Below are 72,089 nucleotides of genomic sequence, written 5' to 3' on the forward strand. Positions count from 1 at the left end.
GGATGTGCTTGGCTAATGCCATAGAATCAGCTCATGCCCTGAGGACAGTTTCCAGTGGGTATTCCTTTCTGCTGTGTTGTGACGTTGTTTGGGGTCGGTGTTCTACGTCAATATACACATATAGTTACTGTATGATACTGTGTTTCATGAAGGGCTTAAACTAAACTAGTTGTAACAGCACACCAGAAAGAAGGGTTTTTATGATTATCAATCAAAAACATACATAAACAACCGATTATCATTGATCAGGGGGTGCCCCAATACACTTTATAATTATGTACACAAGTATCAAATTATAAAAATACATCATAGAGATTAAATAATTCACAGGTTCTTTGTGCTTTTCTATATTATATTTTTTTATATGGAAACACAGCCTAGTTGTACATGGTTAGCTATCTTTTATTCTATGTTGCTGATATGCAGCAAACGTCGTCTTTTGAAAATCATGGTATCTCCACATGGTATTTCCATCTCCACTGGTTACCAGAATTTGTGACAACCCATAATCAATATTCTTCCTTCTGAAGAAACAGCTTCTTGTACCAAACTGTGTCCTTGGTTCTATTTTATATTCTGTTTATTATTTGTGTTTATACTATAATAAAAGCATATTAAACCAAACTGAACCGCGCAATGTGTACCATTTGTTCTCTAAAATTTAAATGGGCATACCAAGAAACGCATGTATATGCAATTAAATGCACCTTAAACAGGCATCAATCACAATCTTAGCTTGTTGCGTTTCAACCAGCCTTTCAATGACATTTCCCTAATATTTCAGTTTTTATTTCTTTAAAATCATATAATGTGTATCCTGAATAATTCTCTAGAGTTGTTTCTGCTCGGATCGTTATTTTCCACACTTACTAATTATTCCAGGAACAATTGCTGCACAGTGCACAATGCTTCACCTGTGGTCGTCAATGCACCGTGCAAAGCTAATAAGCTTCCCCACCTCACTTCAGAAAATAAGCAACTCTCGCTAGAATAGTTAGTGATAAAGTATGCAGACACAACAATAGTGAATCATAACGAAGACACCGGAGGATATTAAACAGCTAAGACATTAAATGTGTATCCTATAGAGCACCGGTATCTTTAAAGTCCATAGCTTTCTATTTATCTTCATTTTCAGGCAGGCTATAACAAACTCAGACAGAGTCGTTAGGAGCAGTCCTTGTCACTGACAGATAAGGCGTCCTCGTGTATAATCTATGTCACACCCCTATTCTCTGGACTGGATCCTGCCTATTACTTTCTAAGAAGACAGTATTCCTATTCCCTGGCAGTGAAATAGAAACAGCAATAGAAATGCCCTGTAAGACATCATAATGGCTCCTAAATATGCTCCGAGTCTTCGGCGACTGCCGCCTGTCCTGGCGATATGTTTGGAAATAGCGTTCATACTTATTTTCATTTTTTTTGTTCAATACGATGATTCTTATATCCAGGATGAAACCCAATCAAAAAAACGAAAAACTGTTACAACCGTCTATGCAGGTAATTTCCTGTTTTAGTACTGCTAGTTTGTGTTTTTTTATGTGTTTTTTTTTGGACAGAAGTATCTGGTTTATGTATAGGATCTTATTTGTTGAAGTTTATTTCAAGGCTGTTCTGTAAAGACCTATTTGCTAAATGAAAGAAGTTTTTTTTAACAAATGTTATATTCGGGTAAAGTTAATAAGGTTGTGCACAAGGGATAAATGGTTATTATAAAGTTTACCATGAATTGCCATGCTTTCGCATTCCTTATCAAACAATCTTCAATAGTAAAGCAGTTGGTTGTGGCAGCACACTGGCAGATATAATGATGGTAATATTTTCATATACACCAGTAACATCACAATAGTTTTCGACCCTGGTCCTCAAGTACGGGTAGTCTGGTTATGAACATAGACTTTACCAGAGGCTGTCTCTAAGAGTTGTCTTCTGTGCACTAAAAAACAATGCATGTTTAAAATAATGCAGCTCCTGGTTGGAATTAAAAACCAGTGCAGTTGAGGGTACATGGAGGACCAGAGCTGATCACTGTGCAATATTTGTATAGAGACAGGGGAAAGGAACTGCCTTTGAAAGGGCCACCTCTGTGTTGAAATTGAATTTATTGACTGAACGTCTAACCTATCATATGGGATTGTTACAAAGAGTTTGGCGCCACCTGGTGGAAAACAAGTTATGTGTGTTATTTGTTTACTGTTCCTATTAGAAATTAAAATGACATACTGTTTCATTATGCATGGCCTGTGTAGTGGCTGATATCAACTCTGCTCCCTGACAGTCTAACTGAGAAAAGGATTGGACTGTGAATATTTATGGTCGCCAGTGCATCAGTATTTCGTATGGGGAATCTGTCAGATAAAAGGAAATGTGAGCTTTACCCAAAGGACAGTCCCTGGAATTGACCCTCTCCTCTTGATTTCTGAAGGGGGTTTGCGCTTGCGATGTCTCACAGGGTGAGGTACTGTTTTTGGAATCAGTAGAGTGCAGGGCTGCTTCTGTGAGGTGATAAGAGGATTCTCTGCTTCTTGTTATGGCCGATTGTTCAGTGCTGACCTGATAAGACTGAAACTTCGCAGATAACCAGCAGGCTTACATGAGTTGAAAATGAAACAGCATCACTGAATACACATTAAAATACAAATAATATATCGTAATATACTTACATCTACTGTATATCTCTGTCATGGCTTTAAATACACAATTAGAGCTATCAGTATCATACAAAAGCCTGCAAGCGCTTTTTAGAAGTTTCTAAAATGTAGAAAAGCATGTAACTGTGTCAGATGTGCAGACTCCTCACCTATCTCTGCTGCAGGGCATGCAGATCTAAGGAAACTGTACCTGGTCAATATGTTTTGAAGGGTGAGACCACTCTCTCTCCAATGACAGACTTCCAAGATGTCCACGTGATGGTGTTCCTGGGATTCGGCTTCCTCATGAGCTTCCTGAGGAGATATGGCTTCAGCAGCACCGGGTTTAACCTGCTTGTGGCTGCCTTGGGAGTGCAGTGGGCCACGCTAGTGAACGGTTTCTTGTTTGAATTCAGCGATGGGAAAATCAGGATAAACATGATGAGGTAAATCAATAGGAAATAACACAAGCTTCTCATTTGCATGCACAATACAGGGCAGACAATCCATTTTCAAATTGAATGAACACTGAAGGGATTCTCTCGTTTGTCAATGTTCTTCTGTTCTTTAACTCCCCTTTCCAATCAGTTTGGTGACTGCGAATCTCTGTGCCGCCTCAGCACTCATCTCAATGGGAGCCGTGCTGGGAAAGACCAACCCGGTTCAGCTCCTCCTCATGACTCTCCTGGAAGTTACCAGCTTCATTTTCAACCACTGGTTTCTCACCACGTTCATTAAGGTGAGCTGCGTACAGTAAAACCTTCAACACAGAATCTGGGAGCAGCTTAAGAGCAACAACTTTTAGCGCAACAACCTTCTCTAATGTTTTTGAAAGAGAATGGGCTAGAATTCAATTAAAAGGGCTGTTTCCTTGTATTACAACACATTCACAACATCAGCTTTGTTGACCTGTAAAATGTAATCTGCAGCACACATTTTTTTTTTCCATAGCAGACCTTGAATTACGTAATTCTGACAGCAAACTAAAAGAAAGTCTAGTTCTGATGAAAAAGGCATGTCTGAATGTTTGTCCTCCTACATATTTTTTTTCATTCACCAAAACAATCAGGGATTATTCACAATGCCAGTTTTCTGAAATGATAAATCAAATTGGTCACTTATGTTACATAACTTGAATAAACAGCATTTAAATCAAGGACTCTTATATATTCTAAATGTGTTTATTACACACTAGCAGGTGTATCTGCTCTAATGACACTTGGGAGTCGAAGGCTTGGTGAAATATACTAGGGGTGTCAATCACAGCCCTGGAGGGCCATTCCACTCCAGGTTTAACAGGTAAAATGATATAATGAACTACTCCAGGGTCTGGATGGAGGTTTCATTGGTTCAATTAAACAATTAAGAGTAGGGTTGGAACAAAGACCAGGAGTGGAATGATCAGCTTTTGACACCCCTGACATCTTCAAGCAGAGATCCAAGTTTTATTTTTGAAATACAGATGGACTGTGTTTCCAGCATTATGCATCACCACGTCTTTGGGGCTTACTTCGGCCTAATGGTGTCCTGGGCCTTACATCGGCCTGGACTGAGACAGAGGCACGAGAAAGAAAAGTCTTCAACTGACATGGGGAAATTCTCAATGCTAGGTAGGTGGTTCTTTTCTACAAGCATTTTCATACACCGTTATTTCTTTCACACACAGCCTGCTGGTAATATGCTGAGCGCAAAAAAACGAATGTCTCCACATTCTATACTTGGCAACGCGGTGATGTGTCAAAATGCTTTGTTGGCAACATTATAGTTTGAAAAGTTCCAAATATGGTGTCATTTTATCATCGTACGTAAAATCTAAAAGGCACGTTTCAGTGAAATTCTAATCCTAACCTTTATTGCCCCAGGTACAATCTTCTTATGGATGTTTTGGCCGAGTTACAACTCCGTGCTGATCGAAGGGAAAGCTGAGAAGATGAATGCTGTGTACAGCACTTACTTTTCACTGGCTGCGAGTGCAGTCACTGTATTTGCCTTTTCAGTGCTGATCAGCAAAAAAGGAAAAATGAACATGGTAAGGACAGTGATAATCCTCTAGTGACGTGCACTTGTGATTCATTCTTTGTGGTGTCTGCAAGAGTGGGACTGTAGCATCATTTCAGATCCTTGGAGATATTTCTAACAATTGAATGTTATCAGTGCTGCTTCACTCCCGAAAAACAAAAATAGGACTTAACAAGAACTTGCAATAAAGATTTCAATTTAATTAATATCACCTGACATTGAACCATCAGTTTTGGGTCTGCAATGTTGATGGGTTGCTTGCCATGCATTAGGAAGGGGTCTCGATAGATTCCCTGTGAATTACCTCCGTTGTGTAACAGTAAGCAGCTTTTCATTACCACTGTTCCTGACCCATTACTGCGGTCAATGTTTGTGCTTCCAGGTTTATATCCACAATGCCACTCTGGCTGGGGGCGTTGCTGTTGGAGCAGCAGCCACAGTGATCCCCTCTCCATGGATTGCATTGACCATCGGCTTGACTGCAGGATTGATCTGCATCCTGGGATGCTGGTTGATGAAGGTACCTGCTTTCAATACGACGATCAAGGGGTTCTGGCTAATGAAATAATTCCATACCTCTCGTGCACTTCAGTTTGCTATTTACGTATGTCTCACATGTGCAGGTTTGAAAAATTGTATCTGGTACCATACTAGGTTAAAAGAAAGTTCTCAGTTTGCATGCCTGACTTTTAAGTAGTCGGTTACACTTGCAACTCAGCAGTGTCACTAGCTACAAAGGAGATCATTTATGATCTAAAAAGTGTAACAGTACAAGGCAAGCAAACTGGGAGCTTTCTTCAACTCAGCATGGACCTCGAGCAATTACCACATTCAAATGAAAGAACAATGACAAATTGCAGGTTTTCTTTGCTGTTGCCCCCCTCCCCATTTTTACTTGAAACGTTCCTTAAATCCATAACTAGTAATCAGAAATGCTTTTTTTTTTTTTGCAGCCATTCCTTGAATTAGCGTTTGATATCCATGATACCTGTGGTGTCCACTACGTGCACGGTGTACCTGGGATCCTAGGAGTGCTGATTCGAATCGTCATAGAGCTGGCCACAGCGTCCAACCTCCAAGTGTATGTGTAACAAAATAGAAATCTATCCAAGAGAGAGTATCTGACCAACACAGTAACCTTAGAGTATTTACAGCACCCAAGAAGTAAACTTACAGACTACTACAGTAAAATGCAGCATGTTTACGAGGGTTGAAGTAACGCCATTTATTTTTCAGTATTGTTTCTTTTTTTTATATATTGGTAGAGCTTGGAGCGAGGCGGCTTTTTACTTGCTTGCTCTTTTCATCACCTTGGCACTGAGTCTTGTATTGGGACTAGTTACAGGTAAGTGAAAAGGAATCATTTTATCATAGGGAGAAAAAAGTTTTCTTGAAACATTTCTATTGACAAAATGTATATGTATGATCTTTAATCAGACAACATGCATCAGATTCTATATAAATCCTACATCAGGCACCTGCCAAATATGCACATGATATGTGCTACGTATAAACAGTGGCGGGATGAAGGCACTGCTATCGACTTCATAGCAAATGCTTCTCCAGATTGGCGTTAGTATGTGCTATGCTATATAAGACCAGAAAACAACTGATGCCAAGGGATTTTTTTTTTTAAATTTGTTATAGGATTTCTTTTAAAATTGAACATATGGAAGCCAGATCAGAAATACTTTGATGATCAAGCGTTCTGGGAGGTAGGTTGTTAACAACTAATTCCATGACAGATGCTTATTTTGTAAAAGTCCTTATATTAACATCATAGCAACTGTACATGGAAATTATGTTATCCTTGACATGAGACGTGTCCTTTATCATCATTTCTCACTGCGTCTGCACTCACGGATATTCAGAAAGTTTAATAAAGTCATACTGTCTCTGAGCAAGCCTGAGCAAGGTGGAATTTCTGTAATAAGGCCAAAATAAAAAAAAGACCACTGGTAATTTCTTTCCACCTGAATAAGTGAGTTTCCATTGCAAATCTTTTTTTTAAAAAAAACAACCTCTCAGCTTCAGCTAGGAAGAAATATTATTATGCAATTACATAAGGTATTTAGTAGTCCTTTAAATAAATTCATAACTAATGATGGACATGATGTACATTACAGTAGTATTCCTGTTTTGATGCTGTGTATTTTCCAATGATAAAATATCTTCTCCATGCAACAGATAACAACAATTCATATACTAACTATGGTCTCCCTCCCCCCCCCCAACACACAGTTCCCTCATCTAGCCGTGAAACTTTAACAAGGATGCATGTGACCCCCCCATCACGTATTCAACAGACTGGAATGAAATGAAATACCTGGCCACGGGAAAGCCTTAAAACTGTGTATTTGTATAAGATACACTGCTGTCGATTTTGGCTTTGTATGAACTTATGCATCTTCTTCATAAAGTGTGTTGTTTGTTCTATGTGTGACATTTTCAGTTGATCTTATCAATAGCCAATCAGAAAACAGCCTGTTTAGATTATTTATGTAAGGCTCTAACAGTGCGTGAGAGTCTCTATAGTATATTTTGCAGTTTATAGTATACTGTTAATGTACAATACATGTAAAGGAAAGACTTCCAGAGCCACTCTTTGCTCGAGAGAGAGAGAGAGAGAGAGAGAGGTGACGTGTGGCTCTTGAAATGCCTTATCGATTTGTTTTGGTGTGACATTACCATTTATTCATATAAATCAGTCGTTGCAGATCAAACAATTGTCAACAGGTACGTATTGGAAACGCATTAGTCTAAAAGTAGTTCAATTCAACACCCCGACAAGCCTGTGTTAGACCTTCTCATCACTGTGCAACTACAACGAACACATCTCTAAACAGAACTCTCCCTAATCCCAACCAGCTGGGACCAGACCCTGTTCTTAGTTTAATTGTTTGGCTATCTGATTATAATCTGTACCATACTAAAAAATGTCTAGTCTGTTTAACATTTCATTAAAAACTCATTAACAACCTTTTCATTAAAAACACAGAGACCGTTTTAAACAGTGTCCTTACATTCGGATAGTGACGTGTGGTTTGTACAGCTGCTATCTGCATGCATTTCATTGTGATTGCATGGTTCGGTCTACAGGTCAATTCAGATGATTGGATTTAATTAGTCTACAGTACTGCTTGTTGAATTATATACACACAATATGCAACAAAGAGTTTTATTTCATACGACAAAGCTATGAGATGTTGCTCTAAATTACATTTTGAAAGTAAAAGCATTCCTGTTTTTATATCCAAAATTCAAATGTCAAATGTTTTCCGTCTTTGATCTACATATTAATAAAAAGATAAGCCAAGTCCCAAGACTGTTTTATTTTAAAGTTTCATATCTTTACACTCTACAGGCCCGACATGTGCATCTACAGATTATATATATGAAAGTTTACTTTATGATTGTTAAATGTCATTAACGTTTTAAGCTCCACTTTTCAATCACACCCACGTTTAGAAGCAAGATGCAGTGTTCTGTGGAACTGCACATTATCTTAACACAAATTCAGAAGAACATTTGCACAGGTAACTTTGGCCAAGACTACTTACTTTTGTTGTCATCAGTCTTAGTCGCAACAAAATAATTTTTGTAACAGTAAAAAAAAAAAAAAAAAAAGGACAGCTTGATAACTTTCACCAAGTTGATTTGTAAAGAATGTGTCTTGCCACTACACTATAATCTCACTTCCTGTGTTTCAGGTAATAGGACAGGAAGTGAAGATGGACAGGACAGGGATTATAGTGTTGTGGCATGATAAATGTGCTTCGCTGAAAATGAAAATACATTACATCATGTTTTTCAAAGCTTTGATTAGTACATCCAATATCATTGCTTTCTCAATATTAAAAAAAAAAAAAACTAAGTATGCATTTCAGGCAAGTCAGTTGAGTTATTTACAACAACATGTCAGCATTGTATTTTCTGAAATATGAATTAACCAGTAGTGTAATTCTCATTTTTGGCCTTTGACGTTAGTTTTGAAGCACATGAATCCACCTAGCTGGTTAAGCTGTAATAATACCTTCCAGGTCATTTTAATATCAAAGCTTTTTCTTCAGTTTCACTACTCTTTTATACACCTGCATTAGCAAAATGGATTTCATGGCATTCATAAGAAAATAGGAAAATTTGGGCTTTTTTATTTTTGTGTGTGGCTGATCAGTGTACAAATTGTAACTGGAAAAAGCACACACACAATATTTAATGCATTAAACATAAAACAGAGCTCTGAACAGCGGTGTGAATTAATATCAGGTGCAGCACACCGTAAGACATACACAAAACGCAGCAAATGAAGAGTCAGCCAGCTCGCTTGCTTCTAAAAACTACTATGCAAAATATGCATTACAATACAGAAGGAAAAAAAAAAACACAATAAATCTACTCTTCTGCCAACATGCATCACTTTGCATTAATTCTGAAACAAGTTTAAAGGATGCGCACAAACAGTGTGTTAAAGTGACATTCCTAGCAGATCGTTTTAAAGGGTGATTTTTTGCTTTGGAGAAATGACATTGTTTTTAACATGCACTGAAGTTAATTAACAAGCAAATACATAACAAACTTCCCCCCTATAGCCAGCTTCAGACAAATGCCTGTCAATGTAAAGATACCGCTCTGTTAGGACCAGAACTTAGTCCTTTTTCTGGTTGAAATGGAGGGATTCCACTTTACAGGTGTTTGATACTGGAATAGTAAACGGAAATGCTCATCATACAGTTTCATCTCTGACATTGTTTCACACTCCTCAAGCTTTTCTTTCCCATTTACCCCTTTCATGCATGAAATATTTAAAAAAATAGCTGAAAAAGTCATCTTGGACACTAATATATATGTCATCGAATTTGTTTTTCCAACCTCATTGCTTTATATGGGGACAAAATATTGAAGGGCAGCAGTATTTAGATCATTAAACTATACTAATATTGAACTGTATTGATACATTACTGCCGATAGGACGTCAAAATCACTGTTTTCAGAAAAGTAGAAAGGTAGCACATTACATACTGTAAACTGACACCATGCTATAAAATACGGTAAAGAGAAGACCAGTTAGACACACCACACGGTGCGCCAAGGCAAGAGGTTTACAAAGACAAACCCTAACAGAAATACAAAGCGGGCAGCATTACTGCCACAAGTCTTCTGTACGCCCGAATTTAAACACCAGACCCCTGCAAGACAATTAGATAGCGTTAGTATTTAACCATTGATTACATTTAAATCAGAGTGAAACAAACATTTCATCAAACCCTTTGTCTGTCTCATTTAAGTGAACCAATCAAGAATCTAATAAAATAATAAACTTTGCTGGAAATACTCACCCAAAGAAAATGAATGCGTTTTGGAAGAAGACTGCTATACCCGGATACACCTCTGCCTTCTCTGTATCAAACAACATTAGTATTATTAGTAAAGGCTACTAACCAAAACAGCTTCTTCCCATAACACTGTATTCAACACATACTAGTGCAATACCTCCCAAGTTACAATTACTTCAAGGTTAAGGCACTGCATAAAGGGCCCATTGGGTTAGCACTGCTAACACTGAATTCACTCAATGCTCTTAGAAAGTGTGACTTACGTGTCACAACGTAGCCTCCAAAGAGGATCCACATGGAAGCGATCAGGGAGCCAAAGGCCAGCATGAAGCCAATGAAGAGCCAGACCCGAGCCCCTGAAACACACAGCAAGCAGCATGCAGTTCAATACAAGCTTTCTGCTGGATTATAAAACCCAGTTTGTGAAATCCAACCTCATCAAATTGGTCAAAATTCCAGTGCATCTTCTCTTGTGTACAGATGTCATCCAGTACATAGAATATATACAGATTATTCAAGTCTAAAGTAAAAATTAAAAAAAAAAAAAACTAACACAGTTTTTAACAGTAGCTGTAATTCCTGTTTACAGTCTATAATAGGTCAATAGGGTGTCTCATAACATGACAAAGAATTTGGCACATTTTAAACTGCTTTTGCTTCCTGGTCCTCTTGCCCAAACTGCAAGAGATGACACCTCTTATACCAATAAACACCCTACACATTAATTTTATATATGTATGACTACTCAAAGCAAACATTCCAGGCACTGTACAATGGGATCATCCAGACAGAATGTAAGACACATGGGTCAATTGATCTCAATGGTGATGGATCCAAATACAGTCAGAGCTGGAACAATTGCCTTTGGGTGTCTTGTCTCAGAACTGGGACTAACTCTGGCATTAATTAACCATTCAGATAAACTGAACTGACTCCACGATCTCTACTCTCAGACTAAGCAAGCATCACATACATTTGACTTAAGGGATCAGGTGCTATAGTCTTGGGGGCAAAAGACAGAAACACAGCAGACTGACAACAGAGCTGGAAAGATGCTCCAAGGCTATTTACAGCTTTAAAAATCAATAGCACAGATCAGATTCTAGTGAAGCAGGCAAAACACTCAGCCTGCTTTATCAGACTGCAGCTGATTGTGATCTCCAGAGGTATATAGGACTGACACGAGAGGGCATTTCACCCTGGCAGATAGACAGCTGGATGGAGCTGGATGGAGGTGTATGGAGGTGCGGAGAGCACATCTGCGGATGTCATAAGGCATATCGTAACCATGTGAATAAACATTACAGGACTACAGAAATGTATTTAAAAAAACCTACCTGTCTGTCCCAGGCACCCGTCGCTGTAGCTCTCCCCACGGACCTGTCCATTAGAAACAGCATTGATCCTGCAGGAAGAACACAAGTACCTATTCACCTTGAAAACTAAACTAAAATAAATGTCAACCAGTTATCCCAGGTCTGATCCAACCCCAGTCTGACACTGACTTGCATTGTTGAACTTGAACTGAATTCACTAAAACATTTTTTAGAAAGTGTAACTTACGAGGCACAATGTAGCCTCCAAAGTTTCAATCAAACTTGCATTGTGGAACTTTGTGATTGAAACCTCACAGTACTGTACCTCACTTCACTTGTGATCTGTGGTTACATCTTTACGGTTTAGGCAGGAATGGAAATAAGGCTCCCACTGCATAGCAGTTGCATCCATTCCGTTTAGATAACCATGTTAAGCTCGGACCTACAGCCTGATGTACAGAAAAGTGACTACTCAAACAACCTTTAGAGAATGTATACGAACTGTACTGCCAACAAGTCCTCCCTTCTGTCTGTAGTATAACCCCATATTATTACATCCTTGTGTAAAACGCAGTACCCCTCCCCCCTTTCTGAATTAGAAAATAATTTACTTACATGAGGAATGCAACAGTCGCTATAACCCCACAAGCGTGGTAGGAGTGGTTGAATCTGTCCATGTCGGGGTATTTGACTGCTGCATCAATGATTATCCACCATCCTGTGAAGAACTGAAACAAACCAGCAAGTTCTGTACTGTCCTGCTTTGAGACTGACAACAGAAACAATGAAATGACAAGCCTTTGTGGACCCCTGACCCTACCGACATACTGAGTGTATTAAAACCATCAGCAGTATAAGGAAACTGCTCAATTGCCTTTCTAATAAAAATTGCATGCTATTACACGGCCAATCCATCTGGAAATCTGGAAGCATTCAATTTAGATTAATCAAATAAGATTAATTTTTTTTTAATTATTTGACATTTTTTTCTGACTGTGTAGCTTCAGTAGTAAGGTCACATTTTGTTGATCCTTTGACTGGCATTAAATAGAGATGTTTCACTGCACAAATGGAAAATGTGGTTTAGAAGCGGAATACAATCGATGCGAGAACCTACCAATACTCCAGCAGCTATCGATGCGATGGCGTTCCGCTTCTCCCCCCAATCTACGCACTCACATTCTCCGCACCTGACGTTATCCAGAAACCCGGACATTCTGCAGGGCTGAAATAGAAGACGGGAATGTTTAAAGACAAGTTTCGGATCGACGCGTTGAAAAAAACATGCCCATGAAACAGCTTTGCCCGTCACCGTAAAAATAACACACTTTCAATCACTTCAGTGTTTGTTCAAACTTGGTAGATCATAAAAAATAAAAATAAAAAAAGTTCCACACTCCACAGAATAATTATACGGTTTTTTTTGTTTGTTTTTTGCAAATGTAGTAGGTTTTCGTGTCCTTGAAGAGAGCCCCAAATCAGTGTAATTAGTACAATTCTTAATAATTGTACTTCGCATTTTTGATGCTTACTTTTGCAAAGCACCCTACAAATTGCAAACCTATTAGCGTAAGGGTAGTCAAACCTTGAAAATCCTTTTTTTTATCTTCTTACTAACTGGCGAGTAAGTAATCCAAGTAAAGTCACAAGATAATACTTATGACCCTGCCTAAAGAAAGCGTGCAATAGCCCTTTGTTGTGTGAATGAGAATTTAATACAGGAACTAGCTGGCTTCAGAAAAGTATTGCCCAGGCAGGCATAGAACCGCAGTGCTTTGTGGGCGATGTAGTTCTATCATTGCCCAGATCAAGCTAGCCAGAGGGACAGGATATTTTAAACAAACTACATCCCCCATTACGCAATGTCGTATCTTAAAGACCAGTGCCAAAACAACTGCCAGAAACTACGACACATAAAGAACATAAAACATTAAAGCGCCCGACATTACTCGAATGTGTCAGCTTCCCAGAGCGAACATAGACAATAGTGTGAAAATATATTACAGACTGCAATAAAAATATTTTAAGAATAGGCTATTTTAGTATTTTACTCTGTGTTGCTTCCTCCAGTCTCTAACAACGGGTTTAGGATAAGTAAACACCGCTGTCGAAAATGTTTTTACGATTATTTTTATTGCATAGTTGTTCATTATATTTGTATAGGTACCTATACATACCTCTTCTCGTTATTTTCAGCAGACAATAAACAAAAATCTCTTTGAGTTTTTTGTATTATTACTGTTCTCTGGGTTGAGATGTAGCTTCTCTTTGCGCTTGCTCCGTGAGGTTTTCCACGCCTTATTGTGATGTCATAGTCGAGGGTTATTGCCCATGTTCACGCTTCTGTGCAGCGCTGTGTAAATATAGCCCTAGCAAAATAAAGTCAGTTCCATTGGTTGGTGGGTCAATACCCAACAGGAATAGATAATCCCAAAGGCTGGTACATTAATTATGTATGTTACCGTTGCTGTTTGCTCACGTCATTATAGTGATGGGAGAGATATTAGGCTAAAACAAGAGTGCAGCAGCGCATATCTGATAACCTGTCATGCTTTCAAATGTGTCCCAACACCTCACGTTTACAAACATCACAATGACTTACATTATCCAGCAAATAACTGGCAACCCAGTTTTTATATTGATTTCCAAAAATGCAAACGTACGCATGTATGAACCATTGTGTATATAATGTATAGTTTGTATATCATGTATAGACGACGCAATCTGTGTAGAAATATCTGTTATGCCAAATATTATGTTTTGTGCCATCTTTGAATCTTGTCTGCTGGAAAGATTAATTTCAGTGGTTTTGCATTGAAATGTGATGATTACACACATAGAAGGTACACAGAGACACATATTGTGTACCACTACAGTAGCAAATGCACTCATTATCAGTACAGTGTGCTCCCATCTTCCAAAGCAAAGAAACCAAATTACCTATCCAATCAATACAACATATTGCACATTATTGCTTTATTATTAAAATTGTGCTGGAGTGACAAATACGGCTACAGGGGCAGTATTTAGCACCTAAGGTGGCAAATTCTGCCAGGACTCAATCTGGCACAACAGAGGGTGCACGCCCATGGGATAAATGGCTGTGAAGATATTTAAAAACAAGTGTTTTCTCAGTGTTCTCCTCTCTACATAACAGTGTCAACCTTTCCTAACAAATACCATGCAGACAGCATTGAGAAAAAGGAAATCTCTTTATTGGAATGTAATGAAATGACACCAGTGTAAAATGTTACCTCTTTCACTGTAAACATAAGATAAACCTATACAGAGAAAAAAACGTAGTTAGTTAAGAACCAACAGATTCGATGACTTCATATGAATGTAACACAGTGCAATAGGATATCTTCTGTTGTTATTTGTATTGTAGTTACATTTGAATTACTGGCAATTCTAATAAAGAGTTACTCTGTTAAACTAGCCTAGACAGATGTGTAAAAAAAAAAAAATTCATTCAAGTTTCTATTCCAGTGTCACAGGTGTTCACGACATGACATTCAACAGACTGACAGTGGGGCTACAAAAATATTGTGATCACAAGCCATACATAGTGCAGAATCATTTTAAAACCACAATAAACTACTGTATATCATATAGCAAAGACATGCCTCTTTTTACCTGCCTCTTTTAAATGTACAGTGTCCTAAATTAGAAGGTTGTTATGTGCCTACAATGAAAATAATTGCTGTGGATTATTATTTAATTTTTTTTTTAATGCCATTTGGATACAAGGTGTCACACTTTTAAAATCTTGCGTGAAGCTATTAATTAGTATTTATATTCTCAGGCACTATCATGGTCTACCTGCAGAGACAGTTTGGAAATGTACCAGTGTTACAATGGAAGTTTTCACAGTAAATCAGTGCTTATCATCATCATCTTCTGTAGATTACACTGATTACAGCATATTCTGCAATTGAAGACCTGCTACAAGAGACATCAAAATGGCACCAAAATATCCAATGTACCCATAGGCACCGTTCATCCTCTTTGCAGGGTCTGAAAACACAAAGAACAAATAGTTACAGAAAACGGTTTAACTACATTTTGTACTTCAATAGGATCTTTAATAAATTACTTAGCAATTAAATATTTAAATCTTTTTTGATGAACGTAATAAAGTTTAATAGTAGTGAAAGTGTACTAAACTGCTAAACAAACTTTTTGAGAAACGCTATCGAAAGCCATGCGTTAAAGCTTAGTAAAATCGGGCTCACAACATTGCAGCCTATACATTTAAATGGATAGAAATTGAAAGAGTGATAAAGTGAGTTCTTACCTCCAGTGTAATACCCCCAGGCATAGGAGAATCTGCTGGTGACCCAAATAACCCCCAACACAGAGGCAACCGTCTAACAAAACAAGACAATGATGAGAAACAAAGCAGTAAAGTGTAGGGATGGAAACAAGACTCCGATTGCATAGCACCCAACCCCCCCGCCTTCCACTCCAGGGTTTACAATGAGATTGATTAGCCACAGTGCACAGGTAACAAACTCAGGTGTGTCTTACTAAACTCATAGCAAAACCAGGAGTGGATCAAACTGCGATGCCATGGGAGACATATTTCCATCCCTGCACAGCAATGTATTGAGGACTTTGAGTCACAGACATGTTGGCCCTTATTTATTGTCAAAGTTTTTTTTTTCTTTCTTTCTTTTTTCTGATTGTAATAAATTAGGCAAATTCCAATGCCCACCATAACGATGTGTGCTATTACATTACTTCATGTTAACCAACTTGCTCCAAACAGGCCCCTCCCAGAATCAAACCTTCCCAGTACTCACAGGGTAGGCAAGTCCAGATATACACTGGAAGATCAGCCACTGAGGGTACACCTCCAGTGTGTTTTGATGAGCCCGCTGAATGCAGTTGAACACTGGATTCTTGTCACTGTACATTGTAGGGTACTGCAAAAAATAATCATAACAAAAGCACAATAAATAAAAAAAAAGAAAACAATATGATTTATTAGAAATCTTGCTCGAGGTATTTATAAAACAAGTTCTAATGTAACAAAACCTTTTTTTTTAAGAACTAGAATTGCCTTGAAGAGTTCGTTGATCGTGTTGCCCTGCATACTCAAACTAGCTTGCATGTGTGCAGTTTCTACAGGTATGTATCTGTATTTGTACTAAAAACTGCAAGTCATCAGTATCTAAAACAATCAATGGAGCCCAACCTGTTTTGCAATAACTATCATTATTACAGTACTCCCTTTGTACCAAAGGTCAAGTTACTGTGTATTCGCGAAGGCTGCAATAAGCGGACAGTTCTTCAATGCAGATAACATACTGGGGTGCTACCTGAAGACTACACAGTATCTTTCTTTTCCCCGTTTTGCGCAGCGCATGCTAACGATTTAAAACGTTTTGCACCAACATTGATCATTTTTAACCTGCAAACATTCTAATTCATACAGTAAACTGGAAACGATGTTTTTGCAAGAGAAATGAGCTGTGTATTTCATTTTATTAAATCTATGTGTGAAAGTATTTAATTTCCACTATCAATGTCAAAAGATCGGATATACTGTAGTACAGTAGCCAAAAGTCATGAAGCCAATAGAACGACACACTGAGTATAGGATAAAAAAAAAGCTGTTATGTTTAGCCCATAATATCACTTTTGCAATTTGCTGTAGCAAACTTAACAAGCATTCATACTCACTTTCAGAACGAAACTGTTAATTTCTACTACAGTACTAATATCAATTTGTACTGTCATGCTGCCCAGTCAATGTGACTAGAATGCAGTGCTCGGTAGACGACAATGCTGAGCAACAATTTACCTTAACATCGTACTTCTTCCTCGCCTGTCCCACCTTTACGCCCAAATAAGCCAGCATGACCCAGCTGTAGAAAAATGTCAGAATGACATAGGCGAAGTTTGCAGGAAGCAGATTCTGGATAGCCATGGTTAAGTATGACTGGTTATGTCCTCCTCTGCTCGACTGTTATACAATTGTATATCCCCACTACGATTGTGTAATCGAGGCTAAGGGGCAAGCTAGCGACGAGCGATCTCGCGATGCGTGGATTTTCTCTAGTTCTTTCTCCCTGCTGCACACAATAGTGAAGTCAGTACACCCTTTCGCAGGTTCCCTGTTGTCATTACACATGTGTTTGTCGCAGAATTGCCACAAGATGGCACCAGAGCACTAGATACTGTAGACTGTCTTGTCGGGAGAAGTATATTGGGGATAACACGTTCTTCAACTCTGTGATTGCTTCCTTATAAGTTTTCTTTGAATCTGATTGGTTAGACTTGTCTGTACTCACTATCGCTAAAACAGACGTCTACCATTTGGTCAGTTTTATTGTACAAATACTGAGACCAAGCAGATCACGCCATTGTCTTTTTGATTTGGAACAAATATGTCGCAGTTCCCCTGGTATGGATTACCAGCGTGTATTGGTTCGTGCAGCTGTGATAGAATGTGGTTTGTCATTCTGCAAATGAAACTGACTGCCTGTTAACTCAATACAGAACCACTGCATAGCATTGCCACTGAAGACCAGTCCTTTGTCCGTGTCTGTGAACTGAGCAGTTTGTGAAACATACAGGCTGTTTTTGGAGTGTGATATAATTGTAACAATGTAAGCATCCTGTTGTTCTGGTATGTCCTGAAGTTTTAACTACAGTATTTGAAAGATGACACCATTTTGCCTAGGACAGTTGAATGAGTGTGTAGTACATTATTAGGAGGCTGTGTGGTCCAGTGGTTAAAGAAATGGGCTTGTAACCAGGAGGTTCAAATCCCACCTCAGCCACTGACTCGTGTGACCCTGAGCAAGTCACTTAACCTCCTTGTGCTCCGTCTTTCGGGTGAAATGTAATTCTAAGTGACTCTGTAGCTGATGCATAGTTCACACACCCTAGTCTCTGTAAGTCGCCTTGGGTAAAGGCGTCTGCTAAATAAACAAATAATAATAATAATTATTCTCTCAATTATAGAGCTCATTGCTCAGTGCAGGGTTAGGAAAGTATACAGACACTCCTTTTTTTCATTAAAACACACCATGGTCAAGTGTTTATTAACACCTACAAGACTCTGAACGTGTTCAATCCTGATCAACCAAATACAATATATATATATATATATATATATATATATATATATATATATATATATATATATATATATATATATATAGGGTTTATATAATATATATATTATAGGGTAAGACACAAGCGTATTTTCACCCACTGAAGGTCAGAGTAGCTAGCAAGGCTTGCAGTGGGTATCAGCTTGCACTGTACAGTACCCTATAGAATATTCTGTATGTATTACCCTGCCACACACACACACACACACACACATACACACACACACTTTGAAAGTATTGTTAGTTTAGAGAATTAATGATGTCTGGTTAGTTTCATTTGAAAGTCCACATTACAGCAGACCAAAGCACAGCCTGGCAGGGAACGGCTCATTGATCAAACCCTCTTCTGTGATAACAGTGCAGTCACGCTTTGTGACTGAATGCAAGATATAATATAGCCTTGCCAAAGACATTTCTCTTCTTTGTTACATAAAAGGGCACTTCAAATAAAACATGTCTGTATTGCAATTCATTGAGCAGAAAAGCCATTCAATTGACAATCAGGTGGCGCCAGATCTGGACAAAGATTGTGCAGCCGAGAATCTAGAATCTGCGTATTCTAGCTTGCCTGTTTATGTGACACATGAGATAAGCATGTAAATTGCCAAGTGGGCCCTCTTGGCTATAATTCTGCTATAACCACAAATCATTTTCATTTATTTTATGTTTACAAATGTGCACAAAGAAGCTGATTATTTCAATATGCAAACGCCTTTTCAGATTAGCTTGAGAAAAATGTCAAAAGTTACCCCTGCAGGCAAATCTTTTTTTGATGTTTAATTTCCTCTTAATGCTACATATATGAAGGAATTATTTTGGGTTGATCACATGAATTTAACTTTTATTTATATCACAATTTAACACACATCATCGTTGAATTGATAACAGAACTGTCAGAAGGCACAGGTGTCGTTGTCCATCCATCAACAGTCCAACGCACCTTTGACCATTGTTCCATAGTCCAATTTCTTGTGCATATTTTAGCCTTTTAGTCTTGCTCCTCTTAACAGAGGTATTCTTACTGCAACACATCCTTGAAGTCTTGATTTCAAGAGTGACCTTCGTACTGTTGATTTGATGGACAACGACGCCTGTGCCTTCTGCCAGTTCTGTTGTCAATTCAATGTGTGTCTTCTTTCTATTCCTTAAGGATATTATCTTCAAGTATTGCTCATCCTTGTTAGACAGCTTTTTGGGTCTTCCAGTCCTGGGTTTGTCAATTATATATTTCACATCAGATGACTGTATCACACCAATATCAGGGTCTACTATATCTACTAAAAGGCTTAGCTTGAAATTTGGCAGCTGATGGCCAAACTATTCTAGAGCTACTGGTTTGGGATATGGTCTCTACTGTGCTAACACACTGTAGTTTTGATGCATTGACTACAAAAACAATATAGAGCCTACAGTTTTCTCAAGGACAGGATCCATTATCAAGAGATAATAGTTAAAACAGCAGAAGGAAAACAATTCACAACATCTCTAGCCTGAAAACATCCTTCCAATCAATAATTTTCCACAGCTGCATTGCCGCTGCCTACATCCCATAGGCACAGGTTTGGGCAACTCCAACCCGGGCAGCAGTGTGGAGTAGTGGTTAGGGCTCTGGACTCTTGACCAGAGGGTTGTGGGTTCAATCCCAGGTTGGAAACACTGCTGTTGTATTCTTGAGCAAGGTACTTTACCTTGATTGCTCCAGTAAAAACCCAACTGTATAAATGGGTAATTGTATGTAATAAAATAAATAATGTGTAAAAAATAATGTAATTTTATGTAAAAATAATGTGATATCTTGTAACAATTGTAAGTTGCCCTGGATAAGGGTGTCTGCTAAGAAATAAATAATAAAAGAAAACATCAAAATCTACCTTATGGACATTCTGGCTTTGTTGTTTGTGGTGTCAGCACTATTGGCATTGTTCCTTGTGAGTACAAAAAAAGGGGTCTTTCAAACATCGGTGAGTAATGGTTTTAAAGAGCAAAATGACCCGCTAAAGCTTCATGAAGCCTTTTTGATCTGAAAATAAAGAAAATATATATTTTTTTATATACAGTGATGTTGCGGTTACTCTCATGTGGTAAGCTATATAAAAGATTTCTGTTAACAAAGATTAACTATTATTAATTGCTCATTTTTACTCCTTTACCACCTGTTTACCTTCCAGCTACATACAGTGACCCTAGCAAATTTAATTACAATGCCAGGGAGACCACAAGAAAGCAACTATTGCAAACAGAGACCAAACTTTCTGTCATTCAAACATAATTACTTCCCAACATGATTCATATGATAGCTAATTCCCTTAATGCATGTTCTTGTGAGATTAACTAACATGCAGATGTGTTCTGCCGCAGTCGGTATGTGCTTTAGAAGGATGACAGTAAGTTGGTCATGTTTTTTGGGGGACGAATGTGTGGCCTTGTGACCTGCAGTGCTACTCTTTTCCAATGCAGAACTACTAGAACCCACACATGCAGTGATGCGTCTCAATTCCACTAGGGGCAGTAATGATCCATGTAGAAAAATCAATGTATCTTCACAGAGGTCAGTTGATTTTAAATTATGAGAAACTACTCACACAGCTTTGACCTTTACTAGGAACAAAACTCACGTCATTCTTGCAAAAGCTTTGCAAGTAACTCGGGCATTCATTTTCATGTGAATTTCTTCGGCACTTTTTTGTTTTGCCTGCAAGCTATTAAAGCTTGCAGCAAAACAAAAAAGTGCCGAAGAAATTCACATGAAAATGAATGCCCGATTTACTTGCAAAGCTTTTTCAAGAATTATTGAAAGTTGTTTATGAATAAAATATTGTCTTATATTGATGCTCAAGACTGCTGCTAGTCAGAGTTTGAAAAATATATAATACATACATTAACATGAAATTGAACTTGCCAGCAAATTTTTTATGCTATGTCTTTTTAAATTGTACATCTATATTTGGCTTCTGTGTTTCCAGGAGAAATATATACCGGTATAATTATAAATATAAAAATGGTGAAATGATTTAAAAGTTAAGCAGGGAGCAGATGAGAAAAAGGTTTACTGATGAAGATACAACTTAAATTACAATATACAAAGTAAAATGAAAATAAAAGCAACATCCTTACAATAAAACAAAACTATGTTCACATAACTTTTCTATTTGTGCATACAGAAGTTCATTATAGAAACAATACCCATTATACGATATTATGAAATAGTTTGTCCTAATCACTGTTCTAAGAGGTACATATCAAAACATAATGGTACCAAAATGTAAGTTACAAGTTGTTTTGTGAAAAAAAAAAAAAAAAAAGACTATACGCAGTCTTATTTAAGAGCAATGGATCTGAATGTACACAATAGATGTTAAACTGCAGTGCCTCTCTCCAAGTTCTGCTTGATCTCAGCAGTGTATTTTCCATAGAATCTTTCTGCTTTCTTGTTGAACTTGGCATTCCTCTCATTAATGTAGTCGATATCAGCATCATCATTGTATGCTCTGCGTCTGCTGTACTTGGCTCTCTTCTCAATCCTAGAGGAAAAGAATGAAAGAATCAAATTAATAAAATAAACCATGTACAGTAAAAAAAGAAAAGAAACTGCAGTTGACCAGCATTTTTTACCCTTAAACTGATTACATAAAATCAGTTTCGAAAACTACAAGCATTTCAATCTCAACCACTTATTCCTCCTTCTCCTTTATCTCTCGCCTTTGATATAAATGATTCTTGATTCTTCACATAATGGTCAGGAAGACATCTGAAGTTCCCCAGTCTTTAAACTGGCCATGATCGCCAAAGAAGTTTCACTAGGCATTAACAGAGCTTTTGTGAAGTGCTCATCATTCTTTGTTGATGTAACGTCAACAGCTAGTCATGGAGGGAGCACTAGTCTGTATAAAATGAGAATTCAAGCGGTTTCTTACTGTTTCTCCACATCTTCTACCATCCTATCGACTCCTTCTTTTGAAGGCACGTGAGTTCCATGCAACAGGCTGTTCGATGTAGGATAGAATTCCTCTCCACTGTAACAAAATCAGTATAACAGGGCGAGTCAGAAGTCAAACCAGAATCATTGGTTATTTCCTTTTATTTCATTTGTCTATATTTGGCATCCCAAAACATGTCCTTGACCCTAATCTGATCAATGTTCTAACAGAATAGCTCAATCTCTTGCACTTACTAACGTCTAAGATGCCAGCATAGCTAGTTTATTAACTGAAATAAACATTTGTCAATAAAAATATAATCGTCTTTTATGAGCAGCAGTGTATGTAAATTCCTCAAGTCAAGTTGTGCTTAAAAGGAAATGCTAACAATAGGATGTAAGTAACCATGACACAACGAATGCATAAAAAAACATGGAAAAGTTGAGTCATGGATAATATAAGCAACGTACCACTCCTCGCGCTGTTTTTCATAATTCTCCATGTCAGGCTTAATCTGTTTAGTGAGTCTCTGATACTGACGTAACTGCGCAGCAGCATAATCTGCGGAAACAATAACACACTCAGGTTTAGTACTTTGTCAAATAAGTCTATTAATTGCTGAAACAAACGGGTAAAAATCAGTGATAAAAGCTGTTTCTAGTTAAATAAATAATAATAAAAAAACTTTTTTCCAAGTTAAATTCCAAAACACTTTTTTTGATGTCACAGATGGCTGCCATATTGAAAACACTAAAATAGTGCAATAGATTGAACTGCAGTCAATTAAAAATGACTTATCACAGATGCAACTTCCAGTTTAAGATGGAATAGGACATTAATAGTTTGGCTATATAGAATCTCTACCTTTGTTTTGCAATGTGGAAATAGACAATTTTATTTTTACAACCAGATTACTAAAACTGGAAGGAAACATTAACTATTAAATCAAATGGATATTTCCTCTATGAACCTTGTTTCATATCACAATACAGGGTGATTAGAAAGTAAGTTTACCACATCAATGTCATGGTGCGTTGATGTGGTAAACTTACTTTCTAATCACCCTGTATATTGTACTCACTTTCTTACTAATCAGAACTTCCTTTTCCTTCACATTTTGTATATGTGGCAAGGCAAGGCAATGTCTTTAGTTTATCCTCATCTTTCTCAATAAAGTAACAGTGATGTTCTTGCCATCTACACAAGCAATCGCTACCTTGAACTTTGAGCAGTAATTACTGCTGGCTGTAAAAATGCCCTAGGTATTGTTACTTGGCCACGGTTTGCTGCCGTTTTCAATGTTCCAAGAACTAAAGCCTTCCTCAATACAAATGATGGTAATACATTGAGAAGTTAACAAAAGAAATGGTACCATGTGTTGCTATGTATACATTTACTACATAGTCAATGAAACCTAAAGAGCAAGCAGCTTCAAATGTCATTGTATAGATTTGTTCCTCCCTTCTCTTTCTATGGTGTTTGAAAACATTGAGTGGTTCTGGGCTCTGATGCTCCAATACTGAATTATTTTCTTCCATGTCTGTCTTTACCTGGTTCTGAATTTGCTTTGAGATGATCTGGATATTTCTACTTGTCTAGCACTGAACAGACTTGTTCAGCTAACTGCTCTTTAAAGACTAGGGGACAAACACATTTCACATGTATAAAAGAGGGCTTTAAATGGTTTATATACCTGAAAATCCTGGGTCTGGATTCCTCTTCTTTTTCTTCCTTTCCCATCTTTCAGCATCCTCAGCACTGATATCCAGCAGCTTCACCCTGTTGTAATCTTCTCCTTTTGCTGCGCATTCCTAAAACCAACAAAGCAAGCTTCATAATGAAGGACCTCAGGCAGGCCAACATAAGATGTAAGATATCAGTTTAATCGTACAGCTGTAAGGCAACTTCATTTACAACAGATCTGTCCCTGGACTGTCATGTAAATATGCTCTTACGTGCCATTTTCTTCCAGTTATGCTCAGACTGCAATGATGTGTATAAATTGGAATCAATACATAATAGCATGCTTTTTTTTTTTTGTTTTGCCTCTCTCAGTTTCTGCATACCAAAGTACTGGATCTGAAAAGTATTTAACTTAGGTTCTAATTATTATTAAATTATTTTTAAAGATCATTGTTTTTAAAGGCTGTCCATCAATCCAGGGGTGACTGCGTATTTTTGAATATCTGTGTTTTGTAAATAACACTACCAGAAAGGTAAGTGTTGTTTCTTGTTTAACATTAAGAACGTTTGTGGCCCAGTAACACAGTGGCTTTGATAAGCACGTGGCAAGCCTACATAAAAACCTAACCAACTAAACAAATAAAATACCAGTACAGGTACTGTCTTTAAATCTAATGGTTATGTCACAATAGTGCAGAGGTTGAAACAGAGAAAAAGAAATGTTAACAAAGTGCCAGTTTTGCAATTAATCTACCTTGTGTCCATACTTAAAAAAAAATACCAAAACCTCTTCTCTGGCTTGCATGGAAAAGAATTAAACAAGACTGATCTACTTATCTTTAAAAAATGTAGCTGATCATGAGTGGCAAACCAATAACTATAGGCACAGCATCTTTTACCTTCTTCTTCTCATCTACTTGTAGTTCCCACTCTAGCCGAGCCTTCTTTGCTTCCCAGTTTGACGGCAGTTTAAGTCTTTTGTCTTCTTCGACGACTTCCTGGTGGTTCAGTTTGCGAGCTTCATTCTATTTACAAAAAAAAAAAGAAAAAAAAGTTCACCGAGATTAATGTTCAATTCCATATCAAACCGTGGTCCCTTTTCAAGCTGTAAAAGCTGTTGGGGTTATTTATTTATTACACTGCAATAATAGTTAGAGCTGAAGAGTGGAAGTTTAGTTAGATTTCTCTTCAAGTACTTTGTGTTTCACTCCAGTTTAACCAATTGTAAAAACCAAGCATTGGTCTTGAGACACACAGATCTGGGAATCATACATTATCTGTATGGTAAAGAAAATCTCTCACCCTTTTAAAATGCAGTTCCCGAAATTTTCTCAACCGGTCTTCCCTTTTCAGGGAGGCTGTGCTGCATTCAGATTCTTCATGGCTGCTGTCTGGAACTGCAATCTAGACACACATATACAACACAGCTTAACTTGACATGGGTGTATGCGTGTTCAAGTGTAAGAATAGTATTAATGTAATGGTTTTTAAACAAGAAGTCAAATGGAAATTAGCAGTTCTGTAAAGTGTCGCATAGATAACCAGTTTAACTGTGGCACTGCATTTCGGATATTTCCATATCAGCAATTAACGTACAAAATAATAATAATAATAATAATAATAATAATAATAAAGTTTCTCCGCTCAATAAAAAAGTGTACCAATGTAACAAAAGGCACATTAAAAGGTAAAACATAAACTCCACATTGGAATGTTAATAATTGTATTAATAACACATTTTACATAACTGTAAACGTTTACACTTTTTACATTTTCACAGGATACAACCTAAACCACAACAAAAGTTCTGAAAATTCTTCAGAATATCAGATTGACGCTTATGATGATTGATCACTTCCTGGCAAATTCACAAAGCATGATCTGTACTTCTTTAAGATGACTTCATAGGAAATCATTGTTTTATAAGTGGGAATGTACCACACAAGTATGAAAATACGACAAAAGCAAAAATGCCCGTTTTGGATTGCCAAAGATCACAGAACACTGGCAACACTACAACATCCCGCGGTAAAGAAATGCTTTTTAATAACTATCAGTCGTACGGAAAATTTTTACCAGCAAGTAATCAAAATCAGTCTGTGTTCAAATCGACCGTCCACGGTACCCCATCACGTTTCCATTTTGGGCCTTTTTCAAACACGCAAAATAAAACGAGAAGTGCTGTCGACCTTTATATTTTCGACAGCTAAGATTCAGACTTTTTAAAATGAGCCTAAAGACTGTTAATAATCCAATAACTACTGTGTTAACCCATGTATGTACTGTGTAGTCTTGTTTATTATTACAGACGCTTGTGTTTACTTACTTCCACACCAGACGCCATCTTGCAGGAAGTAACAAGGCAGCTGCAGGAAATTACGTTTAAAAGGGGCGGGGAGTTCATAAAGAAGCAAACCCGTCACAAATGTCTGTAGTTAAATTAGTATCAACTTCTGGCCAACAACGATCGATTATAGGGATGGAAGTAAAACAACATTGATCCATTCCTGGTTTCACTAGGAGTTTAATAAGACACACCTGAGCTCGTTATCTGTACACTGTGACTAATCAAGCGCGTATTTAAAACTTACATGGGAAACTGCTGTGCAATACGAGTCTTATTTCCATCCCTTTTTTTAAAGATGTGAATGGCAAGATAAAAGTAGTTAACAAAACATCCAACAGCTTACCTCAACAAATCAATGCCCTAAAAAGTTGCTTATTGTTCGTTAGTAGATGTGGGTCTTATGAGGATTTACCTCTCATAGCTTAGCATTGGTAGTAGGCAGACACATTTAACTTAAAAAAACACCATCAATTATCCCAAAACTACATAAAAGCAGTATTGCTTGGTCAATGGATTGATTGGCAATTTTTTTAAATTTTTTTTATGGAGTTTTCATTGTAAGGCGTCCTGGGATGCTCCACATCTTTATAGTGCTTTATAAAAGCAAATTGTATTGTATTGTATTGTATGGCACACACAAACACATCTGCCATTGAAGTCAACCTGAAAACAGAATCAAATGAAAAAAAAAGGTTGTTTTGGAAATAATATTCCGTGATGCCCCTTTTGTTTTAATTCCTGAAAACAATACAACATTTTTGTCTGATGCATCAGCACACATCGCTTCCTAAAACACCATTACATCAAGCTGAGATAGCTTCTAAATCAGGAAAACTGGCTTTGTGGGCTTCAGATCTCGGCCCGGGGCTACAAAACTAACAAAAGCACCGTTTTCATTATTTTATTACTTACTAATGTTATGCTCCGAGCACCTCACACAGCTGCCACACAAATGCTTTACAACGGAAATCATTGACAAGGCACAGAGATAAAAGAGTTTTTTTCTTTTTTTTGCATGATAGGGAAATACAAAACAGCCAGTTTGCATCCACGCCCCCAGCTATATGCATATTGTTTGAGCACAGTTTAATATCATTAATTAAATACTGTACATTCCCACTTATAAAACAATACTGATTTCCTATGAAGTCATCTGAAAGAAGTACAGATCATGCTTTGTGAATTTGCCAGGAAGTGATCAATCATCATAAGCGTCAATCTGATATTCTGAAGAATTTTCAGCAGACATATTGATAGCTTTTAAGTCTTGTCAGGGAATCAATCAGTAGTCCTTCCCACCTCTAGCAACTCCACCAGTTTATAGTGACTAGATGATGTATTACACTATGCTAGGGGGGGGGGGGGGGGGGGGGGCCCACAGGGAATATTTGAGCAGATTGGTTGTGTGGGATTAATTCTGCACTCTCCTAGGGAATCAGATCCATTTAGAGAAAATTAGAGCCAGTTTCTGGGAAATGACATGGCTATTTAAGATAATGAAGAAGAAAAGGAATATTGATGGAGCTTTGCATTTGTAGGCTTCACTGCTAATGGGATGTACCTGGTATGCATTTATAGTTTGCTTTACTGAATGCTATGATCAGTAAGAGGAACTGTGTAAAATTAACATTAACAGTTGGTAAATAGTTTGATGTTATTTCAATGAAAGCAAGTAGAAATATAATTGGGATAAATGAATACATGTATTGTGAATTCAATAGGAAATCAGATCTTTGTTATACAGTATGGAGTCGCTATATTCAAATAGTTGACAAGCAGTGGCATTGTGTGCTATGATGAGAAGGGGATTAGCGGAATACATGTGGTACATATATATTTTTTTCATATTCTTAAGCTTATTACATGACTCTTGTTTATTTGTTGAAGGCTGCGGTAAAGACTAGTCTTGGAATTTAAACATTATTACTCTTAATTAAATCAAAAGTCACTTACTGCCTTGATTACCCAGGTCTCTCGTTAGGTTACCACAGCAGAGCTTACAGAATGGATGAAAAAGAAAGAAGAGGGATTCTTTGTTTTATTAGTCTGAGATTCCTTTCACAGCTGTTAACACGAGAATGTGAGATATTCTGCTCTTAATGCAAAACATCTCAATGTGTCCCAAACAGTCAACAGTAAAATAACACAAACCCTGTTTATAAGCAGTGCCATTAAATCACAAATGAATTCTTTGGAGTCAAGCATTTCAGTTCTGTCCAATTTCTCTTGATGTTTAGACTCCGCTGGCATGGAGCTCAAAGGAGAACAAGTTTTATGTTCTGAAAAAAAAAGAAAAACTCAAAAAGAACAATAAAACACACCCTCCCTGTTTAAAAGCTAAACCATTAAAAAACATTCTTTAGCTAGGTGTCAATGTTTTCTCTAAAGAGCGAAAAACAAATGTATGATTTATTCAGCTTAACTATTGAACTAAACACAAAACAAAACTGACCTGATATGCAACTATTGCATATATTGCATGAAAGTAATATTTGATAAAATACTGTATGTCATGATTCACAACTGTTTTTAAAAATGGCGCATTACACAGGCGTGAATAGCATATTAATCACATCTAAATCTGTGGCATCTGGGATACGTCTAATTAAGCTCAAGTGTGACTAATTACGACGGCAGTGTCAATGCAATGGTAGTCTTATTAGCTATAGCTTAATGTTTATTTTAATCAGTTTAATATAATACCTTATCTCTGTCAAAGTCAGCTGGAGGACTAAGAAGCAAACAGGCACTTAGATAGTTTTAGCTGTCAGTCCTTTGTATACATGTAATGTAATGTGCCCGATGATTACTGTACTGAATACAGTAGTCAAGGTCTGGATGACACCTGTAGGATTTCTAGCAGACTGATGATGACGGCTCATTCCTTCCTATATCATAAATGTAATTTATAACATACACTGTTGCTCCTTATTGACACTATGAAAGGGGCATTCAAAGGTTTATTTATTATTCATAAGGTGGCCATATGGCTCTGTGTTCAGCGGGACAGTTTGGGACAGTTCAGGCTTTTCAACTCACAACCCAGTGCATTCTGGTACGTTTTACCTGTCTCAGGTACCATTCTTTCCTTTAAGAGAAGCAGGACTACGCTTACCAGAATGCATTGGGTTGTGAGTTGAAAAGCTGTCCCTAACTGTCCCGCTGAACAGGGAGCCATATGGTCACCTTAATTATTTAAAAAGAGGGTTTAGCAATGCGAGTTTCCATCTCTATAGTACCTTTTAGGAGTGCCCATTCACTCTCTTCGAGGTGTATTCCACTCCAGTTTTAAAAGGGAAATTTAACAAAGGACTACTTTAGGACCTGGATGGAAGGGGTTGGCTGAATTAAACCATGAAGAATATGGTTGTGTAACAGGCAGTGTTAAACAAGCTCTATAACAGGGCTGTCCAAAGCTGGTCCTTCCACTCCTGGTCTTTGTTCCAACCCTGTTCTAATGTTTAATTGAACAGATTAAACCTCCATCCAGACTGTGGAGTAGTTACCATCTCATTTTAGTTGTTAAACCTGGAATTAAATGGCCCTCCACGACCACGATTGGACACCCCTGCTCCATAACCACGCACATAGAAGTAACTGGCTTTTCTGCAAGGTGGTTTATACAGTCGCTTGCTGTGTGCGTGGTCGCTGGTTCGAGCTCAGCCTCCACCAGTAACACTCATTGGTCATTGGTTCCATGACCTGGATCTCAATAGATTGACTCATTTCACTTCATAATGTTCTCCAGAAAGGCCAGTGCATTATTATTATTATTATTATTATTATTATTATTATTATTATTATTATTATTATTATTATTATTAGCAGACGCCCTTGTCTAGGGCGACTTACAGTCGTAAACAAAAATACATTTCAAGAATCACAGTACAAGTAATAATACAATTAAGAGCAAGATAAATACAATGACTTTGGTTCTAGCAAGTACAAGTATGACAAAATACGATTCAGTAACAGAGCAGATAACAGTGTCAGTGATAGTTACATCAGGATATAATTAAATACAAAATACTACAGATTAAATAACACTTGACAGATTACAATACTCTAAAGTATCAAAAGGAATGAGCAGATTCCTTTATGAGAACACAGAGCAGCTCTTGAATTTGGCTTATTAAAACTCTGTTATTAAGTAAATCCACGTGGTTTTGGATGTATTAAGCTTGCTGTTTCAAATCTCTAGTTGGTTGGAACCTCAGTGGTTATATTTACATTATAGTTTGAACAAATCTGAATCTTTTCAGCTCCCATAAAGTTTTGCTTTTATCTTTTCTTGATGGACTGGCTTTTGCACTTCGGCTAACACAAGCATCAGTTACTGGAATTAGCCAATGAGATCCTGGGCAAGGCTAGTTAGCTCACAGCTGTATCACATCTGGAGGTTAAAGTAAACACCATCCCTATAAAATCATTCCATTTCCTTAATTATTATTCCTGTCATTTCTGCACAAAACAAACACACTTCCGCCAGTCCTCAGAACCCTTTATGGACAACCTTGTAAGAAGTCATCACAGCCACCTATTGTCATTAGAAGTCATTTACACCAACAACATGAACAAAAGGTTACCTTTTTCAGTTAAATGCATAGAGGAGAACATGAAGCTCAACACCATGAATCTCTTTGCAGGATATGACTCTGAAAATGCACTCCTCAGAAGAGCAAAATAAATATCATGAGAAAAGATGCTTGCTGTTGCTTTACAATGCATTTTTCATAATAATTATTGCACAGGCTTACTCTGAATACAGGCTGGTTCTAACATATAATAACATATAATATCATATAATTATGATCTTTTTTTGAGGGGCACATATTTTCATATTTACTCCATCCTGAAATGTACTGTTATTTAAAAACAAAGAGAGAGAGAAAAAGTTAGTTTTGCAAGAATGGAACCAAAAATGAAATTGAAGGTCTTTCTTAAGGGCTCTTCAGCTGTTTCTGTCTCATTTTGTAACATTGACCCTTGCCCAGTACACTAAAAAATCTAAGTGGTTTTGAAATGTGTGACACACCGAGTAAATCACACACTGAAATACATGCTTTAAAGGACAAATCTGAATTTCCTCAACATTTCTAATGATCATGTTGAGGACTAATAAAAAAACGAATGTTAGAAATGTCTGTATAGAATTATATGCTGACTGTAATATTAATTGTACAAGCAAAGGTATTTTGTTTTTTTATGCTGGTTAGCCTTTTTCCCTTCATCTGTGCACTTAATATCTAAGGCACCAGGCCATGGTAACAGACTGACCACGGAACCTTCTACTGACAATTAAACCCTGTTATGGTTCTCCAAAGCAACCATAAAGGCGGCCTTTGATGCTTTTATACATTTGTAAACAGCTGTGGATATTTTAACTGTTCATATGAAGGACCCTATTGTCCAGAGGCATGTAAAAACTAGCTTTAAATTACATTTCTTTTTTCTCCTTAACTTTTTATGATGTTTTCAATTTTTAAATGATTATAAATGACTTTTTAAAGAGGAGACGTTCTATTCAGGGATGCCAAGATATTTAGTGACTAAGTAATCAGATTTAAGTTATCTGGCAACAAACTCCCCATCCCCAGCTGTGCTGCTGTCCTAGAACAAAGGAGAACACGTTGGGGTATTAATCTACTTGTGACATATCTTGCTCATTAAAATACTTAGCATATTTTTTAAAAGGAGATGATTATCTATTCAGAGATACTGGGGTATTTAGTAAGCAAGGGGTCTGAGTGAGGAAACACAGGCAATAAATCCCCACCTATAGTCTTGCTGTAAATAATTTGTTGTTGCCATTATTTGTGCCAGTGCTGTATATTGTAACAGAGTAGGGAAGGAATAAGGATGATGTAGTCCTTGTGTAACGTGGGTAGCAGGACTACAACTCCCAAAATGCACTGGGCCTGGGAATTAGAGTCTGAATAAATCTGAATAAAACAGGAGTATAATGGAATGAAGGCTGTGTTAACAGGCTATGATTAGTATTTCAGGAACTGCTCTCGTTCAGTTCTGGTTGCCTGCTACAGACATATACACTTCAGGCTAGATCAGCCAAAGTGTCTTTATATTAGCAACAATCAGCGCCATCTAGTACACAGCAGTGTATTGCAAGCAAAGCAAAAAGAAACTCAATACACACTTGATGGCTGGCTCCTAATTTGGCGGATCAAACCCGTGTTACATATACATGTAGCTATGGTATGCAACTAGAAGAGAAGATCAGATCCTAATAAAACTTAAAAAATAAACCCTTTCATGAATATCAGACCTTTGAGTTAAAGTTGAGGGCTCTGTTAAGAAGACACATATTTTCTGGCGAAGAAGATGTCTGTAAATTTGCTGAGTGGTGAGCTATTAAGATGAATCATTTTAAACTGTTCTGACAGAGTGGACAAATGACCACCCTGTGCTGCACTTCCAGTTAGTCCCTGTTAGAAACACTCTGCAGTTGGGCTTAATGACCAGTAGAGGGCATTGTACAATCACTTTATGTGAAATGGCTATAACTTTGAAACACATAATAATGTATTGTTGTGCTGTTTTTGTTTTGTTGTTAAGAATGGATGTGGTTGTACATGTTTTGTATACATTAAAATAAATTAAAATGTTGTAACTCTGTATTTATGATTATTTTGCATTATTTGAAGGGGTTACGTTTCATATTTGCATGATTCCAATAAAAAAAAGTTTTTTAAAGTTAATGGCAGATTCAGTTTGTCACTGTCTTAGCTAGATGCGTTTATACAGGTTTACACTAATCAATGCATGATTTCATAAATATGGGTGTCATAAACTAGCATTGAATTTTACGAATAATAATAATAATAATAATAATAATAATAATAATAATAATAATAATAATAATAATAATAATAATAATAATAATAAATTATCACTATCAAAAGTTTTTCATTAAGTATATGGACAACTACAAATGAATGTAACATTATTCAGCAGGTTTCATTCCATTAAAGCAAAATGAGTTAATTCTATAGGGTGCTGCAAAACCTTTGGGCAGAGCTGTAGGTCTGTGTAATGTTATTCTGGAGTTGTGAGGATGCTTGCTAGGAGTTACATGCAATGCATATGCGATTCTGAACATGGAGGGGAGCAATAGACAGCTTACTGTAGGTTAAGAAGATAGAAAGGGGGGCTACTGAATGATACCGGCTGCCACTGCAGTCATCGATTTGCAGAAAACCAGGACCACACACACATAGTCTTCCTGCTTCTACAAACATCATCTATACAGTAGTATTTAGCATAAAAAATAAGGGATGCTATGTAAGGGTGTTATATAGTAGAAGCACTTTAACCATTTCAAATGAACTGACAGGTTGGATCTGGTTAACCAGATGGTGCTTTTCCTCATGATACTGTACTTGAGTCACTCTCCAATATATTTTAATAAGCAACCATTTGAGTAACCGCTCAATTCCTTGTGTGCCTATGATAATATTTTAATCTTACACTAAATATCGTCTTAATGCCCAATTTAACCTAACCTCCTTTTTGTCTAAACCAGGCAACAGCAATACCATATTTACAGTGCTATTAAATCAAACAAGTTACAAAGTGTCTCTAATTACAGTGTATTCACATAGTATTTACTGAGTAAATGCATCTGTACTTACACATATTTACAATGTTATTATGCATAGATGCAATGTATTTATTGCATACCATTTTTTGCACAATATACGTAAGTACACAATTGTATCAGAAAAGGGTTATATCATGCAAAGAAAATGACACATTAAGTACATTGTAACTATGCATAATAACATTGTAATTATGTGTAAGTCCACCTGTATTTACTATGTATCTACTATGTAAATACACAGTCATTAGAGACACTTCATGGAAAGTGTTACCCAAATTGCTTTCTGTTTGAGTCATTTTAATACCAAATAGGAGCTTGTACTTGGAACAACGCTATTAAAAAGGCTTTAAATGCATTGCTAATGAATAGGATGTGATTGAATTGGTGATTCCTCATGTGTGACGTGATGTGAGAGCTGATTAGGCTAACAAAGCCTGCAGAGACATTAATATGCAATATGCGGTTCTTAGACTCCGACCAAATTTAGCCAAACTCCCTAGATTAAACAAGATAATTAAATAGCTGTGGAATAAATTACTAATTGTTCCATCTGGGTGAAAGTAACTTCAGAGAGCCGCATACAACAAAGTCAGCAGACACAGATTCCTACTGCTGCTGGGGATTTTAATTTCTCCAAGTCACGCACGGAGTGCTCCTTGCGTCCTCACGGTCCTTGTAAATCTAAACATTTACTTTCATTCACAGTCAAAAAAACAGGAGGTTACATTTGCTGAGGTTGACTAAACAAAGCCGGTTCTGTGTCAGACAAGAACTTATGAAGGAGCCAGATTTGTACCATTAAACTTTTAAAGTGCTAGCCAGTGTTTTAAATGCCTGTTTCTTATCTCTACCAACATCAGGTCATGTGACCTGTAGTAGATGTTCTACATTGTTGTATTAAATATTGGTATGGTTAATGGCACCGGCTTTCAAAAATCATACTGAGGCCGCCTCTCACAATCAGCCTCTTATCTGTACCTGTGTCCTCTTCTTCATCAGCCTTTGCCTCTTTTATATGAAAATGACATTAGACTAAATAAAGTATTTTATTTACGCTGCACGTTTTCTGTGTGGGTTATATCCAGCCTGGGTCCTGTCGCCTCTACTTCCCTGATACAAGTCTGTTTTCTTGTTTACACTGATAGATCCAGTTGTGTTCCATAGTAACAACAGCAATACAATGATGTGCGCTAGGCACTGAACTGAGGGTTAAACATGACCTGATGCAGGATTCAAAATCCCCTGTGATGAGGTAAGCAGAGCTGGAACCCTACCTGCAGAGACCGACACAAACAGACTCCAGGTTCGTGTCGCTCCTTTGGTGTTTTCTAATTAAATTGTTAAGATAGCCAACTTCACAGCACAATGCTCCATTGTCTGAGAATAAACAGCCAGGGAAAATCCACCGCTTATATGTGTCTGCACTGCCTGCAAGCCACATCACCGATTGTCCTTACGCACTGAGTTCAGATAACTTTTCCAGTCTTTCTTATGCCAAAAAAGAAACTGAGAAATAGGCATTTTGTGATATGATATGCCTTATTTTGAACACAGACTATCAAGCCATCAAAGCTGATCAAGGGCACCCAGGTCTTACATGGCACAGTCAGGCATAGTTTTGCACCGTATGTAACTGTGCTTTCAGGTTCTTTTTTTGTTTTTTGTTATTGTTCTCCCCCTGCAAAAGTCTCCGATGGTGGAAGGTGGAAATACACAGCAAGTGTGTTACAGGGAGACAGGTTACACTCTAATGTACTACAGCTAGCTTGGCTTGGAGAGACTGTGTCAGAGGCTTTCTGAGGTCACAGGCATACTTTAAATTTTAACTCACCAGGATGTGACGACTGTTATAGAAAAGGATATACGAAGTGGAAGAGGAATATATATAGTTAAGATTAGGAGTGTGCTGATAACAGATTTACCTGCAGATATTAAATAAATCCATTCATTAAAGCTTTGACTTCAAAAGAAGAAAAGCTGTCCTTCCCTCACCTTTACAATTTCTAACCAATCAGATTACAGCCTCAGTACAGCAGTACAAATGTCCGCACTCCGTATGAGTGGAAGATTTACTTCCAATCCACTTTCAAAACACTCAGGAGTTAATCGCCATTGATTGGGACTCAGTTTTAAAGGCGAGTACCAGTGTTGAAATCAACACATTAATGAATGGATTGATTTTATACCTATCAAATAAACACTTCTTAAAGGCAATTAGGAGTTCAAGTACCAGCACACCCCTAGTTAAGAAACTGATATTTCAAACCTGCACCAGTTGCTCTTTAACTCTTTCAGTCCTGAATTATTTTTGTCAAGCTCAATAATGCGAAATTAAGTTAAATAATTCAAATATTATTGAGCATACATGAGAACAGGACAAAATAAAAAAAATGGTGAATTGGTCAATGAGACTTCACAATCCTGTCAGTGCTTTAAATACTCTAAACCCCACATATTGAAACTAACTTGTGTGTAATTACACTGGAGGAATCTTTGGCTTCAAACATCAAACCATGAGGCTGTGTGTCCAGTGGTTAAAGAAACTGGCTTGTAACCAGGAGGTCCCTGGTTCAAATCCCACTTTAGACACTGACTCATTGTGTGACCCTGAGCAAGTCACTTAATCTCCTTGTGCTCCGTCTTTCGGGTGAGATGTAGTTGTAAGTGACTCTTCAGCTGATGCATAGTTCACACACCTTAGTCTCTGTAAGTCGCTTGGATAAAGGCGTCTGCTAAATAAACAAATAATAATGTTTGCACTCACTTCTATAACAATACAGCTGATGTCATATTGTTCTTACTTGCCTTTTGTCACTACAATACGGAAGCCGTGGTCGCTTCTCTGCGTTTCTTTTCAGCATATGTTAACATACGCCGCTAAGATACGGAAAAGAGTTAAGATGACCCCACGTGAACAACATCACAACTGAGGCATTGAAGCCGTTTTGATGTACTAACAAAATAATATTTCAGAACCGGTGCTGTATAATAAACAGTGAACCGGTTTGGCACTTGGAGGCTGTGCACAAAACATGCATAATGTTAAAAACAAGCCTTCCTTTTAAAGTGAGGACAGAGCAATTTCCTTGTCCACCATTAAAACTGTATTTGGATAGAACTATTTTTGCCTTCTGAAAATCATGTAGCACAAATGACAAATTGTAATACTTAGTACCTTGTATTAGGCCATAGATCTTTAACAGTCTATTGTATATCCAGTATAATGTGCAGTATTGAGTTCCATATACCCCCGTATATGACAAAGACCACTATTTCCACTGTGCTGCAATGATAAGAGGTGACTTGTTTATTAAGGTTAAATACTTTTTTTTTTAACTGCTATTTGATATTTTCATTTTACTTTTAAATTACTTTCAACTTCATATTGCATGTCTCTAAAACTGGGTTATTTAACTTAAATAAATGACCATTTTCAACACATCTTAAAAAGGGAACATGGCAATTCTACCATAAATTGTAAAAGGGTGGAAGTTATATAGTAAGAATGATGGTGTTTTGTCTTTGCAATACCAGGATTGCTATTTTTGACAGATGATTAGATCATAGTAAAAAGACAATGAGGAAACCTTAATGTAAATCTGCAGTACAGAGGGTTAGTTAAGACCCCACCCCTCCACCCCCCGGTTACGATGGCATTATAACTTATTTTTTATTTTTCCAAGCCACTGTGTTGTGTCACCTCCCTCTGTATTTGGTGGTTAAGTTTTGCCCACTGTTGTGACAAACTACTGGCATATTATGGTCAGAGATTTAAATTGCAGGAACTCAAGGACACTACAAAGGAACTCTATATTTGCCTTTTCCAGTAACAAGCGGAAACATTCAAATCTCCTTACAGTTATGTCAAGGGTTGCATAAAAAAAGAAAACAACGCCATGATGGATAACCTATACTATAGAAAGGAAATGCAGCACAAGTGATGAGAGTATGTGGGAATGTGTTAATGGAGCACAGCCTTTGGCAGGCTCCGTTCGTGCTCTGTCTTCTTTTAAGTTTCTTCTCCTGCCAATTTGTGACACACTCTGAGGGATTAGGAGAAGATCAAACAGAGATTGAGTTAGGTTGTTACACAATCTATATTAAAGCTTATCTGTAGTGAGGAGTAATGTGGATCAGATTGCTTTACATTAACAGGGATGGGTTCCCCCTTCTTTTTCAACCTTAGCAGAGCTTTTACTATCTCTTTTGCCCCATGTACACTAGTTATATCTATTTTATCTAAAGTCAAGTTAATGAATTTAATTTGGTTTAGGACCTTTTTCTCCTCCTCTCCCAGTTGTATTAAGGTGGAATTACCTTTATGGGACGGCTCTGAATTGTCTCACTGTCACTATTTCTGCAAGCTCAATGAACGGGAGTACAGCAGAAGGAGACTTTTTAAAAAAATTTACAGCGCCCAAATATTCTACCGACACAATTTTAGAATAACCAATAATTCCTCCCTTAAGGCAGCAATTCCCCACACAGCTCAGGAAATCTGAAGGCTCAGTGGGTGTCCTCCGATCCCACGACCTTGCCAGCTTCCTCTTCTCCACCCAGGAACTCGAGAGCGGATGTCAGCGAATTACCGGCTTCTGGAGAGCTCCTGCACCATTATAATGCAAGAGGAAGGCAATTCAATTCTGCTGACTGGTGCCTTGGATGGCTTGACAGTCCCATGACTGAGAGACTGAGAAATCAGCCTCATCGACGGTCGCATTATAGAATTCTAAACCAGCCTTTAGAAGTGAAACGGCTATATTTACAGTCACAAGATGAGCCTGGAACAGCAGCTCATCTGCACCAGATGTTAATGGCAGTAAGAGTAATTGCACTTTGTTTTAATATTCGTCTGTCCTTGTCTAATCTTGTTAAAGATGATGGGGGCTCTCTTATTTCAAGAGGGAAAGTATATTTAAGTGTAAAGGCACAGAGTAGCTGGTTTTCTTTCTTTGTTTTCTTCACCAAACTCCTCAGAGTCTGCTCTATTATCTACATGGTGGTTCCAGTTTATTCTACTTTACCCCACCACAGCTAAAAGCGGGATCTGGTAGTGTTTTAAAATAGCCACCGAGTACCTTTAATAAACCACTGCTGCTAAAAGAAGGCAGTGTGGTCAAGTGGGAAGAAGTGATGAGGATGGAAAACCGAGAAATCCTGCTGCTGATTTACAGCAAAAAACCAAAGGGGGAGTCCAATTATTGCACTCTGCGCAGGCTGTAAAATAAACCCAAACCAAACCGTGGAGAAGGAGACGCTGCATCGGAGCCCTGTTTTCTTGGATGAATTATTTCAAGAATATAAAAAAAGGTAATGCTATTCACATGTCTCTTTTTAGACAGGGAGATGTTCCACAGTCCTGTCCTGTTTATTTTTTTCCATTTGACTCAAGCCCCTCTTACCTAAAGAAGTCTTGAAAGAAGCAAAAAATATAATACACACCCTGTGTTTAACACACACCATATGTATAACACACACCTTGTGTATAACGCACACCCTGTGTATTATTCTGGGTTTAAAAGGCATATGCAGACAGGCTAAAAGAACTGAATCTATTCAGTCTTGAAAAAGAAGACAATCTGATTCAAGCATTCAAAATCCTAAAAGGTATTGACAATGTCGACCCAAGGGACTTTTTCGACTTGAAAAAAGAAACAAGAACCAGGGGTCACAAATGGAGATTAGATAAAGGGTCATTCAGAACAAAAAATAGGTGGCACTTTTTTACACAGAGAATTGTAGGAGTCTGGCACCAACTCCCCATTAATGTTTTTGAAGCTGACACCCTGGGATCCTTCAAGAAGCTGCTTGATGAGATTCTGGGATCAATAAGCTACTAACAACCAAACGAGCAAGATGGGCCGAATGGCCTCCTCTCATTTGTAAACTTTCTTATGTTCTTATGTTCTTAACACACACCCTGTGTATAACAGACATGACTGTAAGTCTTTGATTACGTCCCTTGTATAATGCACACCACTTGTATATTACACACTGTATAATATCCCTTCACACAATAGCATACTGTAGAACACTATTCACCAAGTATACTGCATACCTTGTATATAACACACAGAAATCCCACCAGAGTTTGCCTGTGATGTTTAAAAAATGACGGTATTAGTTTTTGAAATCCAGCACAGCTTTGCATTTTTATCAGGCACTCAGTATGCAACGTGCAATTAGACTGATATACCATTACAATTGTGCAATTTAGAAAAATGACTATTATTTAAGCATTTCCAATGTATTTACAGCAATGTCCAGACTCTAGCATTATAAAATGTCGTAGACACTTCCTCCAGAGACCGCTGTGGGATCTGGCTAGGATGCATGACAATTTGTGCAGTGTCATCCGTTTTATATATTACATTGTGATTGGCTAGTGTTTTCTTTTCAAGCTTTTGGCAGCTAATGATTTGAAATGACTATAATTGAAAACATATTGCAGAGTGTGATTTATAAAAGGCATCTGTGATGGACTTCTGTGCATATCATCTGAAATTGTTGGTATTACTGCAGATTTTCTTGTTGAGGTATTACAGTAGATCCTTCTCTTATGAAAAAAGGTTTGCGATAGGGCTGTCTCTTAAATCTGTAGCTCAAGCTGCCCATTCTTGTCAGTGGTGTCAAAATTAATGCAAGAGTATGCTGTTATGTGCAGCAGGTCTGCCCATCTAATTATATGGGTGAGATAAGCATTTAAAATAACTTAATTAATTGATTAATTCTAATTTGATATTAAGTCTAATACTCCATGCTATTGACTAGCATTTAAGAGACGTTTTCGTTAAAGCAAGAGGCGCTGTCCTCATTGTGTGATAGTGTGTGAGAGTGTGTGTGTGTGTGTGTGTGTGTGTGTGTGTGTGTGTGTGTGTGTGTGTGTATGTTGGCTTGTCAACACCTCATCTGGGGAGACCTTACTTTGACACAAAAGAATGAAAACATGTCACCTGTTTGAGGATCTCACCCAGAAACAGGTGTTTAGCATTTTTTTTTTGAGAACGCATTATTTTTGTTTGAGAGAGAGAGAGAGAGAGAGAGAGAGAGAGAGAGAGAGAGAGAGAGAGAGGTAGGATTTTGTTTGTAACTATTTATTTATTAATGAAAAACTGATAACCAGTTATAACTTGTGATGAATCGTGTCTCTGGGGTCGCTACAAGGGGTCATAAATTCAGCTTCAAGCACCCAATTGTAAAATCTGTACTGTACCAGTAATGAGAAGAGAAACTAAACTGTCTTCCTCAGTAATCAGTGTTGAAATGTTTGTTTTTCCTAATGTCTCTTTCAGTGTTTTTAGCTGTGCTAAGCCAGAGTGCAGAACCAGCCCTCGCTAATTAGAGAAATTCTTGGCTTTTGGTGTATCACTTCAATGTGTTAGTGTGGCTGTCTGATTATTTGTCTGCTTCTTGCACTCTCTCACACTTCTTCAGTCAGAATGCTGCAGCAAGACAAAAATGTGCTTCGGATTATGAGATAAAGAGCCAGCCTTACTAAGATTTGCGTCAGTGCAAGTCTGAAAGGAATAAAAGAAACAAAAAAAAACATGTTGATGTTCCAAACTGGAAATAAACAACTCAAAATTGTGTTTCTACATGCAAGATTTTTTTAAAAGCTCTTTTTGGTTTTTCAAGAAAAGCAAAGGTTGATTGGTTCTGTGTGGAAGTGTGATTGCTCGTGAAGAAATCAAAGATAATTTGTAGCTAGATTTGTTGGAGGTATCTCGGTTTCTTAGTCACTCTCACTTGATTTATTACAGACTGTATGTTGAGAACAAACGCATGTAGGTGCTCAGTTGACCAGAAGGACCATTGACCATTGCCTCTCTTTTCCCTAGGCTTGAGTTGGAATTTGGAGGTTTGGTGGTGTCAACCCCCATTGTCCATATTCAAAAACATACCATACAGCTCAGCACAACTCTGCACAACTCAGCAGAACTCTGCACAACTCTGCACAACTCAACACAACTGCACAATTGTCAGACTAGCACCAAAGTACATTTTCCAATTATTATTATTATTATTATTATTATTATTATTATTATTATTATTATTATTATTATTATTATTAATAATAATAATAATAATAATAATAATAATAATAATAATAATAATAATAATAATAATAATATGTTGTTGTTGTTTCTTTCCTAGTTTAAAAATAATACCTGTGCTTTCAAAACCTATTATAGCGATGCAAGCTGAAATTACTTGTCCCAGATGGTTTGACTGTCACAGGATTTGATCAGATCCCCCAGGATTATTGCCGGCAGTATGTCATTTATATGCCTGTCATCTTCCACCCTCAAAAGAATCACTTTGAGATCAAGGCGTGTTGTTTGAAAACACGGGCTGCGGCATGCTCTTGAATAACAAGAAAGAGCAGCACGTAACTGTGCTCATCATTATTATATCCAGTGGGCTGTTTCTCATTATTGCAGCCATAAAAGACAATGAAAATAAATACCATGTTTATTTATTTTTTTTATGAAGAGGGCTTGGTACAGCCTTTGAAAAGCATTTTATTTATGGTTTTGCCTTTAGGTCCCATTTACAAAAAAAAAAAAAAAAAATTGGAACTGGATATGCTGTCATCATATTTGGGAACAAATTCTGTATGCTAGGAGTACACTTGAAAATCGACAACAATAATTTTGATTTGCTGACATAAATATTAAAACACTATACAGATCTGCTTCGGTTTAGATCACTAAAATACACTGAGTTGTGGCCACGCTTTTAAACTGCTGTTAGTTTTTTGAAAGGAGAAAAAAAATAGATTTAAACAATTAAATAATGATTTAGGAAAATGTGTCAACTGAGCTAAATGATATTAATACTACTGTCGTTAAAAGACTTTGAGAAAACTTCCTTTAAATAGCATCTCTCTGTATGCAAGTCTCTTAAGGGTATTTCTGTCTTTAAATATAAAATATAAGTAAAATGGCAGGTTTGGTTCTAACTTGATATTTGAAAGTTGGACATATTTAAAATCAACAACTCTTTAGATGAATTGAATACAAAAAACACTCTCAAGTTTGGAATTTTCTCCTTTAAAAAAACTAAAGCTGAAGGAACACAAAGCCACAGGAACAGTGGCTTGAACCTTGGTTCCAGGAGACCTAGTTTGAAACAACTTTACTGTATCAAAGTCTCCCCTGGTGTGTCACATGTGGCCTGAAACCTGGAAACTAGTCTCCTGAAACCAAGTTCCAAGCCAACTTTATTTATTTCTTTTTGAATGTTGGGCATAAAAAGACACTTCTGGTGCACCTTGATTGTAACATTTAGCTTGATTTCATTTTGATTTTTTTTATTTCTTCTTCCAGGTATTTATTACATCTCAACAGACCTTTTCTAATTTTGGACCTTGATAAGAAGAAGGAATGAAAACCCTGCAAAAAAAAAAATTAAAATAAAAAAACACACATCTGTTTTCACAAATCAGTTTGTATCACAATGCATACGCATTAAAACCAACGAGGGTAAAGATTTGCTTGATCTCCCCTGCACTGGCAGCAATCCCAGTTCCGCAATAGGCAGGCCACATCAAAGTCCCTAGGACCCATCTCAAGTGGCAAGCGGGTTTTTTAATATATAAAAAAGGAGATGCCAATATGACTTGTATAGCAGTGTTGCAGAGGAATGGGGTACTGTATCTGGGAAACAAATTAATGTGGCTACACAGAGGAAACGAGAACCAGAGGTTAGAACTGCTTTTATATACAGTTTCAAAGTGGTTTGCAAAGAGTTTTTCTCATTTTCCTATTTATTGTAGACCTTAAAAATGAAGCAGCGTGCGTTTCTTGTAGCCAAACGACTGTTCCTTATAGGAAATAAAGGATGGAAAAGAAAGAAAAAGAAAGTCGTATTTTAGTCATTAGTCATTTTTTTCTCTATGTGAGATTATTCAGAGCCAAGTTTCAAGTACAATGCTACAGACAAGATGCAGACAAGCATCACATTATAACGTTCTGTCAAGGGCGTATTGCCAACTATCAATGGACCTACCGGTAAATATTTAGAGTTTTCTAGAAATGTAATTTTTTCCAGCCAGCCGTGGATCTTAAAAATATCTCCTGGCCACTTTTTCAGCACCGCTTGTGAAACAGAATACAGTAAAATTTAATTTTAATATATATATATATTTTTTTAACACCGCATAAGAAAAATGAAACCAAAATAAAAACCATACGGTTCGTTTAGGTACCCTGCATTACAGCTCTTGGAGTTGAGGAAAGATTTAAATTTAAACCACATGCTACTCTGTGGATAAACCAGATTTGCATCGTGTCAGTCTTTTTTGGCAGACTCTTTAGCTGTGTATGATAAGCCTCAAACCAATGTGTCTAGCTCAATTACATTTGTGGCTCGTTTATCCTGAAAATATCGGCTAATTTTAGAGCTAGGCTATTCCTCAGAATGAAATCATAAAGATGCTTCAGTAGTTGGTATTTATATTTTGGCTAGCTGTTATGCTAATTCAACAACTTGTATCCAAGTAATCCAGGTCATTCCATCTTCACATCCTCTTAACGGAGGCAGCTTGCATCACACCTGTCTGTACTGTACATACTGAGCTGCTGGAAACTGAACACAGGAACATAAGGAAAGTTTGGGAACGAGAAGAGGCTGTTCCGCCCATCAAGGCTTATCCCTTCCTAGCAGAGCATTTGTTCCTATTAAAGGGGACACAATAATAAAAAAAAAACCCTATATGATCATCATTTCAATCTTTTATTTAACATCATGTAGTCAAAGAAGTTACAAAATGATATCGCAAAAGTCTAAAATAGTAGTATTTCATGTTAGATTTTGAAATGTCACATTTTTTAATTTTTGTCAGTTTTCCTTCACAATAAATCTACAAAAGCGGCATTTAATTCAATGTTAGACTAACATTATTCAGCAGGTTTCACTGGACTTTATGAAGCAAAATGAGTTCATTCTATAGGGTGGTGCAAGACTTTTGGCCATAGCTGTATTATATAACATGTTTAAATGTATCCTGACTCTATGTTGACCCTCGCCCCCCCTTTTTCATCAAAGTACAGATGGGATAGGGGTTCCACCGTCCTGAGCAAACATCATTAATCTGTGTTATCATATACCTGCAGCTTGGCACTAGATGCCTCTTCACACCAACCACTGCAAATAAGAGTGGTCAGCCAGCAGTGGTTTAGAATTCCACCATCTGTTTCCACTTACCCACCACACTCATCCCTCATTTGTTCTGTCCCTTATTGGTCTGGTATGTGCAAGCATTCCTGCTTTCCTCTTTTGTACCATGCATTTCTACATGGAGATGAAATACGATTCAAACAATGCATTTCCAAAAATACACACAGGGACATACTCAATGCAGTGTGCCCTTACATGTTTGCATTATTATTATCATTATTATTATTATTATTGATGACTTATTTTTCATCAATTAGGAAGAGCATGTGAACGATGGATTATTAGCATTTTTTGTAGGTCCTGTACAATATGGAATTGTATTAATAAACTATCCCATTACATTAAAATTAGGCTGCTTGCTTAATTATATGTTATTACGCGGTGGATAAAAGGCTTACTAATGAATTACATGCCTTGTCTTTTACATGCTTTCTTGGAAGTGGTGGCATGTATGAATTATTTTCAAGAGACAGGGGGTTTCATTGAAGTTATATACATGTTAAAAATACCAAACAAAAATATTTTATGGAAAAAGAAACAAAATATTGCAATAAAGACTTGGTCAAATGGTAAATATCCTTACCTAATTCCTCTTTTGAAATCAAGGACGATGATAATTGACTGATTTTCTAAACATCGTAATCCCTCATTGCAGACACATAATCATTAGAATGGAAAGGAGAAGCTACCTGAGTAATGTATTTAACAGAAATTAACCTGGTTAGCTCCTGGCTCTGTTGAAAATGAGAAAGTGCTGATGGCCAGAATCAATTTCCTTACGGCCAAATTACTCCAAGGCTGGCTTAGAATTTCACCTAAATGGCCAAACCTTAAAACACTGATACTAATTTTATTAAATTATGCCCTAGATCATATAGTTCAAGTTATTTTTAATGTTATTTTGCTTTATTTATTGATGTAATTGTCAAGGCACAAAAGCTTCAGATCAAAAGACAGATGGAGCCATGGGATTCAGCGTGTGCGTGCGCGACTGTATGTGTGTGTGTGTATGTGTGTTTGTCAATCTCGATAACTGTTTTCAATTGTTTTGATATTCTTTGCCAGCATGCAAGTCACCCATGCATCGCTACCACTATAGTATACAAAAAAATAAACAATATACCACAATCAAGCAACCAATATTTTCCATGGTTTTGATACCTTTAGTCAATTTGTTTAACATTCTGTTCAAGTTTGTAATTTTTAACAGAACGTGGCTGGGTAGTAGTTTTCTCACTGCATGTATTATATTTCTATGTATTATTATTACACGCACATGCATGTTTGAAGGGTTTTGTGTAGTTTACAAATGTTTTCACTTACTGCTTTTGAATAATAAAATAGACATTATGTATTTAAGTCTAGTTCCATGCTGCAAGATGCAGACTTAGTCTTACATTGTTCATTTGTTATTTTTCAAGTTTAATTAAAAAAAAAATTAAAAAGCTATGAACATATCCCATGCTAATTAATTGGGCACCTGCTTACTTTATCAACATACTTCTACAGTTAAATAGCAGATACTCAATAAATGTTATTGATAATAGATTGTGTCTCTCCGCATTGCTGGTTTGCCTAATCTGTCAGGTTATTTGGTCTAGCCCCTGGATTCAATAGATCCTTGTGTTTGTGCTGTATAGATCTGTGGGTCCTGGTTTGGTCAGAGTGCAGCCACTGCTTGGGGTGTGATACTAGCTGGCACACCACATCATCAAACTGCACAAGAGGCTTTCAGTTGCTCCTTCGTACTGACACTGTTGGGACCGGTGAAAGACACAGTGTGGGGTTCCAGGGGCCAATCACCCTGCAGTACCCTGATTGGGAACCCCAAGGTACAGGAAGGTGTGTTAGGGTAGCGGTGTGGTCAAGGCTGGCTAGCAGCAGGAATAGCAGACTCAGAGACGGAAGACTGCAGTTCAGCGCCTCTCACACTCTTTTATTTAATAAAAACAAAATAAACATTTAAACAAAACCCAATGCACAAAATGAAAGCAGCACCCAAGCTCAGACTATCTCAGTGCAGGACAGAAAGCACACCCTGCTGGTCTCAGCCCTTCTCTTAACTAACTTAGCCCTTGAATAGACACACTGGCTCTTGTTATACCATGTGGTCAAGGCTAACTGACAATCAATCAATCCGCACCTGGCCATATTCTGCACATGGATTTGGCTGGCATGGAATTTTAACCCCATACCAGCCAACCTTACATTCAAAATATATAAGACTTTATTTACACAAAAACAAAACATCAATAGCCAAGATATTTTTATTTGACCAGTTTCTACCACACAAAAATCTGTAGCCAAAAGACAGTGGCAAATCTAAATACTGCCATTGTTTAAAAAATGAATTTGTGACGTGATGTGACAGTCTCTAACAGTGTGTGTAAGTCTCTGTAGAGTAATTTTGTATTTTGAAGTAAGATAAATGGGGGTCCTCAAGTGGCTCACCTGGTAAAAGCACAACCCCATGGTGTGCAGTGTGAGTAATTTGAGAGGCAAAACCAGCAGGGGTTGTTTCTCCACATCACACTACAGCGAACCCTGCTTGCCGGACACCCAGTGAGCTCAAAATCGGACACCTGCAGTGCTGGCTTTTGTCCTCCACAAGCCCGGTAGCTTGCTGACATCCGCTCTTGGGTTCCTGGGTGTAAAAGAGGAAGCTGGCTTGGTCGTGCGATCGGAGGACGCCCGCTGAACCTTCAGGTCTCCTGAGCTGTGTGGGGTACGCGATGAGGGGGAAGAAATTATTGGACAACATAATTGGGCACAAAAGTAAATGGCAGGTTTGGTCCCATTTAGCTCTGCTACTATATAGATCAATAGAGCTTTCTCTGCTTTCACAAGTTGCAAGCTGTTTAAACTATTACAGCAATGTAAACACTTTACAATTCCTCCGGCAAGTTATGCCAGGTTGAAGGGGCACTATAGAATAATGCTTTTTTGTGGTCTTGTGTAGTGTATGAGAAGGGTTTCTAATAGCACAGTCCCATTAGGAGGTCTGCCTCCCAGGTTAACCACTGCAGGTTGTGGAATGCCATAATGCAAGTAGGTCATGATTGCCCTGTGTTATTATCTTTAAATCAAAGAGGGTTTGCTTTGAAGGCACAATTACATAAAGATTGAAGAATGTATACATGTGGGACACTGAAGGGTTCTGCTACTGCTTTCTTATGTCAGCGAACCGCAGAACGATCACATAAGCAAGTAAATGCTCATGAGCAGTAACCGCTGCAATTAGATTTTTTGTTTGTTTGGCAATATAATAAGGATTGGAGCTGCCGCAGGCCGCTGTGAACCCCATAATCCCAAAACCGGTCGTTGCTAGGCATGGAAGAAAAAAGAAAAATTAATGCGTATTCATTTAAACGGGGGTGACAGTGGGTGCGTGTATGTCGTCTCATACTATTGCAACCGTATCACGCATTAAAGATCTGCCCATGTGCAGTCTGATTTGGGAAGACAACGGTTGCAGAGGCCCCTACAAGGTATAGGGCTTTTGTGTAAAACAAGTCACAGAGGCAGGCACAGTGAACTAACTTGTGATTGATCACCCTAATAACCCTGCTGATGGTACAGGCGTGAAGATGGTATATTGTAACCATTTGGGGCGAAGTGGGGCGGTATTCTTCCCGTTATTGACTCAAACATAATGAAAGTAAAAAAAAAAAAGTGACACTAATGGATCACTGATGACAAAACACAGTGTGCGCAGGGACCACTTTCCAGAGTTTGAATTCTTAATGCCGTAGACTCAGGTTTCACTGTATCCTCATGCTGGTGTATTCAGACACGGCCGATCTGCCTGCTAAAGAGCTCCTCGCGGAAATACTCACGTGATTTACTGTTGCTCAAAACATGCAACAGGTTCCCCAGCAAAAGAAAAAAGATATAAAGTAACCAAAAATAGGCTTTTTAGATACCACAGTGTTTGCTGCTTCTGGCCAGCTATTGCTATACTGTAACACGGCCATGAGCACACCACCGGTTATCCTATACTTTGAAAACACAGTTTGATTGCAATTAAATATTTATGAGGAATTATATCTTGAAAGCTGTATTCCTGTTACACTGGAATGTAAATTGCTCAAATCAGTGGGAGAATCGAAATAGAAATGGATCAGCTGATACGTTTTTCCGGTCTCCCCTCACCCCCTCTTTTTTTTCTCATTCTCTCTTTAAAGAAAGTAATTCACAGTTTAAGATCACATGTTTAAGATCACATAATTATTTTAGGAAGAACCATGGAAGAACTATTTTCATGAAAGGATTTTATTATTAAGAATGTTGTTCAACAATTTTAGGTTCTGCAGTCTATTTGTTAATTAGCCACACATTCAGAATGCCCTTTAGTTTGTTCCTTTTTTAAAGATTTCAAGTTTATGTGTTTTTTATGTTTTAATGTGAATCTATTTGTTCTCATTTTTTTTAAAGGGGAAGACATTGATTTTACAAATTGTAAAACAAACAATTAAGTAATATAAATCTTAAAAAATCTTCGTTTTATTCTGTTTTGTAACACAAACATGGCCCTTTCTTCTTTCAAAAAACAGGAATTAAGTAAATACTGCAGTACACAAATATAATTCTACATAAAAGGATGCCTAAACATGTTCTCAATGGTGGTAGTCGTGCTGTATGTCACTCACAGTTTTGTCTTTCTGCTTTTTAAATCTGGGGATAGGAAAGAACCCACATTCAAGGACACTTCAATCTAAACAGAATTAGGCAGACAGTTTCAAGTAAACATGTTTATTTATCCTGAATAACCTTTAAAAAGATGAGTTGTATTATTTTCATGTCTGGAGAACTGGAAAATGTGGGACCAAGAGAAAACCTTTCCAAGTTTCCGAATCAATGAGTAATTTGTTTATTTGCCACAGTGGCAGAGTAATTGGTATACATTATCTTCCGGCTGAACAGCCTTTCTTTACAGTGTGCTGTAATACTGCAGATGCGCAGAGAGACATTGTGACTGATTAAATCTCAGCGAACAGCCTTTTGAGGAAACGGAAGATTATGTTTAAAACTGCAAGAGAGATCCAGACTAATGCTTGGTAGTCATGAAATGTCTTCTCTGTTTATTCAATGCAAGAATAGCACCGGTTCTATTTTGAGACAGCAGTGATTCAATGTGCTGCTGTTTTGTCTGAAAGTCTAATGCATTAACCCGTTGCACCACCATCAACACCCCAAAATCTGCATAACCCCACTCTTTAAAGGAGCGCAAACCAGGGTTTAAAACGACATTTCATACCTCTTATTAACACTGGTCCATTACTAAAATCAACCTGGTATCTAATAACTCCATCTGCTATAGCTGTTTCAATTGTGACCTCCCATACAGGAAGTGATAAGCTTCCAGAAAGAAAAAAGGTTCAATTGTAACTGAAAATATTTAAAGTCCCTGATATAAAACATAAATAGTAAAATAACCAAAGCTGCTAATATTAATAAGAGGTAAGAAAATGGCTTGTTTAGTTCTCCTTTAAGACTGGAGTGGAAATGCATTGTCAGTACATGACCATATAAGCCTAAAGAACAATCGCCTTCATAACATTTAATAAAAAAATAATATAAAACCATAACTCTTCAAATCCTTCCCCAGTGATCACAAAGGCAGATAGCAATCATTGTCCCTGAGCTGTTTACATTATCAGTACATTCAAATCATACAGTGTGCTGGCAGGAAGCGAACCAAAGTGAAATTGTAGCCCTAGGCTTTCATAAGGACAGACTTTCAGACCCCTGCAGTTCACAAAGACTTTACAAACCTCACAATCATATTTTCAAATACATTTGGTTTTAAACATGCTTGAGCTGGATTTTGAAAAGCTGTTAAAAAAAAAAAAACTACTGTTATCTGTCTGTAGTAAAAATACAATTTCATTTTAAATGGGAGTCCCTTTTAGCTATCTTTAGCTAACCTCCAGCTATAAACTGTCTGGTCACTTTATTAGAACCTACCCCATTGGGTTTGGCACGGGCATGTTCCCCTGGTGTACCCTGGGTCCCCTGATAACTCTGGAAGGCTGGGTGAATACCATCGTTTATTAAGGATTGCTGTGGATCAATTCCACCAAACACTGCTACACTTGAACCTTGAGTAGGAATAGATCCTAATAAAGTGGCCAGCAGAGGTATATATTCATTCACTGATATTAATTTATGATGGGTTGAAATATATGCCTTATTTCTCTTGTAGTTGCGTGGGACAGATTTATGGGCTATAAAATCAACAGAAATACCAGACAGTCACACCATTATCATGTTAATTAATTCTACTGAAGGCTTACTAGTTTGTCATGCGCTAGCCATTTGATAAAACAACAGATAGCAGTTTATCTTTACCGTCAAGTATGAAGAAGTGAGTAAGAAATCATAATAGCAGTAGAATTGTTTAATAGAGATGACTATTAGTCTGCATTCCATTCCACCCACACAAGCTTTCCAAACATCCTGGTTTTAATCAGCACCAGTTAGCAACACTCACCCACCAAGCTATGCATGGGCAGAGTATAACACTAGCTGTTCTGCGATCAGTTCGGAAACATCTAATCACAATGTAGTGAACAGCTCTCTGCAGGAAACGTGCTGGTCCTAATAATCTTATTAGAGATGTATGGGTTATGCAATTCCCTGCCGGTTTGAACTACCCCCTACAGACACTCAAGACAACTCTTTTAACAGGAATGCCTATAAACAGGCAGTCACGATCCTCTGATTATTTCAGGAATTGTTATGTATTACTTGTTCAGCAGGTGGCGATGGTGTATGTCACAGGGTTGGAGGTTTTGCTAGGCGTATCACTGTCAAAATAAACAAATTAAAAAACATTCTTCTGTCTTTGTAATATATTGTATTGCATACATCTCCAGTAAACGCTAATTTGCTGTACATTACTATTTTATTCATGCATTCTAGTCGCACGCATATGTATATATATATATATATATATATATATATATATATATATATATATATATATATATATATATATATATATATATATAATTATTTTTTCCAGCCTCTGTAGATACTAATGACATCACACGAGGCCCTTAAGTGAGGTTTTAGTGTAAATGCCATCTGGACCAGCAGGCCAATGAAAAACAAACACTTCCTGCTTTGTGGGTGACCTTCCCTGTACACAGCAAGCTTATTTGTTCCTTTTGGCAAACCACTGAGCTGTGCTCTGTCTGAAAATATTGACACAGAGCGGTGAATGCAAGTCATTGAATAAACCACTACAGGGCCAGCTGAGACTGGGGGCACACTCCACAAAGACTGGTGGTCTTCCTATGAGCAGAAGCCTGATAGTCACCTGAATTCTTCCGTTTTTCTTAAGTCCGAGCTGGTTGTCTGTGGCAAGCCAGTACTGTATCCTTTAATACTGATATTCCACGTAAACATCATCTCAAGTAATCTTATCTTGTAACAACCTCTCAGAGTGTTATGTACAGTCATAGCAAGAACCTGCTCCTCTTAACATAGGTGTTCCATTTATGCTGGGTAAGACTATTCAGACTGTATGAATGAATTTTTGAAAAAAAAAAAGATTCAAAGGCAATCAATAACATCTTAAGGGGGGGGGGGGTTAAGTTGTAGCGCATGTATTTATTGATTAACTTATTTAAATGCATAAAATTGTGCTAAAGTGTAATTTTACTGATTCTTTTCAGTTATTTATGAAACAATTATGAAATAATACCTGTAAAAAAAAATAGTCATTTACACTTAAAAAGCTATTTAAATCAGCCCCACTGTGTTTTTTTTCTTCTTCTTCTTTTTGATATAAACCATCTCCAGATGGTGCATGATTAAGTCAAACCTCCTGGTTAAAAGAAGAAAGTGTTGCCAGGCAGTTTAGAAGAAACCTCAGCCGGGTTGCCAAGAAATCTGAGTAAATAGCCTACTGTCCCTTTAAATAAGAGGTGGCATTGAACAGTCAGCGCTTGGTGGATTCACTGGGTTGGCGGTGGAGTGATGCAATTAAAGAATAAAACAGTGCAATGATCATACCAGACAGGCAGTCTGGGTGTTCTCCCTCTGCGGAAGTTCTGTAAAGCAAACCTGCTCCGGCAGTGGAACACCATGCAGCCCACACAGCCTTTCATTAGAGCATCTTCAAACTTAATTCAACAGATTCAAAACAAATATCTCCAAACCACCTTATTCATAACGTGGCTTTTCGCTTTGAACGTCTCTCCCAGAGTAAAAAACCCTGTTTCGCAAACGTTCAGGCATCCACCACAGGCCTGCCATCTTTACAATATTTTGCTCCTTGGGCTGGGATCCCCCTTCTGTCAGTCATCCTATACAGGATGGTTAAAAGAACACGTGGGCACTGTTCGGAGCCCCAGTCTGTGATGGATGATCTGAATCCTGATGTATGCTCATCTGATGTTTCTATTGTGGTGTGTGACTTTATTATATGTTATTGCTGACTTGCCAGGTCGTTTTTTTTTATTTTTTTTATAAATCATTGATCAAAATAGACTTTTCCTAATTAATTACAGGACTGGGAAATGATTTGTACACAGAATTAAAACCTCTCAATGTGATCATGCTTGTATCCATTCTGAAGCAGCTGATTCATATAACCAGCTTGTCAACTCTTGTCTGCATGAAGGAGGCTACCCCACTTGGTTATACTCCAAATTAGGGCCAAAATTCAGATTTCCCTTTTCAGGTAATTTTTACAATTACATCATTTGGCCACCTGGTGGCATTGTGTGCTAAATCCCAATCAAAGAAACTATAGTTACTCTTAATAGGCTTTATGCATATTGTATATCACATGAATTACTTGGTTATATTGCATTACATTATACCTGGTTATATTACATTGCAATCACAAAGAAAATAATTATTGTGATTACTGTGTTTTAAAATTGAATGCATGATTACCAGGTTATAGGTGTAACATATGTCTATAACATAAAAAAATAACTTAGTTTTATAATTACCAGGCCAAGGGCAATCATGGCAGATTGTTACATAGCAAACTGCTATAGCAATGGGTGTGTCTGTCTATCACAGAGAGACAGGAGAATTTCATTGCTTTTGAATTCCTGAAATGTCCTGGAAACCGCCCACATTAATTAGGTTGCCAGTAAAAACCACAGCATTGGTTGTAGTTTGAAGGTATTTGTATTCATTTCAGTAAAAATACCTACAATTCCCAGCAATAAAGTTTAAAATAGTAAGTCTCATGGCTTGCTGCTGAAAAGCCATCGTCACGAAGCAGGATTCAATTACCATAACCTTTAAGGCCCAGGATTTACAGCAGGTTTGTTTTCTGATTAAAACTTGTAAGGGAAAGCAGAAAAAGGAAAGAAAGAAAGAAAAGCAGTAAGACGATGTAGTGAAGAACCCAGGACTTATTCTTTCACAGTCTCTCTCCATTTGGGATAGCTAGCGAGCTCCATGCTGTATGTTCAATTTCAGCCAGTTTAAATAAGTCTTGCATGGTAGCAGAACAACATCATATATTTAAACATGACACCATTACAACACCAGCACAACACCCTGCACGACCCTGGCAGGACCAGCAACAATGACATCATAATGGATAACAATGACATCATAATGGATCCGGAACTAATATTTGCACAGTGGTCCTAATACGGTAGCTTGCTGGTACTGGCATGATACCTTAATAAAACTGATTTTAAGAAAGCCATTGGGTCATGCTTTATTTTAAAGGGTTCTTTCTTAGTTTATCATCTGTTAACAACTACTAACACGCTAACAAATGCTGTTCATTTTGCATTAATAGTTAATTAATAAGTATTAACCTATTTAGAAACTAATAAGGTATAATAAATAAAACTTGAGAGTTACATGATTATAGTCTTTAATAGTGCCTTGAAACAAAAAATAAGTAGGGACCTGACTTTTACTGAACAGATTTAGCTAGACATTTTGTTTTTATTTGTTTATAAACATTTAACAAAAAAAACAAACCAAAAAAATGTCAGTGAGATAGTTAATAACCCAAACCCCCCAAAAGAATGTGTGACCAGATATTGGAATTTGATTATGAATTCTGGCAAGTCTCATGCTGACTATGATCATTCTGAGCTTTCACATTTTTAAAGACTACAATTTATAGCAAAAAATATTTATTGCTACATTTTTACAGCAGCAGTTTAATACAAGAGCGTATTGTCGTGTTTGTCAGAGCGGCACACACACACACACACACACAGTGCAGGGGACAACACAGAGCAAGGCCGCACTGTAATTAGCATTTTATCTTTATTAGATAATGAATGTGGGCACCCAGTCACTGCCTGTTCACTAATAGCCAGCTTAAGGCTCAGTTCAAGGATCCTTACATAAATTATTTTTGATAATTCCCCTGTCTGTGGGCATTTCTGGTTCGACTGCCAACATGCTGATCCCGTCGTTTAAGGGATTACGTTTTTTTTTCCCCCTGACTTAAAACGCCTCTCTTGCCTGTATTAGTGTGGTTTTCGCATAAATTACTGGTTAATACAACAGCCAGGAAACGGGTGAAACAGGAGGCTACAGCATTTAATACAGGTTCCGTAATTAAAAATAATTTCTTAATTGCATTTGAAACGACACCTTTGTCCAAACACGTGTCTACTAAGTTAGTTTGACACAGATTGTTTAAACAGGTTTAAGCTGCACACTGGTCCCTATTCATAAAACTTTATTTTAGGAGTTTCCAAGTACAGTAGTGGTATTAGATCTTTGATATGCGTACAGCTTTTTTCATGCAGGCAGAATAAGCAGGCTTTATACTTGTATTATGCTGCACGTAATGGGAGTTGACGTCTTTGCAGGTGATAACAGTGGCAGCAGGTTATGTTAGAACAGAGTCTGTCTGTCTGAAGTGGCTCGGAAGCTTTTGGTAAAGAAAACATCTGGCAGATCCCAGGGGTCGGAGCTGATGCAGATCAGTGGTTATACACATCAATCAGGACGACCAGAATCTAGTTAACCACACAAGTCCCAAAGAGTCATTGCAGTGAACTTATTTTCTTTTTAGTTTGGTTCCTTTAACGTAACCAGTAAATGGAAATCAATTGTATCCCAAACCTTCAATTTGTAAAGCGATTACTTATTGTTATTGTAACTCAATAAGATTTGGAAATATTACATTTTGAAAAATTATCTTTCTTGTGTATAATATTAACATACAATTTTTAGAAGAAAAAAAAAATCATATTAATACTGTAAGTTTAAACAACGTGCCTGTAGTATAAATAAAATGTGAATATGTAAATAAAAGTGAACCTTTTATTCCATCTATGCAACCTAAAAAAGCTTATTATCAACTAGGTCAACGGTTAAGGCCATTTAATTGGTTTTCTTTCATTTATTCACCAAAAAACGTTTGGTATTGCAATTCAACAGGGGCTCAGTTACAAGCTTTCTTACAGCTGGTTTAAAAACTCAATGAAAAATGGGGGCCTCTCTGGCAGACCACCTCCAATGCCAAGTAAACAGTCGTGTTTTTAATCACAAGCCCAAAGCAGTTATTAGCCCCTCCAATCACACATATAAACAGTTTTGTAATTAGCTTAATTGTCATATAATTTTAAAAATATGTTTTAATAAAGGGAGTATTCATTTATTTACTCTGAGTGGCTTGTAAAGGCTTAGCCTCAGTAACGAATTCAACATGTTCTTTATCTAAACAGCTTGAGAGAGAGAGAGAGAGAGAGAGAGAGAGAGAGAGAGAGAAAAAGAGAGAGAGAGAGAGAGAGAGAGAGAGAGAGAGAATGGCACTGGCAGCAGCCTATACATGTGTGTGTGTGAGAGAGACTGTGTATCCCTTTCTTGGGATTTTTTTTTTCCTCTCTGCTGTTCACAGATGTAACAGGGGAAGTATTGCAGGCATATCACAACAAAAACTTCCTTCCTCGCCCTAATAAGGAGGGACCTTGCAGTGGAGAAAGAAGCAGAGAGGAACAAAAAGCTCCTTCTGACACAGGTCCTTAGTGCTTTCCAAGTGGAATTTACTGCTGGAGATACAGAAAAGAAAATAAATCATCGCCCAGGAAGGGCATTCCAGTCGCCTCCTATTAATAATGCATTCAGCACCAGGCAACTATGTTTCCTGCTCCTGCTTTTGCTTCCAGCACAGTCAAGTTCTACCCCTAGAGCCAGCCGTTGGGATGCTGCTTTCTGATTGTCTTTTCCTCTGTCTTCTTGTTTCTTAGTCTGGGGTTGAGGAGGTCCAAAGACCCTACAGTAGAATATTACACTCCACATTTCATTTCAGTCACATGTGACCCTACAGCTATGGCCAAAAGTCTTGAATCACCCTACAGAATTAACTCATTTGACTTCATACAGTCGAATGAAACCTGCTGAATAATGTTACGTTAACACATTGAATTACATACCGCTTCATAGTTTTCCATATACTTAACGAAAAATTGACAAAAATCTGACATTTCAAAATCAATCTAACGTGAAATACTGTACTACTATTATGGCTTCCGGTAGACTTTTGCAATATCATTTTGCAGTTTCTTTAATTACATGATGTTAAATAAAAGAGTGAAACTATATTCATATAGTTTATTTTTTATTTTTTTATTATGTCTCAATCCTAAAATTCTAGGTGATGGAAAACATTTGGCCATAGCTGTACAAATAACATTACATTTAAATTACAAAGCATTTGTAAACTTTCTCTATAATGCTTAATCAATGCCTTTCTAAAATAATCTATCTATATAGGAGGCTGTGTGGTCCAGTGGTTAGAGAAAAGGACTTGTAACCAGGAGGTCCCCGGTTCAAATCCCACCTCAGCCACTGACTCACTGTGTGACCCTGAGCAAGTCACTTAACCTCCTTGTGCTCCGTCTTTCGGGTGAGACGTAATTGTAGTGACTCTGATGCATAGTTCACACACCCTAGTCTCTGTAAGTCGCCTTGGATAAAGGCGTCTGCTAAATAAACTAATATAATATATATTGTGGGGGGGGGGGGCATGAGGAAAAATTCCAACACTGATTGCTAATGCTGGTCAGTCTTCCTTATTGTAACACAGTATAGCCAGCTGATAGAGCAGAACTAGCACAGAAAGACTGAAGGTGCTGTGATAATCATTAACTGTGTCAGGTGTAACAGCGGCTAAGATCACCTGAGGAGGGAGGGAGAGACTAGCAGGGGCGCAGGCTGGGGATTGTGAAAGCCAAAGTACTTCTGTGGTCATGTTTCTGTTGCTAATGTTTGTAAATGAAACCAGCCTAACAGTGTGTTTCTTACATCACAAGTGTCCTAGACTGATGATTTTACTGTGCTAACAAAAGCTGTTTGCCAAGGTTTCTAGAGACGTAGAAAAATTGACTGTAGTGAGTGATTACCCTCCTGGAAAAACAACTCTCGTAGATCTGTATTCGTCAAAGATTCTTTATAAAGTTTTAATAAAAGATTAAATAAATGAAATAAAAATACATTAAAAAAAATATCTTTGAAACTTTGGTTGTACAGTAGTATTTGTGGGACAAATCTAAAACACTTACATTGACAGATGATCTTCATTCCTGTGAAGGCAAACAAACACTCCTTCTAAGTGAATCATGTTAGTACCCTGCTCCTCAAGAACCGATATTCATGTTCCGATTGAAAGACCCTGAATACACAGATTCTCTGTTCGGCTCAAAGGGAGCAGGCATGGTCACAATGTTATTTTACTCGTCTCGGGGGGGAAAAATCTCCCTGACTTGCCTTCTCGGAAATCCCCTCTCTCCGATGACTGGCTCTTGTAAGGAAAGCTTGCTGGCAGATTAGATGTGTTTGTTTGCGTGACCTGAATGACACCTGTATTGATTACACTGAAAGAGGAGTTCATTCATGAAAGCAAATTGAGCTGCGTGGCAGCAGGGGGTAGACTTTATACAAGCTCCCCAGGGAAGGGTAATGCACTTGAATCTGAAATTGTGAAAAGAGGCTGTCTGCAGCAATACAGCATCTCTGCAGCTGCCTTTTCTCCCTTCATCTGGGTCCCTGTGTGTCCAGCTTTCAATGATTTTCATCCCCCCTTTTTAAACCCCTTAAACGCAACATGGTTGTATTATTACCGCTGATATAAATGACCGTTTATAAAAGTTTGGCAAATATGCATGGTAATACCTATACATGCATTTTGGACCTTGGTTTACCAGACTTCTATTTGTTGCATCTTTGCAGACATGTATCTTTAAATATATCTTCAAAAGAACTAATACTAGGCTTAAGATATAATCGCAATAAAACTATGATAACTGAGTGCAATTATTGGATATAAAATTGAATGTCAAGTCATCAGTTGTTTTTATCACCCTTGTTGTTTTGTTTTGATGGTTTGTACTTTTTAAAAGGCGTTTAGGGATTGTGGTGCCATAAAATTGTAATCCAGGGAATTAGTTTAGCTAGACAGATGGTTCGGATCATTCCTTCATCACAGATGACTCAGGAGTGTACAGCATTCTTAATACCAGTTTTTTTTTTTTTTTAAATAATAAAATGATTTGAAAATACACATTTTAGTTTTAGTGATTGGCTGGATAGATCCAATAGATCAAATTAATAAATAATAACCGTATAGAAGGTAATACATCCCACATTTATTAATTGGGACTCATGCGCTCATTAGAATTACTTACACTTCTGTTCCTTCCAACTCAGCAACGTTAGCTCCAAAGATTGGTATTTACTTGAACCAATGCATAGGAATTTCTCTTAAGCAATTGGACGACTTATATGATGCAAGAAATGAATATCTTTCAGTGTGAATCATAAAAAAAAGTATCAGCTGGGACAATTTAGTGTGAATAACAGACACCAACCTCCTCCAGAACGAAAGCCAACTTCCAACAGTGTGACACAATCGATGGCAGCACTAATACCTCACATACTTGTGGATTAGGATCAGTGTCATGAGGAGGCAGTCCCAGAGGAATGTGATGTGAAACTGTCATTAGTAGACTTTTCCCATGTGTGCCTGGCTGCTCAAGCAGAAGGATTGTGAGTGTCTGTCTATCTGTCTGAGAAGTGAAGTCTCCCGAGATAACAAATAGACAGGGGAATTAAAAGCACAGATTATAATGTATAATCCGTATTGCAATATGTGTGCTTAGGTTTTCTTTTTATGACAGGTTGGAGGATACAGTTTACAGTAATAAAGTCGGGCATGTAATAAAATGTGGTTAAGGCATATTTCAACATGTATGATAATGCATGCTATGAACCTACCCCAAGATTTAGTTTGGATTCAGATGATTTTCACTCAAGACAGCATTATTTTGTGTTAGTCAGTGGTACATAAGTGCCAAAAGCATTATTTTGACATGTAAAATGCATGCTAGAGAAACACTGTGTGCCTATTACGCTGAACTAATATTTAAGGGCTTGCTCGTATAGGATTGCTTTACTGATTCAAATATCGTGTGGTAATAAAACACAATTGTTATTATAATAACTGTTGTATGTTGATAAGCTGAAGTGCTCAGAAATTGACATTTAAAGAAGGATGCTGATTCTGAGTGCACAAGGGGCAGCTGGGACACTTTTATACTACAGAATTCCAAGGAAGCTGATTGGTTTGTTCCCACAATGCACAAGAGCACTGTGCCCAATCACCAAGGACCTCTCTATTATAGCAGAAACAGAGGTGTGGGGTGCCCTGAGTGGCTCATCCAGTTTTTTTGTGGACAAATCTCAGTTATTTGTAGACCCTGTTCTATGTTAGCTTGCATGACACGGCATTCTAGAAAGTCATTCAATATGAGGGTCAATTATCAACAGCTTCAGCGACAAGATGTTCTGTCACAGTAATGTATGAGACCCCTTTGCATTCATTCAAACTGTTAAACCCCCAAACTCCGGCTGGGGGATTTCTGTTTGTCACAGAGCTCCTGCTTACGTAACACAGATAAATTACTCCATTTATACTTATCAAGCCTCTGATGAGCTGGCTGGCAGTCTTACACCAACGCACTTCCTGAGAAGAACGAGGACATTTTTTTTAAAAAGCACTTTGGGCTGTAAAAGATAGGAAGGTATGATCTTAATAAATGTAGACACTAGGAGAAGAGGCTGTTAGGCCTATTTGGGCTTAAAAGACCCTTTCTGCCTCCTAGTACCTTGAGTGATCCCAGTCATTTATCTGTGCTTATTTGTTACATCTCAGAGGGCATATATCTTTAAATATATCTTCAAAAGAACTAATACTAGGCTTAAGGTATAATTAAAATAAAACTATGATAACTGATTGCAATTGGTCCCATACAGCATGTTCTGTGAATCTTCCAAAAGTGTCAGGATGGAAAATTTCAGAACGAGTTATAACAAGGCTATAGTATGGACCACACTGACTGATCTGGTTTAGATTTTATTAACACTAAGACCCTCTCACTGGGAAGCAAAGGGGTAAATAAAAGCCTTTAATTCAGTCCTGCTTGGGTTTTTAAAGATAAAGCAGCAGCTGAAGTCGCCTACCCTGGGGGCTGAAGCCAGTATCCCAGCCAAAAGGGAAAGCTGTTTTTACTCCAAACAGTGTCAGCATGCCCAAACATGTCAAAGGATGTTATTTATAACAAGGGGATAGAAACTATCCTTTAGATCTGACAAGGAGAGAGGAAGGAAAGCTTGCACTTAGCTGTGAATCTCTTTGAGCCAATCAGACATCAAGAAACCAAAATAAATAGGAGGGCAGAAAACAGTTCCTGTACGCGTCGCCTCGGCTCGCATCTTAAAGGGATGGCTGTGCTGGAGATAGCTGGAGGGTTTTATTTATTTATCATTAGTCCAATGAAAAGAAAGGGGGAAGTGAAGGGATATGAATATTATTTATTACGATAGGAACATTTGAATAAAATTAAAATGAAAGAACATTCTTGTGTAAATATAGTGCTCATGAAAGGGACAATGACACTGGGTAATCCCTCTCAAGCAAGTGCACCCCCTGCCATTCAGTCTTGGGATAGAGTTGAACCTTGACCCCTCACTGTCTTGCTGGTTATTCATCCTCCTTCATTCACAACATTACCACCGTATTCCATGAATGTTAGTTATTTATTATAAAGATCGTGGACACTTTATTAAGGAACCAACCTCCCCACTGCAAAAGGGATTAATACCAGTCAGAAACGTTTCTGAATCTATTTTTGTTGTCAACTGTCTGCTGAATTGCATTTTTTCCCCCAGCTTTTCAGTGGTTTCTGGGAAACACAGCTATTTTGTCTAATAATAATCTTGAAGTGTGTAGGCACTTGTGGTTTGCAAACCTAAAATGTTAGCAGTTTAGCTGTCAACAATATAATGTGCCTTTTCCTTTTTTTTTTATTTATATAATTTTTTTTTGTTTGTTTTTTTTTTACAAAAAGTACCCTTCTTAAAAAGCAAACTATAAGTTTAGTTTGAATAAATGTTTTTCTAAAGAGTTGAAAACATTTTGAAATTGTAACCGAGCCACAGGTTTTTGGAGTGGTAGATATATATATATATAGGATACTGAATGATTGTTCGTGGTATACAGTTTTTACTCACCACAGTAAATCACAAGTCCTGACAGGATGAGTGGTTTATATGAGGGGAATAAAAACCATACAGCCCGAACAATCATTCAGTATTCTGTTTATACCATAAGTATATATTTAAAATAAATGACAATAAAATGTGTATTTTTTATATTAAATCATTTCATTCAGGGATTATTTTACCTGGCGGATCTTTATTTTCATTGTCAACAGACTATGCTTTGACGCGGATTAATTTTGAACCCTGTTTATGGCCTCTTTGCAACCGTCTTTAGATAGAACCTTTTTTATATCAGTTGGAAAGGCACACTTTTATTTAATAAAAATGCACATCCTACATTTAAAATCCAATGGATCGTTTGTGTTCTGACTGCCTGACTCCCATCCAGCCCACCCTCCCACTGCATGTTTGTATTGTCCCAATGAACACATGTCCCTAATAAAGTGACCAGGCATGGCTTTTTCAGTATTTTAGCCAGCTGTAAAGCAGTAGCTGTATAATTGTTAGGAATAGCATGTATAGTTAATATTGTCACTCAGTAGCGTTTTGATTGACAGTAAAAAGTCCTCATTGGAAAGTGTTCAGGGTACCATTTTGTCCATCAGTCATGCTGTCTAAGCTGACGTGACGAGAAGTGATTATAAGGTATTAGCTGTATTGATTATCGCTGCGCGGCTAATTGCACTGTTGAAACTTTACAGCCAGCCTTCATCTATGAATCTCTATTAGCGTTAGCTTGCCGACACTTATCCATCATTGAAGCCCACTTCCAGCTCCATTGTGACAGAGACAGACACTCTTCCAATTCATCACTAAATGGGACCTCCAAGTACTTTTTACATGATTGATTCCTGCTTTTTCAAAGTCTCAGTTTGCTAATAGTCCCTTTAAATCTGCATCCGCCTATAAAGACAAGCACTTTATTTCTGTTATGGTTCAATTCATTGCAGAGCTGTTTTAACTGTTCCCATAGGCAGAGGTGTACAATGTATAGAATGCAATGTATAGATCTGTATGAAGCCTGCATTGAAGGTTGTCAGAGATAAGCCTGGTGCTCAGACCCGGGCAGTGATCATGCTGAAACCAGCAAACCGTTTAATATGGACATATTATCAAATATTATTATGTTCTTGCTGATTTTTTTAAAGACGCTTCCGCAGTATATTATTAGTAACATTACTGGAGAATTGAAATGCGTTTTCAAAAAAGATGAACTACAGTAAAGACCCAAACAACTAAATAATACAATTCAAGGTCTCTTCAGCACTCTCAGTCTGATTCTGCTAGGTCAGGACCATAGATGCAGTTCTAAGATTGTGAAGATTTGCAAAATAAAATGCAAGGGGGGTTTCCTTTTAATCGGCTTTAGAAGAAGCAACAGTCAATGTAATTCCATGATTTCCATTTTTGAAATGTATTTATTCTTAGCACAACAGACTTTCAAACAGTGCGCTGTCCTAAAAGGCCAATCCATCTACCTCAGATTACATTAGCACCATTTTGTTCATTTACTCTTGTATTTACTGCACAGATTAAAAAGTGGTTAAAGCCAATAGGAGTAGTTGGGGAGCTAGATCAGCAAGAAGCGGATGAACTCTTGTTTTTTCTTTAATGATTGAAAAACACAATGTCTATTTGATGTGAGCTAGGATGCCGTTGAGTAGTAGGCTAGAGCAGGACGGCAACCAGGTTGGCGATTGCTGAGACCAATACTTGTGGCTCAACAATAAAACTCAACAATAGCCTATAAAATAAAATAATCTGACATGTTTTTTTTTGTTATAATAGTTCTCTGTTGACTTTAGGAATTCACTCTGAAATGATGCATTTGAGCTCTATTGCTTCCAGAGTGTAATGCTGTAGTTTAGGTAGGCTTTACTAACCCCCCAATCCAATCCAACAGGCAGTGGAAAAGACAGCAGATTGCAATAAGTCTTTAGTAAACCAGGTTTGCACATCTGAAGTGTTTACAGGCATTAGAAGCATTGAGTATCCACCCTCTGCTAATAAAAGCAGAATTAGAATGGGAAGCAGCCATTGCTGAGTGTCCATGCTCAAAACAAATACTTAGTTGTGGTTTAAGAACCACTTACTCCATTCTTTTTCAAGCATTATTACCCAGATAATACAGTTCTAGATGATTTTTTATGAACTTCCTGTAATCATCAATCATAAAGTTAAAAGAATCGGTGGGGGGCAGTGGGAGACTTTCTGACCTCAAGGAGCTACTAATGCAAAAAGGCTATTTACTTCACCAGTGCCACTATTATACAATAGATAATAGCATCAATAATTAAGCACAGATTGGGTTTAATATTTAATGCTGGCGACATGTAATTTACACTTTACCCGAGAAATCAAAGGCAGGTCTAAAATAAACAAGTGGATATGCTGGAGAGATACCTAAAACCATCTGGAAGACGGCGCTTTCCCTTCTGCAGAGATGATATGAAAACTTCATTTGGCTCATTTATCTATCTATTTATCTATCTGTGATAATAAGCGTGTGCATTACCTTTAGTATAACTTTTACCAGTTAATGACCTATGCAGAAACAGAAGACTGCCCTTCAGAAAGGTCTGGATATACGATTTTGAATACCACAGCATCAGCAGAATAGCAAGGCTGTAAGGTTTAAAAACATTAAAACGGTAAACGGAAATGAAATCCTAAACTTCGTATTATTTTACTGTGAAATGGTATTTTATTTCATCATTTATATCTCTTGATATATTGTGAACCTCTGCAATTGAACACTGTGTGCGAAAGTGAATGTGGGCATTTTAAATATAAACAAAATTAAGATGGAAATACGATTATAAATACTAATTGCACACTTGTCTGTGAAAATGTGTACAAAAGCTTAAGCAGTTAAGTAACATTTACACAAAAGGGTTAAACTTGTACATCTATTAAAAGTAGATTTACAGCCTTTCACAGAATGATCAATACAATGATTAGGGAACAAATACTGTGTTTATCACAGTGTGATGGTCCTTACTACTGTGATACCATTGGCATGACAACATATTCAAATATTACAACTGTATCATTCTTCCAATCATACCACTTGTGCTAAAATACAAAACCATGGCATTGATGTTACATTGTAGCTGAAGATTAAAATGCAAGGGTATCTAGCATAACGAGAACCAGGGGAACAATTAAACTCAGAAAATCTATAAAAAAAAATATCAGAGAAATCAAGAAGGTACTGGATCTGATTTTCACATTTAAACATCTTTTAAAAAGTGCTTTAAATATTGTAAAGACCTTACTGGATTATCTTCAGTGTCACAATTTAATGAACCAATCCAGGGCAGTATCACAGTACCATGATTCCTATGTGTTTCTTTATCATAGTCACGGTTCCAATGATGGTTCCAAATCCATTGCTAATACCCTGGTATTACATTGGTAAGGATCTACAGGGTACCTGTGTATGGGGGCACACCATAGGAAAAAAACAAATTGAAGTAATTAGATTTGAACTGGTTTTGACCCAAAGGATATCCCACCAAATTCTTTTTAAAATGACTTTTAAAAAGGGATAAGGGCCACTAAATAGTAATGGCAAATGTCTGCCCAACTGAGACACACATCTTTATTTGCTCAAAGTGTTAACCTATTTGAAGTAGAAGTAGTTGAAAGTAAGCATACATTACGTCAACCTTTTTTTCTGTGTAAACATCAAAAGGGGAATCCAGTAATACACATTAGTCTGTAATGGCCAACAAATTAAACTCGGTTTTCTTTGCAAAAGATGTAAAAGAAAGAAAGAATTCAAATATTCTGACATCAGCAATTTTCAAGAACTTAGAAAATACATTTTAATATTTAATTTCCTTTAAATCAGTTTTTAGTAGTAGGCAGTATTCCTCAACTGTTTCCAAATTCCCGGAGAAGGTAGGGGAAATTATTTAACCAGTTTTTCTATGTTCAAACTGAAGATTTCAAAACCCATTTAAAACTGACAGGTAATTGAGGCTGTATTACAGTTTGCATACCCCTAATAGATATGTCAACAGATGGTAGTGTGGGCATTGAACACTGGCACCCTGGCCTTTAAATTAATTTAAAGCACCGCCATAGCTATTCTTTCTAATAGCTTAGGGAGTGCCATCATTTTGATTTAATGGAGGTCACTTTCTCCTCTTTTAGCCTGCATTGACACTGAGAGTTGAGATAGCCAGCTTGCAGACAAAAGGGAACGTTTCCAGAAACCTGAAAAGCATTGAAACCTGTTGAAAAGCAGTGTTTAACATCGGCTTAACCAAACCCATTCACTTCAGCGGCCGAAGGTGCCTGCACTAGAGGAAAAGGCAGGGTCTTGTTTCACTGGAATCTGATACAGTAAACATTTTAGCATTTCAGCGCAGAGCTCTTTCCAACCCATTTGAAGATTTCCCAACGCACCAGTTGCTCCAATTAGGAGACAGAGATTACCTTGGCACAATCAGGAAGCACAGATCACTCACTTTGCTGAACAGTAAGGTTTATTTAAAACCATGTGCAGCAAGGACTGCAGAATAACAAAATACAAACACAATGATCGCGAAGGACATAAGAGGGATCATAATTCTTTTATTTATTTTTTTAATAAACATTTCAAGCAATTCTCCTCATACAAATCATCTTAATGCTGTCTGTTTTCATTTGACAGCCACTGAACTCTTGCCAATGCTGTGCCAGGCTATTTGGACCACAATCAGTGGATTCTTCTTGGGAAAGTCTCCGACTCTGGAGACGACATGATGAACCTGTTCTCTGCAGCCCCAGGCTGCTGCTGTCTCCAGTGTACTGATGCGATAGATGCTTCTCATCGCTACAGACAGACTAATTAACTATTCCAGGAGGGGAGCATACTAACTTTATTAATTATGAAGTTGCAGCGTCTTGTCTTTCCACACCTGGCACCTCTGCGGTGTGTGTTGATTCCAATCACCTAGGGCACCTCATACCAGTGTGGGCGCATCAGATGTTTGATTTAAAGACTACGTAGCTTTGAATGGCATTTTGATTTACATTTCTCTTACTGTTTTATGGTGTTTTCCATCACTGATCAAGTGATTTGTGGTCTTGTGGTTCCAAAATCGAATTACTGTTATTATTCCTCTAAATCTGACTTGAACATGACTTGAGCTTGTTTTCTTGCAGAATTCTAATTGCCAGGACTGAACAGCCATCCTCATGCCTTTCAAATCATATGACAATGTGAACTCTGCCCCACTTACTCTATGTGTGTGTGCGTATATATATATATATATATATATATATATATATAGAGAGAGAGAGAGAGAGAGAGAGAGAGAGAGAGAGAGAGAGAGAGAGAGAGAGAGAGATAGATAGATATGATTGCAAACACCCTGAAATAGTAAGGGACATTAAAAAAGAATTGAATGGCATTTGAAACCATTCTATTAACTATAGCTATTTCTTTTTTGCTCTGCTTGATTTATTTTAATACAAATGTTATGTGTGATAACCATGGAAAGGAACTTGCTTGCCAACACTGTAGCTGGCAACTGTGAATACCTTCGTGCCCTGAAATCCTCTCTCAGAACTGTGTCTGCCACACCCACCCCAACGTGCTTGACTAGCTAAAGAAAGTGGATTTGAGCCAAGCCACTGCACCCCATTCAGAGGAGTGGGTTAAGCAGGCGTTTTGTATGCTAAGCCTCAATAGATTTATAATACTGGTGGTGCCAATATCCTCTTCACCAATAGATATTGGACACAAAAGCTAATTGGTCTCTCTGGCCGTTTTAAATGCGACCAAATAGGATTTAGTGAGCTACCATCCAGCTAGTCTCGCAGTGTAGGCAATTCATTGCAGGCTTATGTCACGGGAGAGAGGTACAACTGAAAATACAGTAAACAGGCACAGATAACAGCAGTAGTTTAGTTAGACCGCAGTTTAGTTGCAACTGAAATTAAAAGAAACAATAACATTTGAAAGGGCCAATCTTTGCCATGGTATTAGAGGAAATTTAAATCCTGTTTTATTTATTTATTTATTTATTTTTTAATTTACACAAAGGAACATTACACTAAGAAGATTTAAAACAAGGATTGACAACAGTATTTTACCTCTTACAATTAGCATTCAGAAGCCAAACTCAATGTTTTCCAGTGTTGTAATGAGGGGTACCATGGAGAGCCCTTTATAATTTGTGAAGTGAAGCTTTGAAAGTAAACAGACGTTAACACCTTGAAGGATGTTGACTTATCCTTAATCCACTTAAAGGTGTGTTTATTCGCTTTAACCCACTCCATAGTGTGGCGGATGGCTATAGAACAATCTTTTATAAACAGATTGCTTTAAACTGCACGTGTGATACTTCATAGAATCTGCTGAATCTTTTAGTTTTTTAGACTTTAATTTTCTCTTGAATATAAAGCCCATTTATCCAGCCTCTAAACTAAAGGTTCCCTCCCTCTCTTACTGGAAATAGGACCGCAACAGACCTCTGCTTCCTTTCCTGACTGTAAGTTATAGTGATTATAGTGTGGTAGCAGGTGCTGAAAGTTAAAATAGTCTCAGAACGTTGTTATGTTAAGAGGAAATTACTTGTAAAGCCTTGGTTTTCGCACCTGTAAACTGTAAAGTTTTCTAGTTTTGTGACACACTTTTTTTTCATATTTCTAACAAGGCATTGCTATGAGGCACTAGGGGGAGCTCTTATGTTTGCAACAACGACAGGATTTCAGCACAACACGAGAGCAGCAGTCATTTATACTCTGTGTATTTAGCTTTTAAAAACACCACAGCAGCAGTCAATTACACCCATTAGCTGCTTCTGTGTTACTGTGAAGCATTCCCACGAAGAAGAATTTTGATCTGATTGCCATTTCAGGTAGTAGAAAGTCACCAATTGTACAAAGAAAAGAGATATCGGTAATCCGTACCCTTGTATGTTGTTTTTGTGTTTAGTAAAAGTCACAGCAGGGTAATTTTGCTGGTGCCCAGTATCTTAAGAGACCTCCCAAGGGTTGTGTGGTTATGTAGGGATGTGGCTTTGCTAAGGGGTTCACTACACTGGATGAATAATTAAACAGGAGGTAATAAACCTTTACAGTGCTTTTCCAGATTTTTCTGATCAATCGTAGCTCTGGCACATCACTGGGCAATGCCCACTGAAGGAATTGCCTCGTTAGTGTGTGGATGAGTATAAGAGTCTGTCTTCCTGACTCTGGTTTGGTGCTTTGTTCAGACATCCCTGTTCAGATATCCCTTTGTTGTGCAACACTCTGAAACTAGAGGTTTCCTTGCATTGGACTTCACCAGATCAGAGACTATGAAACGAAAACGTCGACTCCACAATGATCAGAAGAGGAGTGAGAAATTAGGAGATCATATAAAGTACCCAGAAGAAGTACACAGATGGAACTTTCCCTTTTAAGATTTCTTCAGAAACGGAAATTTTCACAAGGAACTACATGTTACACGACAATGGATAATTTTCACGTAAATTGTGGAGCCTTGGTTATGACAAATGACCATCGATGTCAATGTACCTTTCAATCCTCTCCATTCTGTGAGCAAATACAATATGAACCATTCTGAATGATTGCAAACATAAAAAATGTAAGGGGAAATAAAAAATTTATGTAGTTACCTAAATCTTTAACACAAAATAATAATCTGTTTAAATTTGCAAAAGCTTGGGGGCTCCCGAGTGGCGCATCCGGTAAAGGCACTCCGAGTGGAGTGCAGGATGCGCCCTATAGCCTTGATTTCGCCGTTTCGAGTCCAGGCTATTCCATTGCCGACCGTGGATGGGAGCACCGCCTGGGGGTGGGGGGGCTTAGGTCGGCCAGGGTGTTCTCAGCGTGTGTTCGTCTTCGCCCCTCCCGAGTCAGCGCAGGGGTGGTAGCAGTGAACTGAGCTTAAAAATATAAATAAATAATTGGACATTCTAAATTGGGAGAAAATAATAAAAATAATTGGCAACAACTAAATTGATATCTAAAAGAAAATATGCAAAAGCTATTTTTATAAGACTCTTACAAAGGAACCTGCAATGACGTTTTCTCCAGGTTTCACTTTGATGTGGTGCAGCTGTGTGTGGGTTTCATTTTTAAAGAGGGTGTCCGTTTTATTTTAACAGGTACAACATTTCAGTGTGACTTTGGGCTCTTGTACGATCTTTGGTAGAGAAACTGTGAGGATGCAATCTGTTGTAAATTATAAACAGTCATTATCAGTAAGCATAATCTTAGTTGATATCTTTAAAAAGAAAAACAAAAAAGTGTACTATTGAAAATATAGCATATCAAAAAAATATTAGGATGTTACATCAGCTCACTACGGTAACACCCTTTTTTTTATTAACAACACGGCAGAGTCTGTCTAGCTTCCTGTACCCATACACGCTGGTAACATGTTGTCTCAGTATTTTGTTATTCTTGCTGGGGTCGATCTGTTTCAGATCTTTTAGCTAAGCAACTTATCCATCCGTTTTTGGCTGTGGTATTATTATTATTATTATTTGTTTATTTAGCAGACGCCTTTATCCAAGGCGACTTACAGAGACTAGGGTGTGTGAACTATGCATCAGCTGCAGAGTCACTTACAACTACGTCTCACCCGAAAGACGGAGCACAAGGAGGTTAAGTGACTTGCTCAGGGTCACACAATGAGTCAGTGGCTGATGTGGAATTTGAACCGGAGACCTTCTGGTTACAAGCCCTTTTCTTTAAACACTGGACCACACAGGTAGTACATGAGTTATCTGTGTAACTAACCCAGAATTTCAAAGCACCCCTCTGACCTTAAAAGATATTCTCATCCATGTACCAGGCTTCCGACAGCAGTCCCCCAGTGGATGTTTGTTGAATGTGGTATTTTTTCAATCCACTAGGGGCAGTGTTGCAGTAGAACTGGTGCCTGCAGCCGTACGCACGGTGTGCACTGTGCGTACCATGGGTTCGCAAAATGTCGGCTTCGTAAGTGTGGACTTGCATGTAATCCTGTGCGATCGGCTGAAGCGAAACAGACATTTTGAGTTTGTAGGATCGTATTGTTTATTTAGTGGTGGTAATGAACAAATGGAAGATAAGTTTGGTTGAAGCCTTGAAAAACAGCGAAAATATTTCTTCTGAACTGAACTGTCTGTTTCTGGCATTAACGGGGGTGGAGTTTTAAGCGCCAAAAATACGTTGGCGGCATTATCTTAATTCTGCTGCTCTTCCATGATGGAGCACGGTAAATGCACATTTGTACAAGTTTCATTTGTATTTTCATTTTATCAGTATCTTAATTTAAAATGAATAATACATAATCATTAACATATAATTGTCAAGTTGTGTTGTTATTATTATTATTATTATTATTATTATTATTATTATTATTATTATTATTATCATTATTATTATTATTATTATTTTAAACTGCCTGTTTT

General features: G+C 37.5%; 4 protein-coding genes across 6 annotated transcripts; 1 reads left to right on the top strand and 3 right to left on the bottom strand.

Annotated features, from left to right (window-relative positions):
* The first annotated feature begins 1,244 nt into the window (after positions 1-1,244).
* On the top strand, positions 1,245-9,065 carry LOC117964114 (ammonium transporter Rh type A-like). Its single transcript, XM_034906587.2, has 10 exons — positions 1,245-1,503; positions 2,893-3,079; positions 3,222-3,372; positions 4,096-4,243; positions 4,496-4,662; positions 5,035-5,172; positions 5,606-5,733; positions 5,918-5,997; positions 6,300-6,367; positions 6,894-9,065. Exons 1-10 carry the CDS (start codon positions 1,335-1,337, stop codon positions 6,918-6,920), a joined length of 1,263 nt encoding a protein of 420 aa, XP_034762478.2. The 5' UTR covers positions 1,245-1,334; the 3' UTR covers positions 6,921-9,065.
* On the bottom strand, positions 7,965-13,624 carry LOC117413459 (transmembrane protein 50A). 3 transcript variants are annotated; one of them, XM_034022673.3, is made up of 7 exons: positions 13,479-13,624; positions 12,419-12,526; positions 11,917-12,029; positions 11,323-11,390; positions 10,249-10,341; positions 9,989-10,049; positions 7,965-9,838 (listed from the first exon to the last, which is right to left on the bottom strand). In XM_034022673.3, exons 2-7 carry the CDS (start codon positions 12,515-12,517, stop codon positions 9,793-9,795), a joined length of 480 nt encoding a protein of 159 aa, XP_033878564.2. In that variant the 5' UTR covers positions 12,518-12,526; positions 13,479-13,624; the 3' UTR covers positions 7,965-9,792. The 3 variants fall into 3 exon arrangements, with proteins under 3 accessions (XP_033878564.2, XP_033878565.2, XP_058855728.1); XM_034022674.3 differs by lacking the exon at positions 13,479-13,624 and adding an exon at positions 12,887-13,055; XM_058999745.1 differs by lacking the exon at positions 13,479-13,624 and adding an exon at positions 12,630-12,650.
* An 870-nt stretch (positions 13,625-14,494) lies between these two features.
* On the bottom strand, positions 14,495-17,344 carry LOC117413152 (glutathione S-transferase 3, mitochondrial-like). Its single transcript, XM_034021934.3, has 4 exons — positions 17,111-17,344; positions 16,107-16,229; positions 15,599-15,671; positions 14,495-15,318 (listed from the first exon to the last, which is right to left on the bottom strand). Exons 1-4 carry the CDS (start codon positions 17,234-17,236, stop codon positions 15,218-15,220), a joined length of 423 nt encoding a protein of 140 aa, XP_033877825.2. The 5' UTR covers positions 17,237-17,344; the 3' UTR covers positions 14,495-15,217.
* A 4,113-nt stretch (positions 17,345-21,457) lies between these two features.
* On the bottom strand, positions 21,458-26,462 carry LOC117413915 (pre-mRNA-splicing factor syf2). Its single transcript, XM_034023369.3, has 7 exons — positions 26,355-26,462; positions 25,331-25,432; positions 24,928-25,053; positions 24,039-24,156; positions 22,816-22,906; positions 22,343-22,441; positions 21,458-21,949 (listed from the first exon to the last, which is right to left on the bottom strand). Exons 1-7 carry the CDS (start codon positions 26,430-26,432, stop codon positions 21,784-21,786), a joined length of 780 nt encoding a protein of 259 aa, XP_033879260.2. The 5' UTR covers positions 26,433-26,462; the 3' UTR covers positions 21,458-21,783.
* Between the last annotated feature and the right edge of the window lie 45,627 nt (positions 26,463-72,089).

Source organism: Acipenser ruthenus, chromosome 25 (assembly GCF_902713425.1).
Source record: "Acipenser ruthenus chromosome 25, fAciRut3.2 maternal haplotype, whole genome shotgun sequence".
In the NCBI taxonomy this organism is placed as follows: Eukaryota; Metazoa; Chordata; class Actinopteri; order Acipenseriformes; family Acipenseridae; genus Acipenser; species Acipenser ruthenus.

What these genes read in the sequence shown, in the direction of transcription:
- LOC117964114 (XM_034906587.2), top strand. Translation starts at nt 1,335, where the DNA reads ATGGCTCCTAAATATGCTCCGAGTCTTCGGCGACTGCCGCCTGTCCTG. An exon ending in GGGGAAATTCTCAATGCTAG is followed by an intron (nt 4,244 to 4,495) that starts GTAGGTGGTTCT and finishes TTATTGCCCCAG; the next exon opens with GTACAATCTTCTTATGGATG. An exon ending in TGGGATGCTGGTTGATGAAG is followed by an intron (nt 5,173 to 5,605) that starts GTACCTGCTTTC and finishes TTTTTTTTGCAG; the next exon opens with CCATTCCTTGAATTAGCGTT.
- LOC117413459 (XM_034022673.3), bottom strand. Translation starts at nt 12,517, where the DNA reads ATGTCCGGGTTTCTGGATAACGTCAGGTGCGGAGAATGTGAGTGCGTA. An exon ending in CGATAGCTGCTGGAGTATTG is followed by an intron (nt 12,030 to 12,418) that starts GTAGGTTCTCGC and finishes GGTTTGTTTCAG; the next exon opens with TTCTTCACAGGATGGTGGAT. An exon ending in CGGGTGCCTGGGACAGACAG is followed by an intron (nt 10,342 to 11,322) that starts GTAGGTTTTTTT and finishes TGTGTGTTTCAG; the next exon opens with GGGCTCGGGTCTGGCTCTTC.
- LOC117413152 (XM_034021934.3), bottom strand. Translation starts at nt 17,236, where the DNA reads ATGGCTATCCAGAATCTGCTTCCTGCAAACTTCGCCTATGTCATTCTG. An exon ending in GGAAGAAGTACGATGTTAAG is followed by an intron (nt 16,230 to 17,110) that starts GTAAATTGTTGC and finishes TATTTTTTGCAG; the next exon opens with TACCCTACAATGTACAGTGA. An exon ending in CTGGGGGTATTACACTGGAG is followed by an intron (nt 15,319 to 15,598) that starts GTAAGAACTCAC and finishes TTGTGTTTTCAG; the next exon opens with ACCCTGCAAAGAGGATGAAC.
- LOC117413915 (XM_034023369.3), bottom strand. Translation starts at nt 26,432, where the DNA reads ATGAACTCCCCGCCCCTTTTAAACGTAATTTCCTGCAGCTGCCTTGTT. An exon ending in AAGTAGATGAGAAGAAGAAG is followed by an intron (nt 24,157 to 24,927) that starts GTAAAAGATGCT and finishes TGTTGGTTTTAG; the next exon opens with GAATGCGCAGCAAAAGGAGA. An exon ending in GTAGAAGATGTGGAGAAACA is followed by an intron (nt 21,950 to 22,342) that starts GTAAGAAACCGC and finishes CTTTTCCTCTAG; the next exon opens with GATTGAGAAGAGAGCCAAGT.